The 71,598-nt window shown below is 45.0% G+C and overlaps 3 protein-coding genes across 3 annotated transcripts in view; 2 read left to right on the top strand and 1 right to left on the bottom strand.

The window, feature by feature from the left end:
* The window catches only part of LOC128399435 (long-chain fatty acid transport protein 2-like), an 18,080-nt gene extending 10,283 nt beyond the window's left edge, over positions 1-7,797 (top strand). The window contains exons 7-10 of the mRNA XM_053360901.1: positions 3,598-3,796; positions 5,106-5,203; positions 6,291-6,421; positions 7,562-7,797. Coding sequence (XP_053216876.1) covers positions 3,598-3,796; positions 5,106-5,203; positions 6,291-6,421; positions 7,562-7,738 — 605 coding nt within the window. The 3' untranslated portion in view covers positions 7,739-7,797. The remainder of the gene's footprint in view (positions 1-3,597; positions 3,797-5,105; positions 5,204-6,290; positions 6,422-7,561) is intronic.
* A 6,969-nt stretch (positions 7,798-14,766) lies between these two features.
* LOC128399437 (olfactory receptor 6N2-like) lies at positions 14,767-16,328 on the bottom strand. The gene has a single exon (XM_053360906.1). The coding sequence runs from the start codon at positions 16,276-16,278 to the stop codon at positions 15,328-15,330; it is 951 nt and encodes a 316-aa protein (XP_053216881.1). The 5' UTR covers positions 16,279-16,328; the 3' UTR covers positions 14,767-15,327.
* Positions 16,329-56,229: 39,901 nt separating this feature from the next.
* LOC128399451 (long-chain fatty acid transport protein 2-like) lies at positions 56,230-71,356 on the top strand. Its single transcript, XM_053360928.1, has 10 exons — positions 56,230-56,800; positions 58,728-58,937; positions 59,616-59,774; positions 60,516-60,640; positions 62,164-62,358; positions 63,997-64,087; positions 67,180-67,378; positions 68,685-68,782; positions 69,848-69,978; positions 71,121-71,356. The coding sequence occupies exons 1-10, from the start codon at positions 56,323-56,325 to the stop codon at positions 71,295-71,297; spliced, it is 1,863 nt and encodes a 620-aa protein (XP_053216903.1). The 5' UTR covers positions 56,230-56,322; the 3' UTR covers positions 71,298-71,356.
* Positions 71,357-71,598: the final 242 nt, after the last annotated feature.

Raw genomic sequence — 71,598 nt, 5'->3', positions numbered from 1 at the left:
ACATGGACGTAATTGGTCCGTTTGCTGTAAGCAGGGGTGGATCGCGTTTTTCATTAACAATTGTGGATGACGCCACGCGTTATTCTTGGGTTTTTCCCATGAAGAATAAGGGTGACGTGTTCACTAAGTTTAAAGGCTGGGTGGCATCTGTGGAAAGATTTCTGTCCATTAAACTCAAAAGGATTCAGACGGACAGAGGTGGCGAATTTATGTCAAATGCTTTTAGAGATTGGTTACAAAAGCGTGGCATTGGGCATAGAAAAACGAACGCTTTTTCCCCAGAGGAGAATGGCGTTGCAGAGCGAAAAAACAGATCTTTACAAGACATGATGTTTGCCATGCTTGATGATGCTGATTTGCCCATGTCTTATTGGGGGGAGAGCATGCTCACCGCGTGTTATCTCCAAAATAGGCTCTTTCATCAAACAATAGGTACAACTCCGTACTTTAAATTGTTTCAGAAAAAACCCAAAATTGACCATTTGCATGTGTTTGGATCAAAAGCCTGGGTATTAATTCCAAAACAAATGAGAAAGAAGGGAGATCCTAAGACCAAACAGTTAGTGTTTGTGGGTTACCAGGAGCTGGGAAAAGGTTTCCGTTTTGCTGAAGGGACAAATGGCATTGTGATCTCCAGGAATGCCAATTTTTGTGAACATAGTGGCTGGGAGAGACTACATGCCAATACTGAGGTTTGGTTTGAACCTTCCCAGGAGCTTCATGACTCTGAAGGTAAACATAGAGAATCAGAGTCTGAGGGGGAGGAAAGTTCAGATAAGAGCTCTCAAGAAAGTGGAATTAGCCAGAGACCAGTTGCTAAGCAACAAAAGAGAGGTTCTGAGGAGGAAAGTGGGTCAGAAGAAAAATTTTCTCCCAGAAGATCTAAAAGACAAAACAAAGGAGTGCCTCCGGTGCGTTTTTCTCCAGATACTGCAAATGTGTTTAGTGTAATTGCAGAGCCCAAGAGTTTTCAGGAGGTGTTAAAGTTACCAAAAGAGGAGGCAGAGCTCTGGAAGCAGGCAATGGAGGAAGAGATGTCCTCTCTGAATGAGCACAAGGTTTTTACACCAGTAGCAGCGCCTGAGGGGGCAAAGATTGTAGGCTGCAGGTGGGTGTACAAACTTAAACCTCTGGTGACAGGAGAGTACAAATACAAAGCTCGTTTAGTGGCTCAAGGATACTCTCAGAGGCCTGGAAAAGATTATGACGAGACTTTTTCCCCTACTGCTAAGGGGGACAGTGTAAGGCTGATTCTAACGCTTGGAGCAAAGAGAAAACTCCTGTTAAACCATTTTGATATCCAGACTGCATATTTACATGCATCAATATCAGAAGACCTGTATCTAGCCGAACCGCCTGGTTATGAGACAGGTTCCAATAGAGTGTTGAAATTAAACAAAGCTCTATATGGTCTCAAACAGGCTGCAAGATCTTGGAACAAATGTTTCCATGAGGCCTTAGTGTCATTTGGTTTCAAGCAGAGTACAGCTGACAATTGTGTTTATGTACGTGGTACAGGCAGTGATCAAGAGTTTTGTCTGATTTATGTAGATGATGTATTGTATGCTTGCAAAACAGATAAACAAACTAAAAGGTTTGCCAAGCAATTGTCCAGTAAGTTCAAAATGAAAGACTTAGGCCCGGTTAGGACATATCTAGGGTTGGAAGTGTGCTGGGCCCAAGATGGCAGCTGCCTAATTAGTCAGCAGAACAAAGTTAAACAACTACTGACTACATACAGGATGCAGGATTGCAAAGGGGCAGTGGTGCCTATGGATCCAGGTTTCATAAAAACACTTCATATAGATAAGAGTCCTAAATTTGAACATCCTGATGTATATCATTCTGTAATTGGAAGTTTATTGTATCTAGCACAGTGGTCCAGACCTGATATTAGCTATGCAGTAGGCATATTAAGTAGATTGGTCTCAAAACCCACACTAAATGCCTGGAAAGGGGTAAAACAAGTTCTGAGATACCTCAAACAGACAATTGGCTATATGTTACAATTAAATTCTTCAGAGGATGAAATGTTGAGTTGCTACTGTGATAGTGACTGGGGAAATTTGCCGGATAGAAAATCTGTCACAGGACTAGTCATAATGGTCGGTGGAGCTTTAATCAGCTGGCGGTCACGCAAGCAAGACGTTGTAAGTGTGTCATCAACGGAATCCGAGTACGCCGCATTGAGTGAATTGTGCAACGAGGTGATTTATTTCAAGCATTTGTTAGCAGATTTAAATGTAAATTGTGGAGAACCAGTACGAGTTTACATTGATAATCAGGCTTGTATAACCTTAAGTAAAACAGAGGGTTTCAAATCACGTTCCAAACATATCTCTGTAAAATACCAAAATGTACGTTGCTGTGTACAAGACAATATAATCACATGTACTTATGTATCAAGTGAAGAAAATGTAGCAGATGTATTAACTAAACCATTGGCAAAGATAAAGAACAAGCAAATGTGCAAGGGTTTAGGTTTGCTGGAAAAATAATCTCCTACATAGGTGTTATTTGATGTTAATTGTCCAGCAGAATCTGTGAGGGGGTGTTCAGTTTCTGTTAATTGATTCTCATGAAAACTTACAGATTCTGGCTTCACACAATTAACTCAAGGCAGTGTCAATTTACTCTTGGCAGAAAGCCAAGGTCAGCTTGACCTAGAAACTACTTACTCTGATTGGTTAACGACCAGCACTCAACTCTGTTATCTAGGGATTGCTAGCACAGTTTGGTGTGTTAGGGGTGTGTTAGGAGTAGGAGTGCTGTGCATGGTTAAGAGAGAGAGAGAAAGAAAGGATTTATTTTGCTTTGTTTTGTATGCAGAAACTCTGCTGGTTTTATTTTTCCTTTTAATAAATCCTGTAAATAGTTATTCTGAGTCTAGCTGACTAGTCATTTCCACCTCAACTAGCTTCTTCGCTGTGCAGGAAAACTCTGCTACGTTTGGGCTAAAGCCATTAGAGCTATGCCTGACACTTCAAAGTTCCATGATATAATTCCACAGACTGAATTTGTTGGTATGTGATTGAATCCTACCTGAAAATAGGATTCTATACCAGCTAATTTTTATGTTATTTTTTAATTTTAATTTTAATTTTAATTTTAATTTTTATTTTTTAAATTTTATTTTATTTTTTAAAAGCCGCACAAAAAATTGTTTCTTCTATTGTACACATGATTGTGTGGGATTTCCCCTAATATTCACATTTTGGAAAGTAATTTTTTGTAACATAATGAGTTTCTGGCCTGTCTTGAATCTACTGCTCAGGGATTTCACAGAGTGGCTCAACGGAGGCCAGCATCCTGCCAAATCAGTATATTCTGCAGCAATCAGGTGTGGCGATGTGCTTCACCCGATTTAGGGACGAATGCCTGAGGAAACAGTGTCCTAAAGCAGAGTCACTCGCATGTGCTCCCTTGCTGTGCATTCTGACAGCTGCTAGAGATGCCAGCAGTGGCAGATGTCAGTGGCAGCAAGAACTGTAGGAAGGCTGGTCCCCAGTAGCATTGGCACCCAGTCGTCTTGCCCGTGGTTCTTTGTTGGAGGATGAATATTAGTTGATTCAGCTTCATTCCCTTTTCTTTTCCCAGGTGAGACAGGCTTGTTTGTGGCCAAAATCACTGGGCTTGCCCCGTTCTCTGGCTACGCAGGAGACCGACAGAAGTCGGAGAAGAAGATTCTCCGGGATGTTTTCACCAAAGGAGACTGCTACTTCAATAGCGGCGACCTTCTGATGGAAGACCAAGAAGGCTTTCTATATTTCAAGGACCGGGTAGGAGATACTTTCCGGTGAGTCCCGCCGCACAGGTTCTGCGGCTGATATTCTGACAAATGTAGAACAGGCAGTCAGCACCAGTGTTTCATTAGCATAGGTAGCATTCACAAATGCTGGCAAACACCTAAGAGCTAGTGTAGGGCAGTAGCTCAGAGTGTCATGAAGCGTCTAGTTCAAATCTCACCACCGTTGTCCCCAGGTGTAATTTGGGTATAATAAGGCTCACTTATCTTATAGATGTTGTTGCAAGGTGGGGATGGGAAACCTGTAATCCTGCAGGTGTTGCTGTACTACAGTTCCCATCTTCCCTGACCACTGGCCACGCTGGTTGAGGTTGATGGGAGTTGAGGTCCAGCCAGATCTGGAAGGCCACAGGCTCCCTATTGTCGCCGTAAGGATCGCAACAAGATCTTGTAAGTGAAGAGCTCTGAATGATTACCGTAAAACCAGTATCCAAATACTAATAAGTAATTTTATCTCATTACTGATAACAAAATATCTAGCCCATCCTTTGTCAATGGTTAGTCACTGCTTCAATGAATAGGACTGGATCTATGTACTTTTGCTCTTTCTACTGATCGTTCATTGGTTTTTTTAGATGCTTGTTCATTGTATTTTAGGGTTGGTTGTTTTGATACTGTTGTTAGTCGCCCAGGCTATTCTAAATAAACAGCAGGAAAGGAAGATGCACTTAAATAAGGAAGATCCCAGGGTGCGTTACAAGGCAATAATACAGTAAGGGCCCCTCTAGACTGGTGTTTCTTCATGGATATATTCTGCACAATGCCATTGGTGTAATAATAGCGCATTAGTGGTGGATTTATACTGGACCATCCGCACATCATTTTGCTTTATGAGTTGTTCTGCGATGCTTCCCCGATGTTAATGCATCACCTGGAAGGGATCCAGCAAAAACTGCACTCTGCCAAGCATTTGTGGCATTAAAGGTTACTGGATTAGAAGCAGGAAGTTACGGGAGCTTTAACAGTTGGGAACAAAGCCCTGTGTCCGCCCTGAAACTTTTGCAGGCACAAACAGTATTGAAAGAGGGAGCATGTATAACTGCCCTGATACCGTCATGAGCACAAAGTATGTATACAATTAAAAGGGTGTTTGGAGGGCCCCCGAAACAACCGCTATATCAAACCAACACAGCACAACTTACGGTATATAAGCAGGCGAGGACGCAGCATTCGAAAACACCAAGGAACCACAAACTGGCCTCCTCGCTTGCGCCAATGACAAAATTCCCGATTATGAACGAAAGGAGAGATGTTCACTTTTACCAAACCCATCTGGGAATAATCTGTTTTGTCCATGCAGCTGGAAAGGGGAAAACGTAGCCACTACAGAAGTGGAGAACATCCTGGCACCACTGAGATTCATCCAGGAAGTCAATGTCTATGGGGTACCAGTGCCAGGTGGGTCTGAAATTCCATTGGATCAAAACCCGTCTTTCTGCTGCCACATTTAGCATCCAAATATATGGCAAGATTATCCGCTCACCAACAACAAGGTTCAGTCGCTCACGAACGGCTGTAGCTCTTGGGTCATTTGGGTTCTGTGAACCGATTTGTGAAAGGCTGGTAGGCAGATATCCCCAGACTGCAACTGAATCACTCTTGCAAGATAGTGGTCACGCCCACAACATACATTTAAAGAAGCCTATGTTTAAAGAGTCCGTGTGGTGTAGTGGCTAGAATGCTGGACTAGGAGCTGGGAGACCAGGGTTCAAATCCCCACTCAGTCATGAAGCTCACTGAAGTGACCTTGGGCCAGTCTCTCACTCTCAGCCTCACTTACCTCAAAGGGTTGTTGTGAGGATAAAATGGGGAGGAGGTGAAGCTTGTTCACTGCCTTGAGCTTCTTAGAGGAAAAGTGGTATAGAAATGAAACAAACAAAACATTTAACGCACACTTAGAGCCCATGGCTTCCTCAAGGAATCCTGGGAAATGCAATCTGTTAGGGGTTCCAGGAATTGTAGCTCCCGGGATTCTTGGGAGGGGCAGAAATCATAGAATCAACAAATTGTAGAGTTGGAAGGGAACACGAGAGTCATCTAGTCTGACCCCCTGCAACGCAAGAAGCTTTTGCCCAACGTGGGGCTCAAACCCATGATCCTGAGATGAAGAGTCTCATGCTCTACCGAAGTGTGTTTTCAGTGTACCGTGTGACAATCTGGAGGCAATGCTGCATTTCTGTGCTGGTTGTCAAGGAAAGGTTCTTGTTTTCCTCCACGGCTAGCTCAAAAACCAAAGTGGTCAATGTAGAAAATCCAGATTTTTTTGGGGAAAAGGAAAAGATCAGAAGAACAAGAAACTGGATCATTCATATGGCAGGGTAAGCCTGTGTGAATTGGAGTGTTTTTAGCTAGCCAGTCCACAGCTGTTCTAGGTGCATTCATTTACATGTGACATGGCTTTCCACACACCCACTCAACCAACCAACCAACCAACCAACCAACCAACCAACCAACCAACCAACCGGTCCCTTCTGGTTTGTTCCAGGCCATGAAGGAAAGACTGGGATGGCTGCAATCTGCCTTAAGAAGGGGCACTCCTTTGATGGGCAGAAGCTGTATGCGCACACCAAGGATTTCCTGCCAGCTTATGCCATACCTCGCTTCGTTCGCATCCAGGTACGATCCCTTCTTGTCACTTTCCTCCCTGTGCTTGCGGCCTTGAGAAACCCCATAGGTCAGCCTCCTACCCTGGGAATTCTTCCCTTCCCTGCCTCTCACACTTCATCAGCCATCCATCACCTTCTTGCTCAGCTGTTTCTCAATCAATGAAGCACCAGGGGGCAAGACTGTGCGGAGAGGAGGCTGGCTGGGTACAATATGTCTTTCTGAGCCTGTGCATGAATGGGCATGTGTGTTTGAGAGAGTGTGGGGCACGGATTCCTCTATAGTGTCCTTTCCTGACTTTTTGGCTGATTCCTAATCAGAGGAGCAGTAAGGGGAGGGGAAAGGTTGTGTGTGTGTGTGTGTGTGTGTGTGTGTGTGTGTTGCATGAATGTGTGAGTGTGAAAGGGTGTAGAATGACCTCACCCATGGCCAGCTCTGCACACACACAAACACACACAGCCAAGAGAATGAGACCCTCCAGCTGAAAAAGCGTTCCCTGCCTATAGACAAGCACTGACCCAGGACAGGCCAAGTCAGAAGACATAGTCTCATCCGGACTTTCTTTTGTGCCACACTTTCCAAGTACAGGTCTGTGCTTTAAAACTCTGTGTCCAATAAGTTTTTTGGTTTTTTGTTTATTTTCTCTGGGGGCTCCCCCCTGCCGGGAAAACCTGTATTTTACCGCTGAATCAGAGCAAACATTAATCCATGGAAACAGGGGTGCTAATTTGAATAAAATAGGGGGGGCAGGAATTGTATGAGAGGGAAGGACGTTGGCCCCTAGGAGTTGGCTCCTATGCATGGAAGCCCCGATTGTCATTTCCTCCGAGCTTTCCCAGGGAAAGTGCCAGGATAAAAAAAACAACACTCAAAGACAGACAGCACAAAAGGAAGTCTGGATGAGACCTGAGTCATAGATCCATGTTGTTTGGCCTTCAGCAACCGGGTGTAAATGAACAGAGTGAAATCCACTCTCGTTATCTCTAATGAGATGCTTAGGATGCCAGCTCCCCATGCAGAGCTCAGAGCCTGTTCTTGTACATCTGTCTGCCACTGCTCAAAACACTGACTCCCTTGGCCTGCTCTAGGAATGTCTTGGAGCGGGGTGCCGTTGGTTGTTCTCTACTCACTGCACTGCTCTTTTCCATGCAGGACACCCTGGAGATCACGGGCACTTTCAAGCAGATCAAAAGCCAGTTGGTAAAGGAAGGATTTGACCCTGCTGTCATCAGTGACCCCCTCTTCTTCCTCGATGACTCTGAAGAATGTTACATGCCCTTGACTCCACAGATCTTCAGCACCATTGCAGAGAGGAAGCTGAAGCTGTGAAAAGGAGCAATTGTCTCTTTAACTGCCCTAGTGGCAACCTAGGAACAACTATAGTGTTGAGCTACTTGGCTTCTGCCTAGGAAAGAGGGGATAATCTATTGCCACGGCAGAGCTTTCCAAACTTTTCATGTTGGTGACACACTTTTTAGACATGCATCATTTCATGACACAGTAATTTAGTTTTACTAGCAAACCAGAGGTTAGCGAGGGGAGCATTCACGTGACATACCTACACACTGCAGCCGACACACAAATGTGTCACGACACATGGTTTGGAAAGCTCTGTGCCATGGTTCTCAAAGTGGGCAGTGAGCCACCCCGGGTTGTGGAGAAGGGATTACACGGTGGGTGCTAAGAGACAAGTGGGGGTGGCCCTGGAGGTGTAAATGACTATTGGATTGTGAACAAATGTGGGGGGGAAATTTCCCCAAAATTTTATTAGTTTTCCACATTTATGACAAATTTAACATATGAAACACACAAAACACATTACAATACTAAAAGGGGGGGGGGACACATATTCTTTCTTATTTTAATTTTCATTGTTAAGTAACTTCCTCAAATCCCCCCCAACTGAATTTCATTATATCACCTTGTAACAGTTCTCCCAAACATCTTTCTAGATAATTAGTTCCTTCAATTGACTATATTCAACTCTTTTCTTATTATCTTAAAACCATATTGCTATGCCACATTCTTATTGTTATCTGTAATGGTTCTAGGGGTTGCTCGTGCGTAAGCCAACACCTGGCTGGGTTGCCTGAGTGAACCTTTTCTGTCCGGACAGCCACTCACCCGTGGCTGTCTCAATTGCTGGCAGAATCCGTCAGTGGGCGTTTCTTAAACTTCTTCCAGCAAAGAACTCTTTGACGCCTAGTCTCCTCCTACTCTCCCTGCGCGGAAGCCTTCTGCGCAAGGAGGGCGTAGGCAGCGGAGGACCCTTACTCTCCCCGCTGGTCCCCGGCAAGGAGTCATGGGACTGCCTCACCGATTCCCCCATCTGCCCCCCTTCTCCACTGGTGCTACGCTGATTCTCTTCCCCAGAAGCTGGGCTGCCTCTCCCCATCCCGGGACGCTCTCTGGAATCCCTCTGGAGCTTGCTCTCTCCCTCCAGCACTGATGGCAGTTCCCTGACATTATCCTAGGCCTGTTTAGTACTTTCAAGAACCTTCTCAATTATCTTATATTACAATATTATAGTCTTTAACTTTCATCCAGTCTTCTTGTTATTCCTCCTCTTTCTGTTCACGAATTCTTCCAGTCAGGTCAGCCAGCTCCAGAAACTCCAACATCTTCATCTGCCGTTCTTCTACCGTTGGTTTTTCTTGAGATTTCCAATTTTTTGCTAATAGCAGTCTTGCCACTGTAGTGGCATACAAAAATAACCTAACATCTTTTTTGGGCAATTCCAATCCTATTATTCCAAGTAAAAAGGCTTCTGGTTTCTTTACAAATGTATATTTCAACATTTTTAAAAACTCATTATAAATCTTTTCCCAGAAGTCCTTAACCTTAGGACACGTCCACTACATATGGTAAAAGGTGCCTTCCTTTTCTTGACACTTCCAGCATGAGTTATCATACGTATGATAAATCTTTGCTAGTTTTACCAGGGTTAAGTACCACCTATAAATCATTTTCATAATATTTTGTTTTAGTACCGTACATGCCATGAACTTAACCCCTTTCTTCCACAACCTTTCCCAATCTTCCAACATTATATTGTGTTCCACGTCTCTTGCCCAATCCATCATAAGAGATTTGACTTGTTCATCCTTTGTATGCCACTCCAACAGCAAATTATACATTTTAGATAGATTTTTAACATCCGTATCTAACAACACCGTTTTCAGTTTGTTTTTTTCCGTTGCAAAACCATTTTTCTTATCAAACATATACAACTCATTGATCTGGTAATATTGTAACCAACCATCCAGTTTATCTTTAATTTGATCAAATGGTCTCAATTTCATAGAATCATAGAATCATAGAATCATAGAGTTGGAAGAGACCACAAGGGCCATCGAGTCCAACCCCCTGCCAAGCAGGAAACACCATCAGAGCACTCCTGACATATGGTTGTCAAGCCTCTGCTTAAAGACCTCCAAAGAAGGAGACTCCACCACACTCCTTGGCAGCAAATTCCACTGTCGAACAGCTCTTACTGTCAGGAAGTTCTTCCTAATGTTTAGGTGGAATCTTCTTTCTTGTAGTTTGGATCCATTGCTCCGTGTCCGCTTCTCTGGAGCAGCAGAAAACAACCTTTCTCCCTCCTCTATGTGACATCCTTTTATATATTTGAACATGGCTATCATATCAGCCCTTAGCCTCCTCTTCTCCAGGCTAAACATGCCCAGCTCCCTTAGCCGTTCCTCATAAGGCATCGTTTCCAGGCCTTTGACCATTTTGGTTGCCCTCCTCTGGACACGTTCCAGTTTGTCAGTGTCCTTCTTGAACTGTGGTGCCCAGAACTGGACACAGTACTCCAGGTGAGGTCTGACCAGAGCAGAATACAGTGGCACTATTACTTCCCTTGATCTAGATGCTATACTCCTATTGATGCAGCCCAGAATTGCATTGGCTTTTTTAGCTGCCGCGTCACACTGTTGGCTCATGTCAAGTTTGTGGTCAACCAAGACTCCTAGATCCTTTTCACATGTACTGCTCTCAAGCCAGGTGTCACCCATCTTGTATTTGTGCCTCTCATTTTTTTTGCCCAAGTGCAATACTTTACATTTCTCCCTGTTAAAATTCATCTTGTTTGTTTTGGCCCAGTTCTCTAATCTGTCAAGGTCGTTTTGAAGTGTGATCCTGTCCTCTGGGGTGTTAGCCACCCCTCCCAGTTTGGTGTCATCTGCAAATTTGATCAGGATGCCCTTGAGTCCATCATCCAAGTCGTTGATAAAGATGTTGAATAAGACCGGGCCCAAGACAGAACCCTGTGGCACCCCACTAGTCACTCTTCTCCAGGATGAAGAGGAACCATTGATGAGCACCCTTTGGGTTCGGTCAGTCAGCCAGTTACAAATCCACTGAGTGGTAGCATAGTCAAGACCGCATTTTACCAGCTTCTTTACAAGAATATCATGGGGCACCTTGTCAAATGCCTTGCTGAAATCAAGGTAGGCTACATCCACTGCGTTCCCTTCATCTACCAGGCTTGTAATTCTGTCAAAAAACGAGATCAGGTTCGTCTGACATGACTTATTTTTCAGAAATCCATGCTGACTATTGGTGATCACAGCATTCCTTTCTAGGTGCTCACAGACTGTTTGCTTAATGATCTGCTCCAGAATCTTCCCTGGTATTGATGTCAGACTGACTGGGCGGTAATTATTTGAGTCCTCTCTTTCCCCCTTTTTGAAAATAGGGACAACATTTGCCCTCCTCCAGTCTGCCGGGACTTCGCCTGTTCTCCAGGAATTCTCAAAGATGACTGCCAGTGGTTCTGAAATCACATCTGCCAGTTCTTTTAATACTCTTGGATACAGTTCATCTGGCCCTGGAGACTTGAATACATCTAGACTAGCCAAGTATTCTTGTACTATCTCCTTAGTTATTCTGGGCTGTGTTTCCTCTGCTGAATCATTTGCTCCAAATTCTTCAGGTCGGGCATTGTTTTCTTTATCGGAGAAGACTGAGGCAAAGAAGGCATTGAGGAGTTCAGCCCTTTCTGTGTCCCCTGTTTGCATTTCACCATCTTCTCCTCTGAGTGACCCCACTGTTTCTTTGTTCTTCCTTTTGCTACGAACATACCCATAAAAGCCTTTTTTGTTGCTTTTAACCTCTCTAGCAAGCCTGAGTTCATACTGTGCTTTAGCTTTTCTGACTTTGTGTCTACACGTGCTGGCTATTTGTTTGAATTCCTCTTTGGTGGTTTCCCCCCTTTTCCATTTTTTGTACACATCCTTTTTTAATCTTAACTCAGTTAAAAGTTCTTTAGATAGCCACCCTGGCTTCTTTAGGCACCTTCCATGTTTCCGTCTCATTGGTATTGCCTGAAGTTGTGCTTTTACTATCTCCCTCTTAACAAACTCCCAGCCATCATGAACTCCATTTCCTTTTAGTATTACTGTCCATGGGATCTCACCCAGCACTTCCCTAAGTTTTATGAAGTCGGCTTTCTTAAAGTCGAGAAATTGTGTCCTAGTATGCTTGGCTGCTCCTTTCCGCTGTATAGTAAACTTCAGAAGAGCATGATCACTCGCGCCTAATGATCTTTCCACTTCTACCCCACTAACCAGGTCATCAACATTGGTTAGGACCAGATCTAAAATGGCTGTTCCTCTTGTTGCTTCTCCCACTTTCTGGACAATGAAGTTGTCTGCAAGGCCAGTGAGGAATCTGTTTGACCTTATGCTCTTGGCTGAGTTTGACATCCAACAAATATCCGGGTAATTGAAGTCCCCCATTACTACTATCTCCCTTCCTTTTGCATGCTTGGCCATCTGTTCCAGGAAGGCATCATCTATGTACTCCGTTTGGCTTGGGGATCTATAGTAAACTCCCACAATGAGGTCACTGTTATTCTTCTCTCCCTTAATTTTGACCCAAATGCTCTCACTTTGGCTTTGAGGTTCTAAATCTTGGATCTCTTCACAGGTATACACATCCCTGACATATAACGCCACTCCTCCTCCTTTCTTGTCTGGTCTGTTTCTCTGAAATAGATTGTATCCCTCCATTATTACATTCCAATCGTGGGACTTATCCCACCAGGTTTCAGTGATTCCTATTATGTCATATTTAGTTTGCTGCACCAAGAGCTCAAGCTCATCTTGTTTATTTCCCATGCTTTGCGCATTAGTGTACAGACATTGAAGTCCATTAATCATTCCCCCGTGTCTCTTATTTAAGGATTTTTTCCTCCCACCACTAGGTCTGCGTGCTGTTTGCTCCATTCGGTCTATGACATTTGGATGATCATCTTCATCAATTGATAGACTCCTACCTTCAGGACCACTGTCTCCCTCCCCCACATTAGTCAGTTTAAAGCCCTCCTGATGAGGTTTCTGAGATTTTTTGCAAAAACATTCCTCCCAACCGTTGTGAGGTGCAGCCCATCGCTTGCCAGAAGTCCATCTTCAAGAAACTGCATTCCGTGATCTAAGAATCCAAACCGTTCCTGTTTACACCATTTGCGAAGCCAGTTGTTCACTTCCACTATTTTTCCCTCTCTCCCTGGGCCACGTCGTTCAACTGGGAGGACAGATGAGATGACAATTTGTGCATTTAATTGCTTCAATTTCCTGCCCAGAGCCTCGTAATCTCTTTTGATCTTCTGGAGGCTATTGCTTGCAGTGTCATTGGTTCCCACATGAACCAAGAGGAAGGGGTATTTGTCAGTGGGTTTTATGATTCCTTGCAGTCGTTCAGTTACATCTTGGATCTTAGCCCCGGGGAGACAGCACACTTCCCGAGACATCTTGTCAGGCCCACAGATAACTGCTTCTGTTCCCCTCAGTAGGGAATCCCCTATCACCACTACACGCCTCCTCTTAGGTCTGGTCGGGGTTCTTCCGTGAGCTGTCCGTTCCAAGGTCGCCTGCACATTCCCTGAGGGCTGACTTTGCTGCTCGTCTTCATATACCTGATCGACTGTAATGAGGGAGAGATCCTCAAATGGAGTCTGCTCTTCGTCTTCCATGCTAGGGGAGAGGACCTCAAAGCGATTGTGTATTTCTAAACAATCAGAGCGAACCCTGGGCCTCCTACTTCTTTGAGTCACGTTTCTCCATATATCTGGCTCCTGTGTTGGTGAACTAGCCTCCTTCTCAGGGGAGTCCCCTGTCTCCTCCTTGGTTTAAATTTAAATCCTTCATTATCTTCCAACAATAAATCAGCATATTTCAACCATTTAGTCTCCATATTTAGTTTTTTCTGGGCCTTAGCTTCCATTGGTGAAAGCCACATTTCCTTTCTAAGAGATCTTTATATCTTATCCAAACATTATACAGAGATTTTTTAATTACATGATTTTTAAAAACTTTGTGGGCCTTTATCTTGTTGTACTGTAGATATGCATGCCAACCAAATACATTGTCAAATCCCTCCAGATCCAGCACATCAACATTGTCTAATTGAATCCATTCCTTTATCCAGCAGAAAGCTGCAGCTTCAAAATATATCTTCAGGTCTGGCAGGGAGAATCCCCCTCTTTCTTTAGTATCTGTTAGTAACCTATTTAATTCTGGGTTTTTTCCCCTGCCAGATAAATTGAGACAATGCTTTCTGCCATTCTTTAAAACACTTAACATTATCAATAATTGGTATGGCTTGAAATAAGAACAACATCTTTGGCAATACATTCATCTTTACCACTGAAATTAATGGTTACCGTTTTGAATTTTATTGTGTTATTATCTTCCTTAGTGGGTGGTGCAGACTGCTATTCTGAATAATGCTTTTTATAGATTAGAAGGCACTGGGGATGAGTTTATGGAACCAAGGGGGCTGTGGCCCAAAAAGGTTTGGGAGCCCCTGATCTAGTGTTTATTTCTTATCTGCTAACTCCAGGGTGTGAGCATGCATATATATGTATATGCTTTTGAGTGCATAGGGATTTAAAAACAAAACAGCACCTTTTCCTTTAACGTCCTCAATCCGGCAATACCTTCATTAGGGCCAAGCAACATGCCACTAAAGAGTTGCAGGCTTTGGAGTGCTGCAGAACTCTTCGTCAAGCAAGATATCATACAAAGCAAGTCACGGGGTGGGGAGTGAGGACAAACAAAGAAGTAAAATATAGGCTTGAGGTTGCAGTCATGTGGTCAGTTTCTAGATTTAGGGTGTGCACAAATTACCACTTTAGAGCACAGTGAAGTCCCATTTCACAACTCCCTCCCCTCCAGGTGTTCACATCCAGTGGCGTAGCGTGGGGGTGCAGGGGGGGCCGGCCGCACCTGGGGCAACATCTGGGGGGCGCTCATACTCGCAGCTCTCTGCCCTACCTGGCTCACTCAGGGTTAGGGGGCGCAAATTACTTGCCTTGCCCCGGGTGCTGACAACCCACGCTACGCCACTGTTCACATCAGCACAAATTCTTTAGTGTCAGATTTGTTTCTGCTTGTATACACACTATGTGTAGTGTACTAACAGCACACTGTCTTCTGACTAATAGCGTATTAATGCTTCCCTTATGAAATGCTGCATTTTGAGGCGCAACCCCCTGCAACCAGACTGCAGTTTAAGTTACTAATGCATACACTGTCATAGAAAGCCATGTTTCTTTGTAGGAATGGTGCTACATTTAAATTGGTACAATCTAGTATTAAGAGCTTCACAATCGTAGATCATGCATGCTGAGGTGCAACATTAAATGCTGATGATCGCAAATGTATGCATATGTAAATCTAAATATTACATACACATTAAATGTAAAACTCCAAAGGGAGATAAGAAAGTTTGAATTCTGTTTCTTCTTATTTGAATCGATTTCCCTTTTCTTTACAAGTGAAACTGTGGAAATATATTTTGTTAGACGTTCATCTTTTTTCTTTTCTTTTCAAAAATCATAATCAATCGTTGGGGGAGCAGGACTTTTGATCGTGGAATGACTTCCTGGTGTCCCAAGAAGTTCAGAAACCACCTCATATGTTGCTGGCACATGGGAACCCAACAGTCTTTCTGATCACATCTCTGATTTCTTTGTTTCTCAGAGAATAGATGATGGGGTTGAAGAGAGGGATAAAAAAGGCGTAGATGACTGCAACGATCTTGTCATAACGTCCCGATCCCATCCATGTCAAGTGCATGTACATGAAGCCAGTCGTTCCAAAAAAAGTAAAGACCACAATGAGGTGGGAGGCACAGGTGGAAAAAGCCTTCTGGCGCCCCTCCGAGCTACTGATCTTAACAATGACTTTCAGTATCTTCATGTATGAGAGGAGGATGAGAAAGATGAGGGCCAGGATGGCGATGGTGTGGAGGGCAAAATCCAACATGATGCTGGTCAATATGTCTGTGCAAGCAAGACTGATCACCTGGGGGAAGTCACAGAATATATGATCTATATGACTAGGCCCACAGAAGGGCAACCTGGAAGTCAGAACAATCTCCGGCAAAGGACATGCAAAACCACACACACAGCATCCCAGCACAAGCTGAATGCAAAGTTGGGGTGTCATCTTGGTCATATAGTTTAACGGGGCACAGATGGCTAAGTACCGGTCGTAAGCCATCACTGCAAGCAAGCAGGCCTCTGAGATACCCACACTGTGGAAGAAATAGATTTGCAGAAGGCAGCTCCTGAAGGAAATGGACTTCTTGCTCCTCAGAAGGTCCACCAGCACCCTGGGCATGGTAATGGTAGTATAGAACACCTCCAAGGTGGCCAACACAGCAATGAAGAAATACATGGGGACGTGAAGACGAGGAGTGGCAGAGATGAGGCTTAAGATAAGAGCATTGGCACTGAGGATGAGCAGGTAGGTCACCAAGAAGATGGCAAAGAGGAGTATGCCGTAGTCGCCCAAGTTGAAGAACCCATCAAGCTCAAACTCAGACACTGAAGTGCCATTGATAGCTTCGACCTGCATCATAGGTAGGCTAATCTAGAATAGGAAATAAAATCTATGAAGATGAGAGGCTGGCGAATAGAAGGTCATGGAGTTCATGTCTGCCTCAGACTTTCACAGCATTTCCCTGTAACTTGAAAGATACCATTCCCTGAAGTTTGCAAGGATTATTATGACCACACAAATAGTATAGTACAGTTCAATCTTTTTAACAAAAGCTCCAGAATTTATTGGGGAATCTGTGTGTCAATTACATAAAACCACATACTTCCATTCTCAGATATGATTGGAAAAAACAGTGGGTTGGGGGTGGGAGGGGAAAAGGAACATTTCTTTTACTTGGTGCTTTCCAGGTCATGTGGCCAGCAGGACTAAACCAAGAGGCTCAGTGGTTTAGACCGCAGTGCCACCAGTGTCCTAGTATTAGAAGCGATGGTTAATAAAGGCTGTGCACTGCTGTGCTCCCTCCCTGCTGAAAGTGACGGGCACAGTCACTGAAGGCAAACGTAGTGCACAAGAATAGGATGGGGTGCAGCTGGCCAGCTCCCACCAATCACAAGAGACAGGAAAGTAGAAATTGCACATGGTACCTGGGACTGAAATGGGTTCATCTCTTTTCTTCAAAGGGAGCTGTGTGTTTACTCTGCTTTCCATGCCAGGACTCTATAGCATCTGGGGAGTGATGACAGTGCCTCTGAGTGTATACAGCTTGTCTTTCTTTCCACCTCTAACAAACCACAGCCAGTTCTCAAACAGTCAAGATTAAGAAGCAGAGACTGGAGGCCAGATGAATTATTTCCTCAACGCTTTTAGAAGATATAATAATAATAATGGTAATAATAATAATAACGTCTCACCCATGAATTGCATCCCATGAGGCATCTCAAAGTGATTTACAATGTAATAAAAACATACATAAAATAATGTAAATATAAAATATGGTGTGTGTGGATATATAGATAGATAATTAGGTAAGTTGAAAATTTAAAACAGCAACATACCAATTATATCCAATACATAACATACCAACAACATAACATACCAATTATATCCAATACAGATACCAACATTGACAAATACCTTAATTTAGAAGACTTGTTGAAAGAAGAACATCTTTAGCAGGTGCCAAGAAAACAACAGTGATGCTGCCTCTCTGATGTTTAATGTTCCAAGCAGTAGATGCTCCAATGGCAAAGGCTCAATTCTGATATTGTGCAGAATGTTCAGACAGTACCTACAGGGTGCCTTCTCCTGCAGAATGCAGTGATTTTGCTTTGGCATGTAGAGAAGTGAGACAGTCTTCTAGGTGTACCAATCCCCTCGTCCACAATGGGAAAATATAATTCATATCCAAGACCCCTGTGGACATCCCTTGTTTATTATTCCTCAGACTATAGCTCTTGAGAACAAAACCGTTTCCCCAGGAAATCAACATACCCTACTGAGTATAAATAGAAATAAAGAAATAAAGAAATATAAATATCTCCTAAAATGCAACTATACCTGGAGGATTTTTGACTGCAAGAAATTGGATCCAAAAACTCTGGAGGCACCAAATATTAGGCTGACTCTTTTTCACACACCACAGGAGCCTCTGGGCTGCAATTCACACAACACACTCATCAGGGAGTAGTAATTCCCACTGAGTTTATTTGTGAGTAAATGCGCTGAAGAGTTCAGAGCAAAGAAATGCCATGGTGCACCTGTAGCCTCTCCCATATTGGCCATATTGGTCTCTACAGCCACAGCTGGCGCTGTAACTCTCTAATGGTTTGACTTTATCCCAGAAGGCACACTATTCACTTGTCTCCCGAGATGCCAACACAAAAATCCAGTTAGGAGTGGGCTGCAAATCACTTGAAAGGGAAGGAATGTCTCTCATCCGAAAAGGTTTGCTCTTATAATTAATGAGGGAGCTTTAAAAATAGTCAATTTGGGTAGTTGTCATGCAGCTTACTTGAAGGATGTTTTTTAAAAAGCAAAGAAAGCAGGAAACAAATGAATAATCAAAACAAATATCCCAAAAGAGCAATGTAAGCTAATGTTTCCTACCCCACCCCTTCTGATAGATCAGCATCCACTTAAGTCTGGGTGTTAAAAGCGATCCTCCTTTAACAAACACACACACACTACATAATTTTCATAATTTTCAGAACATCAAGCTTCCACCTTAGTAAGCATTATGGATGGATAGTCCATAACTAGACTGCTTCTCTTGAATACCCACAGCAAAGACTCCACACTTCCCTGGCCTTTTCGACTAGCATTGCTATAATCCAAAAATAATCAGAGACCCTTGTTTGGAGCCTCCAAGAGGGAAGAGGAAACTGTTCCCCCCCCCCATAGGGCCAACTCCTCCTCCTTATCATACAGCCAATCCAGCAGCCTTGAACTCATCCCACATTGCCACACCTGGAGCAGTGGCGTAGCGTGGGTTGTCAGCACCCGGGGCAAGGCAAGTAATTTGCGCCCCCTAACCCGTGGATTTGCGCCCCCTAACCCATGGATTTGCGCCCCCTAACCCATGGATTTGCCCTAACCCCAGATGTTGCGCCTGGTGCGGCCGGCCCCCCCTGCACCCCCCACGCTACGCCACTGACCTGGAGGATTTTTGACTGCAAGAAATTGGATCCAAAAACTCTGGAGGCACCAAACATTAGGCTGACTCTTTTTCACACACCACAGGAGCCTCTGGGCTGCAATTCACACAACACACTCATCAGGGAGTACTAAATCCCACAGAGTTTATTTGTGAGTAAATGCGCTGAAGAGTTCAGAGAAAAGAAACGCAATGGTGCACCTGTATGGTGCACACTACGTAATTTTCATTATTTTCAGATCTTAGGATTTCTCCTTACTAAGCACTGTGGATGAATATTCCATAACTAGACTGGTTCTCTTGAATACCCACAGAAAAGACTCCACACTTCCCTGGCCTTTTCGCCTAGGATTGCTGTAATCCAAAAATATATCCTGATGTTGATAATCAGGGACCCTTGTTTGGAGCTTCTGAGAGGGAAGAGGAAACTCTTGCCCCCCATAGGGCCAACTAGTTCTTATCATACAGCTAATCCAGCTGCCTTGAACTCATCCCTCATTGCCATGCCTTCAACCAGTCCTGTTTCCTGCTAGGACTTGATGCTCAATTGAGTACCATAAGGGAGAACAGAAAGATCTTGTTTCACAAATCCCCACTGGCTACCAGTCCGTTTCCAGGCACCATTCAAAGCTTTGGTTATGATCTACAAAGCCCTATACAGCTTGTGTTCAGGCTATCTGAAAGACCATCTCTCCCTATATGATTCTGCTCGGCTTTGAGATATTCCAAGGAAGTCTTTCTCTCAGTCCCATCTCACTCACAGGCACGTTTGGTGAAGATAAGAGGGGGCCTTCTTGGTGGCTGCTCCCAGATTGTGGAACTACCTTCCAAGGGAGACTAGACTGGCCCTAGTCAGCTTTCCTGTCACCAGCAAGCAAACTTTTTTGTTCTGACAGGCCTTTTTCTTTGGCCACTAAATGGCTGTCGGGGCAGCATTGGTGTTGTTCTCTCTCTCTCTCTCTCTCTCTCTCTCTCTCTCTCTCTCTCTCTCTCTGTGTGTGTGTGTGTGTGTTTTTAAATGATTTTCAGAGATTCTCTGTGCTGTATCTATAATACCAGCTCACAAAACAGAGAAATTAAATTCTTATTTTTAATAATAAATAAATAAATAAATATAAGCCAATCATTAAAAACATTTTATATTTATTATTTAATATCTCTCCTTTGTTAGTCAATGTAATAAATACAGGGTTTTAATGATTTCGCATCTTATTACATTCCACATGTACATTATTACATGTCTTTGTGAGCCTGTGAATAAAGGGGCATGTGTGTTTGAGAAGGGTGTGTGTCACGACACACAGTTTGGAAAGCTCTGTGCCATGGTTCTCAAAGTGGGCAGTTAACCACCCCGGGTTGTGGTGATGGGATTACACAGTGGGTGCTAAGAGACAAGTTGGGTGACATTGGAAGTGTAAATGACTCTCAGACTTTGAAAAGCTGGTATAACTGGATTGAGTCCATCAAATTGGTTTAATCAGTTGAACTAAATATTTTAATTGTTTTTGAACAAATGTGAAATTAATTGTTACCCTTTTGAATTTTATTGTGTTATTATCTTCCTTAGTGGGTGGTGCAGACTGCTATTCTGAATAATGCTTTTTTATAGATTAGAAGGCACTGGGGATGAGTTTATGGAACCAAGGGGGCTGTGGCCCAAAAAGGTTTGGGAGCCACCGATCTAATGTTTATTTCTTATCTGCTAATTCCAGGGTGTGAGCATGCATATATATATATATATATATATATATATATATATATATATGCTCTTGAGTGCATTGGGATTTAAAAACAGTGGGCCAATAAATCATGGCATATGCCCACTACGCTCAGCAGACGGTATCACACTTCTAAAAGATAAAGAAGCTATTGCACTGCACTGGAAAAAACATTACCAACATCTCCTTAACCGCAACTCCCCCGGAGCTGCTGAGGTCCTCTCACAAATTCCGCAAAAACAAGTTCAAGATGAGCTTGCATTACCTCCAAATCTGGGAGAGTTGTGTACAGCTATTAACCAAATGAAAAACAACAAAACCAGTGGACCTGATGGGATACCTGCCGAAATCTTCAAAGTGGGCAGAATTGAACTTGTACAACAACTTCACAAGCTCATCGAAAAAGTTTGGGAAAGAGAAGAAGTCCCAGCAGACTTTAGGGATGCCAAAATTATCAATCTCTTAAAAAAAGGTGACAGAACTGATTGTGGAAACTATCTAGGCATCTCTCTATTAGCTGCGGCCGGCAAAATTCTTGCAAGGATCCTGGCAAACCGTTTCGTAACAACATCCAAGCTGACCCTTCCTGAATCCCAAAATGGTTTTTGGTCTTCTAGGGGGACAGTGGACATGATTTTCACTGCTTGACAGCTTCAAGAAAAATGAATAGAGCAAAATCAACCCCTGTATATGGCATTTATTGACCTGACTAAGGCTTTCGACACTGTAAATCATAATGCCCTGTTTACTGTCCTTCTGAAAATTGGCTGCCCAGATAAATTTGTAAACATCATTCGGCTCCTCCATGATAATATGACAGCAACAATCTCAGGTAACAATGGCTCTCAAAGTGAACCATTCACAGTGGGGGCAGGTGTTAAACAGGGTTGTGTTATTGCCACAACTCTATTCATTATTTTCCTTGCCATGATCCTACACTTTGTCGAAGGGAAACTCCCCACCAGAGTAGAAATCATATATCGAACAGATGCAAAGCTCTTCAATCTGAGCAGGCTGAAAGCAAAGAGTATGGTTACCATAACTTCCATCATAGAGCTTCAGTATGCTGATGACAACGTAATGTGCGCAAGCTCAGAGGATGACCTCCAAACCATCCTAAACATCTTTGCAGAAGCTTACAAAAAGCTTGACCTATCACTCAACATCCAAAAAACATGGTGTAACGTTGTAAAATGTTGATCGCTTCTCCTACCTAGGCAGTTATCTTTCCACAAGGGCCAACATTGATACCGAAATCCAGCATCGCCTGAGCTCTGCGAGTGTGGCTTTCCTCCTGATTGAAGTGCAAAGTGATTGAGGAGTGGGACATTCACAGGGAAACCAAAATGCTTGTTTACAAAGCTATTGTTCTGCCAACCTTAATATATGCTTGTGAAACATGGACCACTTATAAACGCCATATCCAACTCCTCGAAAGATTCAATCAACGGTGTTTCCGAAAATTTTTACACATCACTTGGGAAGACAGGCAAACTAATATCAGTCTACTGGAAGAAGCAAAGTGTTGAAGCAATGATTCTCCAACATCAACTTCCTTGGATTGGTCATGTTGTGTGGATGCCTGATGATCGTCTTCCAAAGCAACTACTCTATACCAAACTTAAAAATGGAAAGCGTAATGCTGGTGGTCAACAAAAGAGGTTTAAAGACTGTCTCAAGGCAAATCTAAACAATGTAGTATAAACACTGACAACTGGGAAACACTGGCCTGCGAGCGCTCCAGTTGGAGAACAGCCTTTACTAAAGGTGTCGTGGGCTTTGAAGACACTCAAGCTCAGGACGCAAGGGAGAAATGTGCTAAGGGGAAGGCACACCGTGATCAACTCCCACCCGGAAACCAATGTCCCCACTGGCGCAATGAACCACTAAGCCATATGGGAAAGACGGCTCTGAGGTTAACCCTACTTAGTGCTTTTTTCAGGGGGTACTCAAGGGTACACAGTACTAGCAGCTCTTGGGGTTTTTTTGTTGAAAAATGTGGCACCTATGTAACAATGTTGAGTACCAGCAAAGATTTTTCTAGGGGCGAAAGCCAGTCCATACTGTTTGCTAGATGCAGGTGGTGCTGTGGTCTAAACCACTGAGCCTCTTGGGTTTGCCGATTGGAAGGTTGGTGGTTTGAATCCCCGCAATGGAGTGAGCTCCCTTTGCTCTGTCCCAGCTCCTGCCTACCTAACAGTTCGAAAGCACCCCAGTGCAAGTGGATAAATAGGTACTGTTGTGGCGGGAAGGTAAACGGCGTTTACATGCGCTCTAGTTTCCATCACGGTGTTCCAATGCGCCAGAAGCAGTTTAGTCCTGCTGGCCACATGACCTGGAAAGCTGTCTGTGGACAAACACTGGCTCCCTCGGCCTGAAAGCGAGATGAGTGCCGCAACCCCATAGTCACCTTTGACTGGTCTTAACCATCCAGGGGTCCTTCACCATTTTCTTATCTTTACTGTTTGCTGGGATCCTGGCACCATTGGTGCCTTCTTAGTCTTAATCACCTTTTGGCTGGGGATGAGAGACTTTCTTCTGTTCCTTTCCTTTATTGTGATACGGAGGGGGGGGCATGTCTTCTTCACCTTCTTCTTCGCTACAATATATCAATTTACTTCCAATTGTCGATGTCAAAAGGGACTAAAATCTATAAAATTCATAGAAAATCAACGTGCCAATTTGCTCAATTTCTCTAGGACTCCATGACACCTCCCCTGTCCTCCATAATCCCTCAAGCAAGGTGTCAAGACCCTAATCCTGTCAAATCACTCTGCCAAGCCTTTCCTCCGGGCAATGCCAGGTGGCAGACTATGCGTACATGGAACATTGTCTTCTCATCACCGGTACTCAGGATGTGCTTATCTGCGCATATCTCCAGCTCTGCATATTCCCCCCTCCCTCCTCCATATGTTAATCCTGTGTAACCCAACCTCTTCTTAAAGTATTCATGATGTAATCTGTGTAACCCAACCTCTTCTTAATGTATTCATGATGTAACTGGGATGTATTTTGCACTGTATTCTGGGACATGGAGGGAAGTTTCAAAAGTTTATGTCACCCCTTTCTCGCTGTTCAATCTCGCCTTGAACCTGTTGCGCAATAAACATGGATCTTCTGCAGCTTGCTCCTGTCTCCGGCTGAGCTCATTTTCCTCCGCAGGGACCCACAGACTTAGTCCGACGAGCTGGGTGGCTGAGCAGCCTCGCACCCAGATTTTTACCGTAACAATTGTTATTCTGGTTCAAGGGCTTCAGCCTCCTCATGTGGTTTTACCCAAGTGTCTTTACTGTACTATGATAATGCCTGCTGTTTTCATGGATGGAGCATGGAGAGATATGGGTATTTTTTAAATGGGGGGTGGGGGCTGCTTCTAGAAACCTTTGATCTTTGCCTGGCTGGAATGCAGCCTCGTGTGCAAAGGTAAGAGTCCCACGAGATATTCCGAGATGAGGGCTTTTGTCCTTTGAAGAGTTGTGCAGTAAACAAGAACCCTGGAGGTGAAGCTGTTCTTGGCATGTCTGATGCAGGGATGGGAAAAACATCGCCCCATGCCATGTCTGTTTGAGATGCAGGGCTTAAGTCACAGGAGTCCTATGAGAGAGAGAGAGAGAGAGAGAGAGAGAGAGAAGAAAATAACCATTGAGCCGAACTTGGCCCTGCATCATGGTGTTGCTAAATCATGTTTTGGCACCTGAGACTTCTAAGTGCTTTTTTAAAAAAAAATTGATCAAGCACATTTCACAATAAAGCGTTTCAAAGTGTGCCAGAAAATATTCCTAATTAAGACAGTCATACCTCATGTTATGTTTGCTTCATGATATGTTTTTTCAGGTTGTGTCCTGCAGCGACTCGGAAGTACTGGAAAGGGTTACTTCCAGGTTTCGCCGCTTGTGCATGCACAGATGCACAAAATGACACCACGCGCATGCACAGAAGTGGCGAATTGCAACCTGCGCGTGCACAGACGCGCCACTGCAGGTTGCGTTCTATTCATGTTGCGAACAGGCCTCCAGAACGGATCCCATTCACAGCCAGAGGTACCACTGTATATGAATTTAGCAACAGGAAAACGCCAGCCAATTCAATATGGATGGATCGAGGGTGGTGGGGAGATAATGCAAGACAGCTGCAAAGTTAGTGAACTCCTTTCTCTGTTACATTATATCATGTCTTGTAAATGCTGCCATCATAATTCCCTCTATTGCTGATGTTCAGGCTGCCAGTGCCATTGGTTATGTTGCTAAAATGTCACCCCTCACATAGAAGAAGAAGAAGAAGAAGAAGAAGAAGAAGAAGAAGAAGAAGAAGAAGAGGAGTTTGGATTTGATATCCCGCCTTTCACTCCCCTTCAGGAGTCTCAAAGCGGCTAACAATCTCCTTTCCCTTCCTCCCCCACAACAAACACTCTGTGAGGTGAGTGGGGCTGAGAGACTTCAAAGAAGTGTGACTGGCCCAAGGTCACCCAGCAGCTGCATGTGGAGGAGTGGAGACACGAACCCGGTTCCCCAGATTACGAGACTACCACTCTTAACCACTACACCACACTGGCGAAGGTGTCACTATCTTGGGGAAATTGAGAGCAGTGACTAGAATCCTGAACAGGGAGCAACCCATGCCGCAACATTTTGTTGTGGATCCTACTTGTCTACACAGTCGTACCTTGGTTTTCAAACAGCTTAGTTCTCGAACATTTTGGCTCCCAAACGACGCAAATCCGGAAGTGACTGTTCTGGTTTGCGAACTATTTTTGGAAGGCGAATATCTGACGGGACTTCCACAGCTTCTGATTGGAGCTTCCTGCAGCCAATCGGAAGACGTGCCTTGGTTTCCGTTCTGGAACGGATTCCGTTCGACTTCCAGGGTACGACTGTAGTAATAGTAAACTCAATTTTCTAAGTGTGGTTCCTTCTGAAGCCAAAGTAGCAGTACTCACACAAACAAGTACTCACACAAACAAGGAAGATGTATCAGCAGGTTCCCAGGAACTCCAAGGTTTGTAGAAGTACAAAAAAAAAAGAAACATTTTTTGGGGGGAAAGAGGGCTCTGCATACTCTTCGGGCAGAGAATTATGACAGGTTGTTTTTGAGAGTGGAGTGGGGAGAAACCAGCAGGGAGAGGGAATGGAATGGAATGCCCTGAAAAAGGGCATGGCTGGCTGGAGTCCTAAACTTCATGTTGCAACATTTTGCTGGAGCGCCCGCTCAGATAAACTAAAATCAAAGAGCAGGTTCCAAAGTCCAGGTCAACAAAATGAAAAATCTGCTGACACCCACAAGCTTTATATAACTGTGTAAAGTTAATCCGTTCAGTCCTGAACTTTGAACCATTTTCAATTGAAAACCTTACAGTGATTTATTACCTCGATTGAAAAGCAAATAAATGTGCATAAGGTGACTTAGTTTAACACAAACATATTTTAATAAATAAAAAGTTGGGAATAGAATTCATTAACTCAGATTCCAAGAAAAAAAGAGGGGTAGCAATTTATGTGAAAGAGAAATTAGAACCTAAATTGATATGTAAGGACGAGGAAGGAAGAATCTTAGGAGTGCAAATCAATTTTCAGGGAGAAAAACTCAACGTGGTGACAGTCTATGCGCCAAATACAAATAAGTTGGAGTTTTTCAAAAAATTGGAACAAGTCTTATTAAATCTAGAGAATAATAAACTGGTCCTACTTGGAGATCTAAATGGAGTGCCGAAACCAGAACTAGATAGAAGCTCAAAGAGGAAGAATCTAAATCAAGGGAAACTTCCGAGATCGTTTAATGACCTCGAGGAAAATTTAGACTTAATAGATATATGGAGATATAAAAACCCCATGACAAAACAATTCACATACTTCTCAGAGCCGCATCAGAGTTGGAGCAGGTTGGATCAGATATGGGTATCAAGAGAATTAACAATAAGAGTGTCGAAATGTGAGATACTTCCTAGAACACTATCTGATCACAACCCAATAATATTACATTTAAATTGGAAAACTCAGGGTATGTACAGATGGAGAATGAATGACTATTTATTTGAAAAAGAAGAAGTGATTGAAAAGGCTAAAACCACCTTAAAAGACTACTTTGATTTAAATATCAATAAGGAGACAAACATAGACATAGTTTGGGATGCCAGTAAGGCAGTGCTAAGAGGTTTTCTGATACAACAAAATAGTCAAAGAAGAAAGGTGAGAGAACAAAAAAAAGAAGAGTTAATTACACAATTGAGAGAATGTGAAAAGAATCTGATAGAAAAACCGAGTGATGAAGGGAACAAGCAACTGTACAAGATATTACAAGCACAATACTCAACATTAATAAATCAAGAGGTAGAATGGGGAATTAAGTTAATGAGACAAAAAAATTTCGAATCGGTAAATAAAACTGGAAAATTTCTGGCGTGGCAACTGAGAAAAAGGAAAAAACAAAACGTTATTAATAAAATAAAAGTAGAAGAACAAATCTTGGAGGACCCTAATGAAATAAAAAAGAGCTTCCTCAAATTCTATGAAAACCTATATAAAAGAGAAGAAGAAGATGGCATAGAAATAGAAAAATATCTAGAAGAAAACAGAATTAACAACATATCGGAAGAGGAAAGAAGTCTGTTAAATAAACCCATAAAAGCAGAGGAAATTCAAGAGGCGATAAAGAGGATGAAACTGGGGAAAGCCCCAGGCCCAGATGGTCTATCGGCCAAGTATTATAAAGTCCTAGAAGAACTTATAACACCGGTGCTATGTGAAGTAATGAATGAGATTTTTAGGAGGAGGAAGAACACCAGCATCCTGGAAAGAAGCATACATTACGTTGATACCGAAACCTGATTCGGACAGACAGATCATTAAGAACTACAGACCGATTTCATTACTGAACAATGACTACAAGATCTTCGCAGACGTAATGGTGACCTGACTTAAAAAGTGTCTAGTTAACCTCATCCATACCGATCAGGCTGGTTTTTTACCTAATAGGCAAATAAAAGACAACATAAGACATACAATAAACATCATTGAATACTTAGAATGCAAAAATGAAATCCCCGCAGCTTTAATGTTCATTGACGCCGAAAAGGCTTTTGACAATGTATCCTGGAGTTTTCTTATAAAATGTTTGGGAAAGACAGGGATAGAGGGCACATTCCTTGAAGGAATAAAAGCAATTTACTCACAACAAAGTGCCAAATTAATTATCAATAATAACTTAACAGAACCCTTTGAAATTTCGAAGGGTACAAGGCAGGGGTGCCCTCTGTCACCTCTTCTGTTTATTATGATGTTAGAGATAATTACAAATAAGATAAGGAAAACTTCAGAGATACGCGGAATAAATATTGGAGTGAAAGAATACAAATTGAAAGCATATGCTGACGATCTTATGTTGTCTTTAGAGGATCCAAAAGAGAGTGTTAGTAAGGTGTTAGATCTGTTAGAAGAATTTGGAAAATTATCTGGTTTTAAATTAAATAGAACAAAAACTAAAATGATGACTAAAAATGTAAAAGAGGAGGTAAAAAACCATCTTGAATCTCAAACTGGTATTAAAGTAACAAAAAAAGTAAAATACCTTGGAATCTGGTTAACGATGAAAAATATAAATTTGATGGAAGATAATTACATAACCACATGGAAAGAAATAAGGAAGGACTTAGACACCTGGAACAGAATAAAACTTTCTTGGTCGGGTAGAATGGCGGCGATTAAAATGAGTTTATTACCGAAATTGTTGTTCCTATTTCAAAATATACCGATAATCAGGGGAACCTCAGTATTCAAAGATTGGCAGAAAATACTCTCTAAATTTATCTGGCAAGGGAAAAGGCCCAGAATCAGATTTAAACTACTCACAGATCAAAGAGATAGGGGAGGATTCGCAGTTCCAAATTTAAAGTTGTATTATGAAGCCTCATGTCTTTGTTGGGTCAAAGTTTGGATCGTTATTAAAAATAAAGACTTGTTAGATCTAGAAGGATTTAATATAAGATTTGGTTGGCACTCTTACCTATGGCGTAACAAGGGAAAGGTTCATAAAGGATTTTCTAACCACATTTTTAGAGGACCACTGCTGGAAGTGTGGGAAAGAAACAAAAAATTATTGGAACAGAAGACCCCTTGGTGGCTATCGCCAATTGATATCCTGACAATAAAAAAACCAAACATCGAAGGAGAAAGATGGACATATGAAGACCTACTAGTAAAAACAGAGACTGGTTGGAGGATTAGGCCTTATGAAGAAATAAAGAACAAATTGACAGGATGGATCCAATTTCACCAAATTAATTCTATATGGTCTGAGGATAAAAAGAATGGGATAAGTGAGAAAAAATCTAGATTTCAGATTGAAATACTAGAAAGTAAAACAAAACTCCTATCGAAAATGTATAGCCTGTTACTTGAATGGGATACCAAAGATGAAGAAGTAAAGGAGGTAATGATCAGATGGGCAATGGACTTCGGACATAACATAGAGTTTGATAAATGGAAGGCATTATGGAATAAAGGCATGAGATTCTCGGCATGCACAACACTCAGGGAAAATATGTATAAAATGATGTACAGGTGGTATGTAACGCCCGTAAAATTGGAAAAAATATATAAAACTGGTGATAAATTATGTTGGAAGTGCAAGATCAAGGAGGGCGATTTCTATCATATGTGGTGGTTGTGTGAGCCTATCAAAAAATTCTGGGAATCTATTTACAATGAATTAAAAAAAATCCTCAAATATACCTTTATAAAAAAACCCGAAGCCTTTCTGCTGGGGATAATTGGGGAGGAAATCAAAAAGGAAGACCACACACTCTTTCAGTATGCGACAGTGGCTGCCAGAACTCTAATAGCGCAGAATTGGAAGACATCAAAAATCCCAACTATAAACGAATGGCAAACCAAACTATTTGATTATTTAGAACTGGCAAAAATGACACAGAAAATAAGAAATCAAAAAGACATAAAGTTTAATAAAGAATGGAATAAATTTATGACATATATGGAAACAGAGGTAAAAAATCTAAAAATCACAGTAGGTGTGACGTAACACTTGTGACGTAAAGAGTCTTTTGAGGAAAAGAAACTGCAGATAAAAAATCATATAATATATTCTGAAACCGAGATGAAGGGAAGTCAATTAATGTTGTGTGTTATTTAGTTATTTAGTTAATGTAAGTTAATTAGTTGGTGTTTTATGTTAGGAGATTTTTTTTGTTTTTTTTATTATTATTTCTTTTATTTATGTACTCCTTTTTTGTATGTATGTGTTATGTATGTTTATTTTTTCACTTGTTTTAATGTTGGATGTAGCAAAATGAATTAAAACCAATAAAAAAAAAGAAAAAGAAAAAAAAAGGTGACTTAGTTTAATAATCACCCCTCCCAAGATGAACTCTGGGAACTGTAGTTCTGTGAGTGGTGGCATGTGACTAGGTTCCTCTTAACGAATAATCCCCAGCACTCTCACCAAACTACAATTCCCAGAATTCCTAGGGGAAGGGAGCCATGATAGCTAAAGTGACGTAGGCTTGTAGAAAGATCCAAGAGCTTTCCCGGGTGACATCTTGAGGGATGTTTTTGAGAGAAGGGCAGAAAACGCAGCTTTACCCAACACCGGCCAGAGATGTTGAGCGCACCTTTGCCCTGTTTAGCAGAAGCAGTTACTCTCCTTCTGGCCTCTTGGTTTCAGAAATTAATGCCAACATACCATATTTTTCTGTGTATGACATGCCCCTGTGTATAAGACACTATTTTGGGGGACTCAAAATTAAGAAAATGGGGGGAGATGGTCCAGAGTTGTTGAGGTTTTTTTGGGGGGAGGATTGACCAGAGTTGTGGAGCTTTTTTGGGGGTGAGGAATGCAGTAAATCACTAACCCAGAAAATCGCTCGCATCGCAGAAGCCTGCAAGCGTCTGCCCACTCGCAAACAGCAGCCAGCATTCAAACGCCCAATTGCCGCAGCACCAGCCAATCCACAGCAGCCCTTGCCGCAGCCACCAATCACCCACCAAATTGCCACTGACAAGCTGCAGCACGCGGCTGCAACCAATCGCTCATCCCCCCTATGCACTATCGGGGTATAAGACGCACCCTGTTCTTACACCTTATTTTACAGAAGAAAAGGTCGTCTTATACATGGAAAAGTACGGCAACACATCTGGCAACCAATATGCCCTTTTGGTTTCAGAAAGTTCATGGGTAGACAAGTCTAAAAAGCGCAGGACACAAACTAAGCTCTCCTACTACACTCTTTGGGGGAAGTTGGTGTTGCTGGTCGAAGGAGCTTGAGGTGGCTCTGTCCGGATCTGTGCAACCCTCGCTTTCCAGGGGCAGTGCTGAGGAGAGCAGCGGTGCCAAGGAGGAGAAGCCACAGTCCAGGTGCCAAGGACCTGGCTCTGGCCTGGGGGCCACTGGTTATCTTTGCTTGAGGTCAATGATCCTAGCTGTGGTTCCAGGGCGTTGGACTCAATGACCCTTTGAGGCAATGACCCTGTAGAGTAGTTCTATGGTTCCATAAAATGCTTTAGGATCCTGGTGTTATAACATGCTTGCCTTGAATTTACGCCTTATCCTCTCATGCTTCCCGTTCTATCTGTTCCACTTTAGAAACTGGCAAAATTCGAACTGGTTCAATATAACGTTGACCAGGATGAGCCGGTGAGGGATGAGAAAGGATATTGCATCCCAGTGGCCACAGGTAATAAAATAAGCGTACATTTACATCCACACCATAGGTTTAAAGCACTCTTATGCCACGGCTTGCCCCCAAAGAATTGCGGGAACTGTAGTTTTGCAAGGGTGCAAAACTGTAGCTCTGTATGGGGTCTCCTAACATCTCTCAGCACTCTTGACTTCAGAATTTTGGTTTCTCACTTCTGTGTGTGTGTGTGTGTGTGTGTGTGTTTGTCACATACAAGCACTAATTTTACATATGAATTGCCCAGTCCACAAAACTCTTAGGCGCATTACAGGAAGATTATTTTTTTTTAAGATTGTCTATAGAATTTCTGGAATGTCTTTTTCCCATAGAGAACTCAAGGTGAATTACAAATGATTAAATATAAAATACGTGGGGCTACCTTTGAAAGTGACCCGGAAACTACAATTAATCCAGAATGAAGCAGCTAGACTGGTGACTGGGAGTGGCTGCTGAGGCCATATAACACCGGTCCTGAAAGACCTACATTGGCTCCCAGTACGTTTCTGAACACAATTCAAAGTGTTGGTGCTGACCTTTAATGCCCTAAACAGCCTCGGCCCAGTATACCTGAAGGAGCGTCTCCACCCTTATCGCTCAGCCTGGACACTGAGGTCCTTCTTCAAGGGTCTTCTGGTGGTTCCCTCACTGCGAGAAGTAAGGTTACAGGGAACCAGGCAGAGAGCCTTCTTGGTAGTGGCACCTGCCCTGTGGAATGCCCTCCCATCAGATGTCAAGGAAATAAACAACTATCTGACTTTTAGAAGAAATCTGAAGGCAGCCCTGTTTAGGGAAGTTTTCAATGTTTGATGTTTTATCGTGTTTTTAATATTCTGCTGGGAGCCGCCCAGAGTGGCTGGGGAAAACCAGCTAGATGGGTGGGGTATAAATAAATTATATATAAATTAATAATAATATTCTGAACCAACTCAGAAACAAATGAAGATTTAAAGAGTTTTGTTCTTTTTAAGGAACTATCCAGTTTATTTTAAGACCAGTAATGTTCCAAAGGGGTAAAAGCACTTTTGTGTATGCACTATACTTTTAAAGAACATTCAAAATGCATTCTTTCCCTAAAATAATTCTGGGTATTGTAGTTAGTTGGGGGATGCAGGGAATGGTAGCTCCGTGAGGGGTAAACTTCAAGGGGAAGGCATGCAAAGCTACCTTTTCCATTCAGCTCCTGTACTCTAAAAACATTGTCCTTTATGAGTGAAATTATTTAGAGTAGTCTGATCCAGTCAATTTCACCACTCTATTGATTTGTTATGGGGCATGGGGAAATAGAACAGAATTACAAAGGTTCTCCTTCCTTCCCTTCCAAGGCGAGACAGGATTACTGGTGGCCAAGATCACTAGCCATACCCCATTCTCTGGCTACGCAGGAGACCGACAGAAGTCGGAGAAGAAGATTCTCCGTGATGTTTTTACCAAAGGAGACTGCTACTTCAACAGTGGTGACCTCCTGATGCAAGACCATGATGGCTTTCTATATTTTCAGGACCAGGTAGGAGACACTTTCCGGTGAGTCCCACCTCTCCAGGTGGGGTGGGATCTGCTGCACTTGATCTGCCGAGGTTGCAGTTTCAGATGATATACACCGTATTTTTCCGTGTATAAGACGCCCCCATGTCTAAGATGCCCCCTTTTTGGGGGGGACTCCAAATTAAGAAAACACCCCTCAGCACTACCCGTGTATGAGACGAGCCCCAATTTTAAACCCAATTTTTTGGTTAAAAACCCCTAGTCTTATACACGGAAAAATACGGTATATCTGTTGTTGGCATTATGCCAGGTATAGCATATAACACAGTGCAAATTTATGCAAGGTGTCAGAGGCTCAGGAGCAGAAGAGCAGGGGAGAGAGCAGATAGAGAGCGGAGGAGAGGAATCAGAGGGGAGCGTAGGGGAATATGACAGTGGACCGAGAGATTCCATGAGCTTCTCCAGCGAATCAGAAGATTCCCAGGAGAGGGCGCCTATGGTAAGGGCGAGGCGAATCCCAGAGGGGACGATCCATAAACAAGGAACCAGAGGGGAGTCCCAAAGGAGTAGCGGAGGAGTAGGGCCAGTTTCCCCACCAGAGCACAGTGGGGGGGAAGAGTCACGTGAGTCAGGACCATCTTCTCCTCCATCGGGGAGTGGGGAGAAGGAGGGAAGGGCAGGTCCAGCTAGCCTCCCCGAAAGGGGGAGCAGTGACACAAGTGTAACGGTCAGAAGGAAAGTGGGAGGCTGCGCGCGCGCGCCAAGTTCAAATGTGGAGGAGCGCGGGACAGCAGAAAACCCGGATTGGGAGCCAGGTCCTAAAGCCCGAAAGAGGGGGGGGGAGGAGTCGGGAGAATCAGCGTCAGAAGAATCTCGGAGGGCAGAGACTCCGACTAGCAGAAGGACCCAGAGAAAGAAGGAACAGAGGAAAAGGTGGAGTAAAGCTAGAATCTTAAGCTGGTGTCAGGGGGGCGGAGATTCAGATGGGACTTCTGCGGTCTGACGGATAGATGTAGCGTTGCGCGCTGCACGTCTGGAAATGAGACTGAACTTCAATAAAGACTTTTAAACTTGAGCAAGAAGCAGCGTTGGTCTTGTGTGAGCTGGGACCTTGGGCAGCGCTGACAGTAAGTCCCATCTCGTAAAAACTCTGCAAGCTCACGAAGATAGGCAAAGATGACTACAGAGGAAAAAATCAAGCAATTGCAGGAAGCGGTGTCAACGCTCTACGCAGAATTGGCTGCGTCTAAGAAAAAAGAAGGAGAAACAGCTGCGCTCTGCCAGGATCTGCAAGCCAGGTGGGACAAATGGGGAAAGGAGGGGCAGCTGGGAGCCAAGCCGGAGGGAGTTGCCCTCGGGAAAAGGGGGGCAAGCCTGGTGACCCATTTTGACGGGAACCTGCAGCAGTACCCTAACTTCAGAGCAGAAGTAGTTTTCGCGCTCAATTTGCTTCGGAAAGATTTTAGAGATGAGGAGGAGAAAGTGGGTTTCATAATCACTCATCTGCATGGGGAAGCTAAGTCGTGGCTGCGAACCTTGTTACGCGAAAATGACCCCGCCCTCAAAGATTCAAGCGCCTTTATTGGAGCCATGGACGCTTGCTTTAAATCAATGGTGGATGTGGATGTCGCTAGAAGGGAAATGCATGGATTGCGGCAAGGAAAAGCGACAGTGCGCCAGTATCATTCCCGCTTTTTTGGGTTAGTAAATGTGCTGGGCTGGCAGAAGGACTCAGCTGCCGTCAGGGATCTGTTCTGGGAGGGGCTGAATGGAGCCGTGAAAGATGAGCTGGCGAGGGGAGAGAGACCCCAAAATACAACAGAAGTTGTCCAAAGGGCGCTCGCAATTGGGGTGCGCCTGGAAGAACGCCCGTGGAGCAGGGAGCAGGGGGGAAGAGCAAACACGTCAGTTAGAACGACTCCCTTCCTACCCAGAGAGACAGAGCGCGCTCAGTCCACGCCTGCTCTGATGAGGGGGGAGGAGCCAATGGAAATCGGAGGTGCAAGGGCTCAGACAGCAAGCAGAGCCCAAACACCAGGAGCAGTCAAGGCGAAGGCTCCTAGAGGGAGCAGGAAGTGTTACATCTGCGACAGTGCACTGCACATGGCCAAAGAGTGTCCCCAGAGGCTCCAGAAGCACACTGCAGCCTCAGCAACTGTTAAAGGAGCAATTCAGCAGGAGGAGCAGCCCCAGGGAAACGGAGGAGCCTGGTTGGAGACAGAGGCACTGGGGCTCAACCAGGCGAGTCAGTGAAGCAGTCCCCAGAGATTTTGCAGCCCACGGACCCCCTCCCACCCAAACCAGTGGTGCAACTCACTGCATCGCTCCAGCTGCCCGATGGGCTCACCCTGGAGGTCCCTATTACCATTGACTCTGGTAGCAACGCAGACTTTGTAGGGTTGGACTTCGTCAAGCAGCATCGCATAGCACTCCTGCCAGCCACGACGCCCCTAAATGTTGTCACAGTAGATGGCAGGAAGATACTGGGAGGAGAGGTGGTACAGCAGACACCGCCTCTGGTGATGCAAATTGGGAACCACCGTGAAGTCATCAGTTTCAACGTCACTCACCTGTCGGACACGCCCATAGTGTTGGGCATGAGTTGGCTGGATAGGCACAGCCCGGCATTAGCGTGGTACCAGCGGCAATTGACCTTCTGCTCTTCCTACTGCGCAGCGCATTGCATCCAGACCTGCCAGGAAGAGGAGGGGCAAGAGGATGCACCGCAGCTACACCTAGGCATGGTGCAAGCGGTGCCCAACAAGTACAAGGCCTTTTTGGAAGTCTTCTGCGAGAAGGAAGCAGACAAGCTGCCTCCCCACAGACCCTACGACTGCAAGATTGACCTCCTGCCAGGGGCGACGCTGCCGACTGGGAAACTGTACTCCATGTCTGAAGACGAAATGCAAGAACTCAGGGAGTTCATAGATCGCAATTTGAAGCGGGGATTCATCCGGGAATCCAAAGCAGTGGGGGGCAGTCCCGTGTTTTTCGTGAAGAAGAGAGACACGCCCGAACGGAGGCTCATAGTGGATTATAGAATCATCAATTCCAGGACAAAGCCCACAGCATTCCCCATGCCCAAAATTGACGACCTGCTCGCGACGGTGAGGAAGGGGCGGATCTTCACCAAGTTGGATCTACGAGGGGCCTACAACCTTATACGCATGCGGGAGGGCGACGAGTGGAAGACAGCCATGTTTACGCCTTTAGGAACCTATGAATACAGAGTCATGCCGTTTGGTCTCCAAAATGGCTCCCATTGTTTCCAAGCTTTCATGCACCACGTGCTAGCGGGACTCCTCTACAAGAAGTGCGTCTGCTTCTTAGATGATATCCTGATCTTTTCGGACTCGCAGGAGGCGCACGAGGAGGACGTCAAGGAGGTCCTGCAAAGACTGCGGGAGCACAGACTTTACGCCAAACTGGAGAAGTGCCAGTTCGACACGACAGAGGTGGATTTCCTGGGCTACAAGCTGTCCGACAAGGGACTTGCCATGGACAGCGCCAAGGTCCGCTCAGTGTTGGACTGGAAGAGCCCGCGCAACCGGAAGGAGGTCCAGAAGTTCGTCGGTTTCGCCAACTTTTATCGCAAGTTCATCAAGGGGTTCGCGAAGGAGACAGCAGCCATCACGGACACCCTCAGCTCCAAGAAGAAGAAGTTCACCTGGACGGACCAGGCGGAGCAGTCCTTTCGGAGGCTCAAGCGTCTCTTCGCGTCCGAAGAACAGCTGCTACACGTAAACCCCAGCAAACCGATGAGGGTTGAAACGGACGCCTCGGACAGAGCGGTGGGGGCGGTCCTGTTGCAGCAAGATCCGCAAGGGGACTGGAGACCGTGCGCATTCTACTCCAGGAAGCTCAGCACGTCGGAGCAGAACTACACCATCTGGGACAGGGAGTTGCTGGCCATTCATGCTGCTTTCAAGGCGTGGCGGCACTTCCTCGTCGGAGCCAGACACACAGTGCAGGTTCGCACGGACCACAAGAACCTGGAGTACTGGCGCACGGCGAAGTTCCTGAACCAGAGACACATCCGCTGGGCGGAGTTCTTTGCAGATTTCGATTTCCGGATAGAATACATCCCGGGAGACAACAACGTCATGGCGGATGCGCTATCCAGGAAGCCGCAGTATCTCGAGGAAGCGGCACCGGCAGCGGCCAAACACATTTTCGCACCAGAGGTGTGGGCGTGCGCTTCAGCCGCAGTGGACCTGGACGCAGTCCGTCGTGCGCTACAGGCGGATTCGTTTGCGCAATCCAAGATGGAGGAGGTGCGAAACGGCACAGCGAGGGACGACGAGTTCCAGATACGCGACGGACTACTCCTCCGCAAAGGGGCTCTCTACGTACCGGGAGACGACCTTCGCGCGAGAGTCTTGCAGCAGCTGCACGACGCGCCCAGCGCTGGGCACTTCGGCAAGGACAAGACGGCGGAATTAGTCACCAGGGACTTTTGGTGGCCCAAGGTGCGGGGAGAAGTTGCGGATTACGTTTCCAGGTGTGACACCTGCCAAAGGGCCAAGCCAGTACACAGGAAGCCGGCGGGTCTGCTGGAACCGCTGCAGACGCCGCTCGAACCATGGGAGAAAGTGGCCCTGGACTTTGTTACAGATCTGCCCAGTTCGCGCGGCAAAACAGCGGTACTCGTGGTCGTAGACCTCTTCACCAAGATGGCGCATTTCATTCCGTGCGCGAAGGTGGCCACAGCGGAACAGACCGCCAAGCTGTTCATAGACCACGTTTTCAAAGCTCACGGCCTGCCGCGGTCCATCCTGTCCGACCGGGGTCGCCAATTCATCTCGAACTTTTGGCAGAAGCTGCTGGGCATCCTGAACGTCAAGATCAACTTAGCGTCGGCACGACACCCGCAGACCAACGGACAAGCGGAGAGGGTCAACGCCATCATGCAGCAGTACCTGCGATGCTACGCCAATCAACAGCCCTCGACCTGGGTGGACTACCTACCGCTAGCCGAGTTTGCCTACAACAACACGAAGCACGGGTCTACAGGGGTGACACCGTTCTTCGCCAACAATGGGCGCCACCCCAGAACCTTCCCGGGGTTGGAGACCGAGGCAGAGGGGGAGCCACGGGGGGCAGAGCACTTAGCCGCAGAGTTACAGGAGGTCCATGAGCAACTCCGAAGGCACTTGGAACTCGCGAAACACGCCTACAAGATGCAGGCAGACAGGCACAGGAGGGTTGGGGAAGACATACAGGTAGGGGACTGGGTCTGGTTAGCAGCTCAGGCAGTGCCGGCCAGAACGCTAGCTAAGAGGAAGCTAGGACACAAGCAGCTGGGACCTTACCAGGTCGCGGCACAAATCAATCCAGTGGCCTACCGGTTGACACTCCCGGAGGGCTCCAGAATGCACCCAGTCTTTCACAGGTCAGTGCTCACGCCTTACAAGGCGCCCCACAGGTTTCAGGCGCCAGGGAACGCACCAGCTCCACGTAGCCCATCGCCAACAGGGGAGGGACCACAGAGGGCGACGCCACTCAACGAGGTCACAGAGATTTTGGACTCCAGATGGGGGGAAGAGGGAGTTGAATATCTCCTCGCCAGGGAGGGTACTCCGGCCAGCGCCAACGAGTGGGTGCCTTGCTACGCCGTGGAGGAGCACTATCTCAAAGACGAGTTCCATTCGATCTTCCCACACAGACCCATGCCGGCGGAGTATTTCGACGACTGGCCTTTCACACCCACACTGTCAGCCAGCACGTTCCAAGGTTTCTCCTCAGATGAGGAGCCGACGCCGGGGATGAGCTCCCCGGAGGGGTCGCTCTCGGGGTTTGCCACGGACCGCTCCTATTGGTGGGACACTCAACCAGAAGTGGGGTGGAGCAGGGAACTGCTGAGGGGGCCCTTGCACACAGCCTCACCCGAGGGACCGGGTGGAGAGGAGGACATGGACGTGTGGGGGGAGGATCTTGGTTTTGAGCACGACAGCAGAGAAATGGAAGCAGGGGAAGTCGACGTCGACGAACCCATCGTGGGGGGGCCTGATCCCGCGGGCCGGTTGCACACCAGGGGGAGAGAACAGAAGCCAGCACTCACACCCCCAGCGCTGGAGCACCTGGAACCCACACCCGAAGAGGGGGAGGGGGGAAGGGGGGGCTTCGAGGGGGGGATGGATGTCAGAGGCTCAGGAGCAGAAGAGCAGGGGAGAGAGCAGATAGAGAGCGGAGGAGAGGAATCAGAGGGGAGCGTAGGGGAATATGACAGTGGACCGAGAGATTCCATGAGCTTCTCCAGCGAATCAGAAGATTCCCAGGAGAGGGCGCCTATGGTAAGGGCGAGGCGAATCCCAGAGGGGACGATCCATAAACAAGGAACCAGAGGGGAGTCCCAAAGGAGTAGCGGAGGAGTAGGGCCAGTTTCCCCACCAGAGCACAGTGGGGGGGAAGAGTCACGTGAGTCAGGACCATCTTCTCCTCCATCGGGGAGTGGGGAGAAGGAGGGAAGGGCAGGTCCAGCTAGCCTCCCCGAAAGGGGGAGCAGTGACACAAGTGTAACGGTCAGAAGGAAAGTGGGAGGCTGCGCGCGCGCGCCAAGTTCAAATGTGGAGGAGCGCGGGACAGCAGAAAACCCGGATTGGGAGCCAGGTCCTAAAGCCCGAAAGAGGGGGGGGGAGGAGTCGGGAGAATCAGCGTCAGAAGAATCTCGGAGGGCAGAGACTCCGACTAGCAGAAGGACCCAGAGAAAGAAGGAACAGAGGAAAAGGTGGAGTAAAGCTAGAATCTTAAGCTGGTGTCAGGGGGGCGGAGATTCAGATGGGACTTCTGCGGTCTGACGGATAGATGTAGCGTTGCGCGCTGCACGTCTGGAAATGAGACTGAACTTCAATAAAGACTTTTAAACTTGAGCAAGAAGCAGCGTTGGTCTTGTGTGAGCTGGGACCTTGGGCAGCGCTGACACAAGGTATATTTAGAAGCAGGGGTAGTAAAATGTCTCGGGGACAGGCCCCTGACACAAGCCTGCATGAAATTTGCATTTGCTCATTTATATTCATAGATGGAAATTTCTGCATGGCTGCGGTCTCACTGCCCCTTTGCTTTGCAATATACCCGGCAGCCCTCAAAGCAAATGGTTGAGGGGAAAACAACAGGAGATCTGGCTGTCGGTGCAAACAGACCCACAATTAGATTTTCAGGGTTTGTCCTTGCCTCTGTTTGCCCCGCTTTTGCCTGCTTCTACCCCTTGCAGAAACTTGATCTTTAGCACCAAATGCAACTGGATTTTCCATGATTGCTTTTTATTCCAATTTATCACTAAAGAGTGGGTTTTCCAGGGGGGAATGACAGGGCAAAGGCAAAATCACTCCAACCCATGCCCAGAAAGCATGGCACAAGTGGAAAACTGCTGAGCCCTGTGCTTTCAAGTGGAAGTGTGGACAAGCCCTTAGCAAACACCTCAGGAAGAAAGATGACAGAAACACATGTACTGTAAATGTCCTTATTGTGTACAGAGATCATTTGTATTGTGATGTTGAAAGGAGGCATGAAAACAAGCAATGTGTCAGGAAGTTTCTGGTTTTGCTCTGCAATGAACACTGTCAGATTGTTGCTGAGACCCACACCTCATGTAAGGCCCCATTGCCGATTCTGGTAGCATCCTTAGTGGGGTAGGAGAGCTGAAAAGAATGCCAGTATATTTCACATCTGGCAACCAATGAACCCCTTTGGTTTCAGATAGTACATGGGTAGAGAAATCTAAAATGCCTGGGACACAAATTTTCACGGCCCTCTAGCAGCTATTACCAGAAGTAATGTATTTAGCATTAGCAAAATACACACCAGGAGATTTAGTTTGGTCAGAATCGAGTATAAACTTCCAGAGTGAACATTAAATATATCACTTCTGGTAAATGAGCCTCCGCAGTCACAAGAGGGCTGTGGAAATTTGGGTCCTGGATTTTTTACTCATCTGCCCATGTCGTATCTGAAACCAAAGGGGCACATTGGTTGCTGGATGTGAATTCCCCACCCCCACCTCAGCTCTCCTACCCCACTACCTGGTCCTATTCTTCCTCCTTCTCGCTGTTGCTGCTTGCTCTCTTGCTGACTCTGAGCTAGCAGAAGGTGTAGGAAGAAGCAGGGATGTGTGCCTGCTTTGGTTTATTCCACTGTTTTATTATGGGGCTTAAATGGACAGACACTGAGGGGTGAGCACACAGGAGTGTGCCAACTCTGCCCCCACCTTCCTGCCACCCTCCACAGATTTAAAGATTATGGCACAATATTGTGCACAAAGCACTTTGAACACTCAAGAGCGGGAAAGAAATGCTGTGGTAGTTGCTCTTAACATAATAGTCCATTGTACCCACCATCTTTGGACACCGGCACCATTTCCAGTCATGGTTTGAAGTGCCTGTGAGTCCCACGGTCTATAGAGCACAAGGTGTCTAAACCAGAGGTGGGGAACCTATGCTGCCCCAAATGTCACTGGACTCCAGCTCCTATCTGCCCCGGAAGGTATGGCCGGCAGCTTGCCTCTGCTCCCCCTCCACTGAAAAAATGTCCTTCACCCACAATGCTTCCACACTGGGCATTCATTGTGGAATAGCTGCACTTCGTTCTCTCTCCTTATGGTGGATCTGCAGAATGCGCTGAACGGAGATTTAGAATCGCAGAGTTGGAAAGGACCCCAGCGGTCATCTAGTCCAAACCTCTGCAATGCAGGAATCACAGTTAGATCCGTTAGGTCAAAGGTGTTTATTTCGAAATGCTGCTTTATTTTTATATGCTGCTTCTCCACTGAAGAGATACAAGACAGTGAATGTAATATGCAACACTTTCACATCGATAGATTGCATCAGCTTGTAACACGAACAGAAAACCTGCCCTGGCCACAAACTATAGTGCTTCTTCTTCCTTTTCCTAATGGCCCTTCTCCCTTTCTATTAGTCCCACATTAATACCGTCAGTGGCGCAAAGAGTGCAAGAGAAGCTGGAAGGCATGTCTCTGGTGACATGTGTGAAATGCGTTTTGCTAGCTACAGTGGGAAGGAAAGCTGGAAAAAACACACAACTGGCAACCAATGGGCCCCTTGGGTTTCAGATAGCACATGGGTAGAGAAATCTACAAAGCCCGCGACACAAATTTTCATGGCCCTCTAGCGGCTATGGTGGCTCATTTGCCAGAAGTAGTGTATTTTGCGTTAACTCTGGAAGCGCAGACTCGATTCTGACCAAACTAAGCCTCCTAGGGCAAAATATAGATCAGAAGGCTTAGTCTGGTCAGAATTGAGTCTACTCTTCCAGAGTTAACACGAAATACCTCACTTCTGGTAAATGAGCCACCATAGCCACTAGAGGGCTGTGAAAATTTGTGTCCCGGGCTTTTTAGATTCATCTACCCCTGTAATATCTGAAACCAAAGGAGTGCATTGGTTGCTAGATGTGAAATACGTTGGCACTATTTCCAGCTTTCCTACTCCACTACTAAGAAGAGCTCCCATAACGATCAGAGCAAAGTCACAAACCAAGACATTGCGCCACTGGCAGAAATGCTAGCACAAATATTTGAGATCAAGATGCCAGTTAGGTTAATCTTTCTCTCTAGTCCACACACTGCCTTGTGCTACAGGCAGACATATTCAAATGTAACCCTTTTATCTATTGTGAGTTGTACTGTGGACAATGAAAATGTTTGCGGCAGCAAAAATCCATTCACCTCCTAGGGTGCAAGATGGACTGATCATTTCCCCTCTAATGTAGAGAATGTATTTGTGACATAACTAAAAGCCAGAAAGACCAGAACGAACTTCTTTGGTATTTACAACATGTTCTCTACTTGGTTGCCAACAAGCAATTTTTAATGTCCCACCGGCAAGCCCAGGCCAGTGGCTATTTAGAAGCCTATTTAATTATTTATTTCATGGCATGTATATTGTGCTTTAAAAAAAATCATTTCTAAGCGGTGTATGTAAAGATCAGCCACATAAAGTACCATGAAAAATTCATCATAAAACAACATGAATCCCAAGCCTACGATGCAAACCATAACTTCCAGCCTCCCTCTAAATACAATAAAAGAAAAGCAGCCCGGAAAGCAGGTGTCTAAGCTAGCTTCTGAAATAGCAGAAGGAGATGATAGTAATAATTTCACAACTACAAAATTTATATGCCTAAGGGAGGGTGGAAACATATGAAGAAGGAGAAAAGCAATCTGAAAGAGAAAATTCACTTGGCAAGAAAAAGAATGAGCCATACTGGGTTCTCCATATAGTCTAGGAGTAGGTCAAGGAACAATGTTCACAGAATACAATTTCCCCAAAGCGACATTAACATGTTTTATTATTTACTGCTGAAGGAGGGTCCGTCCATTTGCACATCCAGGTACAGGACAAATGTCTGCAACTGTTATACGTCTAGAGCAATTAGTTGTGACAAGTGAAGCACCAGGACACAAGCACTTTTTTTAATGTGATAAGTTTTATATTGCAGCTTCCTGCAACAATCACCCTCTTGTTTGTTCCCTGTCCAGCTTCCATTTTTCTTTCAAATCTCAGAAAATCTGACTTAAAAACAAATAAGAAAATTCCATAGAATAGCTGTGCAATTTTCCCCAGGTGTAGATGGCCTGTAATGCTGCTGTTCTACCGGGTTATGGCTTGCATAGATTGTTGTAGCCATTTCCTGGCTTATGCCACTCTCCAGTGGGTGCCCAGTCCTAGAAGATATCAAATAGCAAAGCACTCCCCAGCAGGGACAGGGTTGCAGATGGAGCACAGTGCAAACAAACCAAGGTCAAGCATGGAGAGTCAGCCAAGGTCCAAGGTATAAACCAGAAGCAACATCAGGCAACAATCCAAGGCTAATAGCGCAGGGAGTTCAGGCAAGCTGCAGGAACTAGAACCAGGAGACAGAGACTTCCGGTCAGCGCCAGCGACCGTAATGGCGGATTTCCTCTAAACTCTGGAGGAAATCGGCTTCGTGGAGCTGGGGTTCTACCGCTACGGCGAAGCGGGGACCCGAAAAAAATCACAGGTGGGGAAGCCTGTGAACTGAAGGCTCAGCGGGCTCCATTTGCGCTCCCCCCCCCGCTGCAAAGGAGCCTTTTTAAAGGCTCCGGAACGGACCGGGGGTGAGGGGTGCGGAGCTGAGAGCTGTCTACCCGTCTCCGCGAAGTGAAGCCGCACAGCCAGGGTCGGAGAGCGCTGATTTCTTTTCTGGCTAATTGGACTCGAAAACAACTACCCGTGAGTAGGAATTTGACATATACTGGGAAGAAAACTTTTAAAATTCGGCCGAAACGGGAAAGGTAAAAACAGGAAGTCTGCCTTCCCGGACTGTTAACAGATCAAAGTAAAGAGACTGTAAAGCTGGGACTCAGAAAGATGAGTTTTTGGGAGGATTAAAATCCAGCATCTGAAGAGGAAAACTACCCCACTGTTAGCAGGAACAGTGGGGAGATATTTGAAAGACTTTTGACCTGCAAGGAAAGGAAATTTTAAAATACATCTGCTGACTTTAAAACCTGGGAACGGACTGCCTATGATAGGGAAGCCGATCAGAGGGAACTGTCAATCGGAGAGTGGAAATAAAAGCAAAGCTCTGAAAAGGATACAGTGTGGAAATATCTGGGAAAGGAAAGTAACATTTTGGGACTAAAAATTTGATACTAAGATACTGGGACTTTATTAGAACATCATTCGTTATAAAGTTGCAATAAGAAGTTGGATTTGTGACCCCCTAGAGGCAACTATGTTGCAATGACATTCTAGACAACAAGTACTGCTGTGGGAAAATTTCTACTTTACCTAAACAAACTCTCCAAGCGTGTGACTGACCTTGGGAGTGTATGTGAGTGTTATGGCAGATAAAGCAGAGTTGACACAGGAAAAAACTACCAGGTCTGGAAGACAATACAAAGTTGACACTACAAGAAGGCCTTCAACAGGGGGTGTAGTGGGCACAGCAGGAGCTGCTGCCCCACAGGCAAAATTAAAGGTTATGTCAACTGATGAACTGTTGGCCCAAGCATTGGGTAAAATTGATGCATCTTTGGAGAAGTTGGCCAACAGGGTCGAGGAGACAAATAAACAAGTAGCAGAGGCTTGTGCAAAAATTGAAGCGAATACTGCAAGTATTAATTTGAATACTTCAAGTATCAATGAACTAGGGGAAAAGGTGAACTCCAATACACAGTCTATTGAAAAATTATTGGAAGAATCGGCTTCAACTAGAAAATTGGCTGAAGAGGCCAAGGAAATTGCAACTGCTGTTCAGGAACAGATTCCACCGGTACATAAGAAGTTTGAAGAGTATGATTTGACACTGTCCATGATAGACCTTGAAAGAAAAGCGAGAAATTTAAGAATAAGAGGCGTGCCAGAAAGTGAGAAAGAGAATTTGGCAGAATTCCTCACAAAAGAATTGTCACAATTTTGGCAGAAGGACCTGGGGGAGGAAGAATTTACTATTGTGAGTGCTTTTAGACTTGGTAGAAGACAAGGAAAGAATAAAGCAAGAGACTGTTTGATAACTTTGAAAACAAAGGAAGAAAGGGATAAAATATTAAATCTACATTATCAAAGAACCCTGGAAATTGAAGATACCTTTGTGGAAATCTTCAAAGACATACCTAAACACATTTTGGAGGTAAGGGCCTACTACAGAGACCTGGTTGCCTTGCTGAGGAAAAACAAAATAATCTTCAGGTGGGAATTCCCCCAAGGCCTATCTTTTAAATATAGAGGAAAGAAAATAAGGATAAGGACAGTAAATGACAAGGACAAGTTTTTGAAAGATCACGAAGAGGACCTACAGAAGGAAGTGGATTCTGCTGAGGATGTATTGATGCCAGGACAAGGACTTTTGGAGATTGCAAATTTGATATCTGGACGCTCCGGCCCAAGGAGAGATAAGCCACTGACAGAAGAAGAACAACAACTTGGTGCAGTAGGAGGGAAAACTAATTAACTAATCATGTCTCTGCAACTTTTAAGTTGGAATTGTAATGGACTTAATTCCCCTAGAAAGAGAAAAGAGATCTTTCATATATTAAAGAAAGAACATTTGGACTTGATTTGTTTACAAGAGACTCATGTTATCAGGCTACACAGGAAAATACTTGTTAACAAAAGATTAGGGCAAGAATTTATTTCGTCGGATAAAGTTAAAAAAAGAGGAGTGGTGATTTACGCAAAGGAGAAACTTTTACCAAAATTTATCATCAAAGATGAACAAGGAAGATATTTGGCTATTGAAATTCAGTTTCAAGGGGAGAAATTTTTGATAGTAGGTGTGTATGCACCAAATGAGGGGAAGTCGGAATTCTTCAAGAAGTTGCATGAGACTTTGATGGACTTTATGGACTACAATATAATCTTGATGGGAGATATGAATGGAGTTGTATCTACCAATATGGACAAGGCGCAAAAACAGGTAGTCACCAAAGATGGTAGACTACCAAAAACTTTCTTTGAAATGACTGATAATATGGACTTGATCGATATTTGGAGAACTAAGAACCCCTTGGAGAGAGAGGGAACATTCTTCTCTGAAGCCAAGATGACATGGACCAGAATTGACCAAATTTGGATTACTAGAGGAATGGCACCAAAGATAAAAAAAGTGGAGATCTGCCCTAAAACTTGCTCTGACCACAATGCTGTAAAGATGGAGTTGAAGCAAACAACAACCGGCACCTTCAGATGGAGGATGAATGACACCTTATTTAGAGATGAAGAAGTATACAACAAGGCCCAAAAGACTCTAAGAGACTATTTTGAATTAAATTTGCCAACAAATGTGGAAAAAAGAGTAATCTGGGATGCAAGTAAAGCTGTGATGAGAGGTTTTCTGATACAACAGAATGCATTAAAAAAGAGAAGGCAAAATGAGAAAAAAGATAAAATTTTGGAGAAAATTAAAGAAGGTGAGAAAAAATTGAGATCCAAGCCGAAGTCACAAGAGATTCTGAGAGAAATAAAGATCTACCAAACACAATATATGGAATTGATGAATCAGGAAATAGAATGGAAAATTAAACAAATGAGACAGAAGACATTTGAATCAGCGGACAAATGTGGGAAATTATTGGCTTGGCAACTGAAAAAAAGACAAAAACTAAATACAATTACAAACCTGGAAGTAGAAGGAAAAGACATAAACAATCCAAATGAGATTAGAAACTGTTTCCAGAAGTACTTCAAGCAATTATATGCACAAGGGCCACAGAATGAAAGGGACATTGATGGATTTTTGAAAACAAATGGATTACAAAAAAATTCACAGGAAAGTAAAATACTGTTGAACTGTAAAATAACAGACCAGGAGATAGAAGGTGCCATTTTAAATATGCAATTGGGCAAATCTCCGGGACCGGATGGGTTGACTTCCAGATACTATAGATCTCTGAAGGACTGGTTAATCCAACCTCTGAAGGAAGTCTGCAATGAGATTTTGGAAGGGAAAAGGGCACCAGAATCGTGGAAAGAGGCCTACATTACACTTATACCGAAAACAGAGACTGAAAAGACTCAACTTAAAAACTACCGTCCCATATCCTTACTAAATGTGGATTACAAAATTTTTGCTGATATTTTGGCCAAGAGACTGAAAAGAGTATTGATTGAAGAGATACATAAGGACCAAGCGGGCTTTATACCGGGAAGACATATATCTGATAACTTGAGGAATGTAATTGACATTTTGGAAAAGTTAGACGTCAACATAAACACTAAAGCTGTTCTGATATTTGTGGACGCGGAGAAAGCCTTTGACAACATTTCTTGGAGTTTTATGAAAAAGAATTTACAGGGTATGGGGGTAGGCCAAGGTTTTGAAAATGGTATAGGTGCAATATATTCTGAACAAAAGGCTAAACTAATTGTAAATAATGTGGTTACGGAACAATTTAAGATTGAAAAAGGGACACGACAAGGATGCCCAATTTCCCCTTTACTTTTTATATCGGTCCTGGAGGTTTTGCTGAATATGATTAGAAGGGACCGGTTGGTTAAAGGTATACAGGTTGGAGCCAAACAGTATAAACTGAGAGCATTTGCAGATGATCTAGTTTTGACGTTACAGGAGCCAGAATCTAGTACCAAAAGAGTCTTAGAATTAATTCAAGAATTTGGTCAGGTGGCAGGATTTAAATTGAACAAGACCAAAACTAAGGTTTTAGAGAAAAATATGACATTGTTTGAAAAAGAGAAATTTCAGAATGAAACAGGTCTGTCTGTGGTGAAGAAGGTGAAATATCTGGGGATTAACATGACATCTAAAAATGGGAACTTATTTAAAAATAATTATGAGAAATGCTGGTCAGAAGTGAAAAAAGATCTCGAAATATGGTCAAATTTGAAGCTTTCCTTGATGGGTTGAATAGCTGCTATAAAAATGAATGTATTGCCTAAAATGTTATTTTTGTTTCAAACATTACAAATTGTGGACAAGATGGACTGTTTTAAGAAGTGGCAGAAAGATATCTCTAAATTTGTCTGGCAGGGCAAGAAGCCCAGGATAAAATATAAGATTTTAACTGATGCAAAAGAAAGGGGTGGCTTTGCCCTGCCAGACTTCAGACTGTACTATGAATCAGCAGCATTCTTGAAAACACGGACATTTTGGATTTAGAAGGTTTTAACAATGTTTTTGGATGGCATGCATATTTGTGGTATGATAAGGTTAAAGCTCACAAAGCATTTAAAAATCATATTGTTAGGAGATCTTTGTTTAATGTCTGGATCAGATACAAGGATTTACTGGAAAATAAGACCCCAAGGTGGTTGTCACCAATGGAAGCGAAAGCTCAGAAAAAGCTCAATATGGAGGCCAGTTGGCCAAAATATTGGGAGATTTTGGAGCAAGAAGGAGACAGATTGAAACTGCAGAGCTTTGACAAATTAAAAAACAAAGTCCGAGACTGGCTTCATTATTTTCAGATAATGGAGGCTTACAATTTGGACAGGAAAGTTGGCTTCCAGGTGGAAAAATCTAAATTAGAAACAGAAGTGCTAGAACCTAAAACTAAAATTATGTCAAAAATGTACAACTTGCTGCTGAAATGGAATACACAGGATGAAACGGTTAAGTCAGCCATGATTAAATGGGCACAAGATCTTGGACACAACATTATGTTTGCTGACTGGGAACAGTTATGGACCACAGGTATGAAATTTACGGCATGTAATGCCTTAAGAGAGAATGTTATGAAAATGATATACAGGTGGTACATGACCCCAGTCAAGCTTGCAAAAATATATCACTTGCCCGATAATAATTGCTGGAAATGTAAGGAGGTTGAAGGTACATTCTTTCACCTTTGGTGGACGTGCCCAAAGATTAAGGCTTTCTGGGAAATGATTTATAATGAAATGAAAAAGGTATTTAAGTATACCTTCTTGAAAAAACCAGAGGCTTTTCTCTTGGGCATAGTCGGCCATTTGGTGCCAAAGAAGGACAGAACTTTTTTTATGTATGCTACAACGGCAGCAAGAATACTTATAGCAAAGCACTGGAAGACTCAAGATCTACCCACTCTGGAAGAATGGCAGATGAAGTTGATCGACTGTATGGGACTGGCAGAAATGACCGGCAGAATCCGCGACCAGGGAGAAAAGTCAGCAGAAGAAGATTGGAAGAAATTTAAGGACTATTTACAGAAATACTATAAAATTAATGAACTTTGAAAAGATGTTGGTTTGAGTTTTGGTGGTCTCTAGCTGTTATGATAAAGATAATGGGGATTAAGATTGTTTAAGTTATTATTTTAAAAAAAAAGTGGAATGAAAATAAGGTTTATTTTAAAAGGAATGTTAAGAGATTAGGATTTGCTGAATTATCAGGTTGAACTAGAAAACAAGAAGGGGAGGTATGAGGAAGTCAAAGAAATATGTTATTGAAAGATTGTTATTGAAATTGATCTGTTTTTAATATTTTTCTTTTTCTTTTTCTTTTTGTGTTTATATAAAATTGGAAAATCTAATAAACATTTATATAAAAAAAAAATAGAATCAGGAGACAGAGACCTGTGCTGTTGCGTGGCGAGTTCCCGTCCCCCCCAAGTGGAAATAATGACACAATTATTAAGGTTAATGGGCTAAAAAAGGCCACAACTTTATTGGTTACAGGTGATGAGTGGTATTGGCTTAGGCATTCGTCCTAACCGCCTATATCTGACTTCAGCCCATCCGCTTGAAGTCCGGGAAGGGTTAACCAACAGTAGAGGGAGTCCTGCTGAGGCACATCAACTAGGAACTCCCCCAGGGTCACCGATAGGGGGCGTGCCTTAGGCCCTCACCTCCCCAGGCTTCGGACAGGGCCACACACCCCGGAATCCTTTACCGGACTACCCTTCAATATGCGGGGCAGGTGATGGCATTACCTCCCCTCTTCCATCTACAGAAATATACCAATGCCTAACCGCCAATACCTGGAAAGTTATGACAGTTGCTACGAGGTATGCGAAAACCAAGTGGCTGGTGCCAATTTGCCAAGTGGAAAAATTCCTACCAGGCTCCTCAATGGCAACCAACCAAGGTCCATAGCAAGGTCAAAGAACAAAACCTTATAGGGTGGGAGGGTGGGAAAACCAAACAGCTGATGAGCGGCAAAGAGGGAGATCCCCGGCCGCGTCCTGCCTTTATAGGGCAGGCCACGCCCCCTGAACCAGCCGATTGGCCTAACAGGGGGTGACGCGGCTCGCAATCCCCCCCAATCGTGTGGGGGCTGGCTCCACCCACCGCGCGCGTGGTGGGGCCGTGAAGCCCGCAACCCCACCTCCTCCGAAGGGCTGAAGTGGCTTTTCCAGCAACTGAAAGGCTCAGGAGACTCTTTACTCATGAGCTGTGTGTTGACTCTGAGTCTGTAGCAGAGGTGCATTTAGGGGAGCGAGACTGGTCCGCCCGCACTGGGTGCTGAATCAAGACGGTGCCTGTAGGGGACACCACAACAATGACAAACAACAGAAGCGGAGAGGTGAAGGGGTGCCAAATTTTTATGTCACACACATGCGACGTCATTGCTCTTCAGCCACAGACCTGGATCTTACACACACACACACACACACACACACACACACACACAATTTTTCTGTTTTACAATTTAAAGTACTCATTTATACATCCTTGACATACCAATGACTTCCCTTCCTCTCTTTCCATGGTTCATTTTACATATGATAAATTCCTGCATATTTTACAGAAACTATACCATTCAGTATTCCATTATTACATGCATCATAACTTATTTACACTGTTGAATTTATCTTAATGCTGCCAGCGTTTTCAGCTGTACACAGTTATTTCCCATATATTCAGTAAAAGTTTTCCAGTCTTCTCTATGTTCTTCTTGTTCGCTTCTTCTGTATGTTAAATCTGCAAGCTGCGCATATTCTGTCAACTTAAGTTGCCACTCTTCTTTAGTTGGAACTTTGCTCGTTTTCCATTTTGGGGCTAACAAAACACAGGCCGCAGTAGTGGCCTACATAAATAACCTTTTTTGACACCTGGGAATTTCAGTCTGAATTATCCCCAACAGAAAGGACTCTGGGGGTTTTTTTCTTGGGGGGGGGGGGAGTACTTTTAAACATATTTTTCAGTCTGTTATGGATCATTTCCCAATACACTTTTACCCTTTTACAAGTCCACCAGGTATGCAAAAATGTTCCCTCAGACCCAGATCTTTCAATGCTGGTGTTCTTGAGGACTGGGGTGGTGGTGGCTCCCACTCTTCCTTTGATACCACCAAGGGTTTTTCAGCAGGCCTTCCCTGAGAAGATCCCTCAAGGGGATCCTCAGTGCTAGTTCTAAGAGACCCTGCGTGCTCCTCAAAGTCCTTGGAGTTCACCCTCTGAGGACTCTACATTTACCAGGTCAGGGCTAGGCATGGCAGTAGAACCATTTCCTTCTCTATTGTCTATTTCCTCTCTAGGAATTAATTCTACTGCTTTAATCCTGAGATGGTGAACCTGCAGCCCTCCAGATTCTATTGGACTCCAACCCATCAGCCCCAGTCAGCATGGCCAGTGATCAGGGATGACAGGAGCAGCAGCCCAACAACATATGGAGATCCACAGGGCCCCCTGCCCCTACTTTAGCCCTCTTTTTTAACACTGCCTTTGGATCCTTTCTTTTTCTCCCTCCGCACACAAAAATAATTGTGTGTGTGTGTGAAGGTGTGTGAAGTGCAGTGGGGGCAGGGAGACATAGTATTTCACCCTTTCTCACACAAAGAATGGTCCCAGTGAAAACTGTCCCCTTCCAACATTTGGGGCAGAGGAAATGAAGGCTGCACACTTGGCCACAGAGTGTTAGTTTTCTGGAAGCAGAGCTCTGCTTCCGCTTCCAGTTTAAGACAAAACAGCTGTGATGGGGATGCTGCTACATCTGGAAGCCCCCCTAGAAGAAGCCCCCATTGGGGCTGTCTTTTATCCTCGTTTGTGTGCAACGTGTGGCTCCACCCTTAAAACATTCCTCTTTTTGGTTTGTTCCAGGACACGAAGGAAAGATTGGGATGGCATCCATATGCCTGAAGGATGGGCTGCCCTTTGATGGGAAGGAGGTGTATGCCCATGCCAAGGACTGCTTGCCAAACTATGCTATACCTCGCTTCATTCGCATCCGGGTAAGGTGCTGCTCTGTTGCATCACTCTTTAGTCTGTATTATTAATGTTGTTAGCTGCCAGGAGTGAGCCATCAGTAAATCACATGGGGTATGTGAAGTTAACTCTTTGGTACAAAAAACAGGATCTGCGCAGGAGTGCCAGGCCTAATAAGCACACCAACTCTTCTTCAGTAGGTCTTGCCTCCATGAGGCAGTGGCAAAGAATGAAGGTCCCTGCCTTCCCACAGCTGTCTATGTCACCTCCTCTTCCAGCAAGCAAAATGAGACTGCGCCTGCATGCCTGTCTCTGCTCCTCCCACTTCATGCCTCTCCTGGTTCTGAGATATTAGTGAGGAAAGGAACGGGTCGCAGCAGAAGGGGGAGACACCTGTGCTTCTTCACCAGCCTGTCCCATCTCTGCTCCTTGGCCTCCCTCCTCTCCTGCTTCTGCTTCTGCCTCTGATTCCGGACTTCTCTCTGCCACCGCCTCTTCCTGCTCACTAAACCCTGTTACCTGTTAGCTCTCAAGAAGTGGGAGAGTTAGGAGGCAGCCAGAGTGTTGCTAGGCAATCAGCAGATAAGCAGAGGACTGAGAGTGTGTCAAGTGGAAGGGGGAAGGCCAGCCTCTCAGTCCCCGTTCTAGGAGAATGGATAAGGTCAGAGGACAACGGATGGGCAAGAGGGGAAGGGCTGGAATTTGACGTCCTTCCTGCTGTGAAAGGGGCAGAGATTCAGACTGACCAACTATCGTCAATGCGAGCAGGCGAGAAGCCGTGCTCTGGATGTATTTTTTATAAAGAAACGTAACATAAAACTGTCAGAGAGTCATTACTTCTTATCAGGGCTTGCTTGCCTGCCTGAGATGATTACAGGTGGGGCGTCATTCATACTTCTGTACTCACCCCAGTGCCCTTTTTCACACAGGACATGCTGGAGACCACAGGCACTTTTAAGCAGCTCAAAAGTCAACTGGTGAAGGAAGGATTTGACCCTGTCACCATCAGGGACCCCCTCTTCTTCCTAGATGACTTGGAAAAAAGTTACGTGCCAATGACTCAGCAGATCTTCAGTGCCATTTCAGAGAAGAAACTGAAGCTGTGAACGCCTCTTTAGCTATCCTTAGTAGCACAGGAAACCCAAGAACAACTAGAGCACTGAACACTTTGGTCTGGGAAGGGCATGCATGCATCTCCATGAATTCTTGAGAATCCTGCACAAGTTAGTTTGGAGGACCTTTTTTTTTTTTTTTAAAGGCGTGCCTGGTTTTTCTTTTCCCCTGTAGACTTTGTCCTTCTGTGTTCACACAACACACTTGCTCTGCAATGTATATATTGCAAACTACATACATGAGGCTGCCACCGGGGTCCTCTGCTCCCTACCCACTGGAATGTTTTTTGCATGTTGTCACACATTTGCATGTAGCTGTGCACACATGGACAAATGTGGTCCAGGGATTAATGTTAACCTGTGCAGGAAGCAATCTTCGCCAGTTGCTACTTTTGTGTTTATTGCAGGGAGATATCTGTGTCATTTGCAGAGATCTTCCAGGCAATATGTTTGCAGAGCATTAATCCCACCCTATTCGCAACAAACAATTGCTATTCTGCAGTTTCCAGTGCATTTCCCTATCACTTCCCTTACCAAAAGTTCGGGATTTGTGTTTGTTTGTTTGAAGCATGCTTGCTGCACAAGATAATAAAATCTGCTTTAATTGCACAACCTCAATTTGCTGGTATAGGATGGAATCCCACCCACAAAATAGCTACAGTCTGGAATTGGCCGCAATTGATGGCAACACATTTAAATGCTGCCACTTAAATTCAGGTGAACCAGCCTCAGAAAGCACAGTGTGGTCTTCATGCTTCTAGGCTGGAACCTCATGAGCCCCTCACATGGAGGAAACATCACGCTGTCTTCTCATTAGTTTGTGTTTTCCTTTTGTATTTTTATGTTGTGAACCACCTTGTGAACTTCGAATGGATTTAATAAATAACATTAATGATACGACCAGATCATTGCGCATCTGGAACAACAAAAGAACTAGGATCGGTGCTTCATTTCAGTCGGGTTCCAGACATTGCATGGTCTTGGAATGTGGTCCAAAAGTGATGGTTTTCCAGAGATGTTGGAAAAGGCCACTGTCATCTCAGAGCATTCTTCTGAGTCAGTGCACAGAGGATTTCAGTCACACCCAGTCATCGGTAGATAGAGCAAGATAGATATAGGATGGGTGTAAAAACGTAGGCTGGAGGGCTTTAGGAAGATAGGGCAGGGGGATGAAGGAATATACTGAAAGGAGGACTGGATGATTTTTTTTCTAGGGGTGTACATATGACAGGAGCTGTAGCTGGGGCTGCTGCACTGAGCTGGAGCTTGCAAGGAGCAGATCAGAAGCTGCTTTATACCAAATCAGACAACTGGTCCATCTAGCTCAGTATTGCCTACCATACACAGACTGCAGGAGCTGTCCAGGGTTTCGGGCAGGTGTCTCTCACAGCCCTATATCTGGAGATTCTGGGGATTAAACCTGAGGCCTTCTGTATGTAAGGCTCTGCCACTGCACTACAGCCCTTGACCTAGCCATAACCAGATGTACATATATGCAATGTTCACAGAGGACAGCATTTGGCCCGCACATATGTCAGGATGCTGTCAGCGGCTCCTGGCTGGTTGCCCAGGAAAGTACAAAGACAAGGGAAAGTTTCTTACCGTTCTTTTTTTATTTCAATCTTTACAGCAGAGAGAGGCTATAGAGCCCAGCCTCTTGGATAATGGCATTGTCCTGAGTGAATCTCTGCCCCCCCCCCGTCTCTCCCACTTCCTCATTCGTCATTCTCATTGTCTTCTCTACGGGTGCTGCTACGTGTCCTTTGTCTTTGAGCTCTTTGCTATCCTACTTTTAAAGCTCACCGGATTCTGAGAGATGGAGGGTCTGGAATGCCTTCTGATGACGTTTCAGCTGGGTGTTGTTCTGGCTGCCCCATGATTTCCCAGCTTTCCCCCTCATCTGCCTCTGAGCTGCTGCCTCCCTCAACCCCGTTTTAATTCTGAACTTCTTCTCTGGAAGGGTCAGGCTGGGGAGGCGGTCTCCACTATTCCTCCTCTGCCCAGTTCCTGACAACACCAGAGGTTCCCAGACCCTCAGCTGCTCCTTGTGAGTGCAACCTGCTTCCCAAGCTTATTGGAGTATAAAACGAGAGGCAGCCATCTTTGCTAACTTACTGACCTTCACGGGTACCAAGGGTGTGACAAAAAATGAAATAAACGCATAAATGTCTGTGGAGAGTCCATTCGATTTTCTCTCCATCAACCCACATTTTGGAACTCTGAGCTCTTGTAAGCATACCATACACGAGGTGCTGCAACTCCTAGGGGACAAAGCAGTTTTGGCGCCCCCCCAATATTTTTGGGAGGGGGCCAGGCCCCTCAATCTTCAGAGGGTGCTTGGCTTCACTTCCTGGCTCCTTGAACATCATCAGGACATCACGTGACGTGCGCTTGACATTGGGACATTGTGTTGGGCCTGCTCAATTGTCGTGAGAAGATGGCGCCTCTGCCGTATCCAAACAGAAGAGTGTTTTACCATAACTGCACATGTGGACAGCACCAATGTCCTCATCTAGTGCTATTTTTATAGAAAAATAGGTGTTGGAACTCTCCCTCGTCCTCTTAGGATGGCAATGGAGCCCACCTGAGAGGTGCTGGAACTGAGATCCGGTGAGTTCCGGCTGAAATAAAGCCCTGCCTTCATCGGAGAGGAAATATAATCAATAACCGTAAGTCAGAGGAACTGTGTGTGCCCTGTGCTATGAGCCAAAGACAACTCAGTCCATGCAAATTAACCATCTGTGTTCCCTCTTATCAGCTTGTGGAAACTGGTGGGAGAGTATAAATTCCATCTCATTTAATGTTCCTCATTGCTTTTCTGCCTTCCGTTCAGCAGCTCTCAGACGGAGCCTGCAAGAGGCAGTGGGTGCCTGCAGATTCCAGGAGCTTGGGTCTTCTGAAGCCAGACCCCAGCCATGCTTGATGTGAGCGTAGTTGTGTCAGGGATCTTGATCCTTCTCTACCACCTGGGGAAATTTTACAGCCCCTATTTTTGGCAGGACGTGGTCGCCTTCTTTCGCCTCATTCGATTAGCATACAAATGCCACAGGTGTTTCAGCCGCAAACCTCCCATCACCTTACTGGACTTCTTCTTGGCCAAAGTCCAGAAGCACCCAGAGAAGCCCCTGGTCCTCTTTGGAGACGAAACCTATTCCTACCGAGATATCGACAGGCGCAGCAGTCAGATGGCCAGAGTGCTCCGGGACCACGTGGGGCTGAAAGAAGGGGAAACGGTGGCTGTTTTCCTCAAGAACGTCCCTGCCTATCTCTGGGTCTGGATGGGACTGGAGAAGATTGGCAGTGTCATGGCGTGTATCAACTATAACATCCGAGCCAAGTCTCTCTTGCATGCCCTCAGCTCCTGCAAGGCCAAAGTGCTACTGACAACTCCAGGTGATGGTGACTGTTGGCTAGTGGGAAGTAGCTGCACCTCAGGGGGGAAATGAAAGCATGTCTGGACTGCACAGTTAGGCCAGTTTGACCACTGCTCTCAAAGAATCCTGGCAGCAGCCCCAGACAGCTGCTTTTGAGTGTCATGACTGAATAGTTAAATTTGTTTAAATCGTATTTCTGCTTCCAGGGAAAGGGGTTTGTGTAGAATATGCTGCCTCAGGCGCCCCGAAAACTTGGCCAGTTTTCGGTGGGGAGCACCATTTGCAGCTCTTCTTCTTGCAGGAACATTTCTTGGGCTGGATCCGGAAGAGATTGCGACTAAGAGCTTGTCCACACTTACCTTTCCTCGGCTCTTTCCAGGCATGGTTGGTGATTTAAAGCTTCATGTCTGGGTGCCCTTCTTTTTGCTCCAGGGTTTTCTCTGTGAAAACTTGCTCTTCAGTGCTCAATCTGAGCCAACGTCAATCCAGGGGAAATCTGAATTCAGCTTTAAAGAGAAGCAGGTTTTTGCAGGAAAATCTTGGGGGGGGGGGTGTGGCTCAAACACAGAGCCTGTAAAGAGTGAGGCAAAAGGTATATAAAGTGTATAAGGCCCTTTTATCCTCTCTTTCTTCCCCGCTCTCACTTTTGATGTTGTGGTCCCAGACAAAATGCATGGTTACATTGCTTGATTTTGCAAATTGTGCAAAAAACAAACAAACAAAAAGGCTTGCTAACTTGGGGCTGATCCACACACTCCCATCCCCACCAAGTCTTCCCTGCAAAAACCTGTTCTTTAAAGCTGAATCAGAACAAGCATCAATCATGGTTTTCTGTGTGTTGACGTTTGCTCCCATTGAGCACTAAAGAGCAGGTTTTCACAGGAAAAGCTCTAGAGCAAAATAAATAAATAAATGTGGTGGGGAGGCACCTGGACACAGAGCTTCAAAGCACAGGCCATGGCTGGAAAGAGTGGAGGAAAGGTGAGAGTGGATAAATCTTCAGCTGATGTTTGCAGAGCTCCCTGTATTGTGCCAGTTCACTGACTGCCCAGGTGACTAGGGATCCACAGTGGCTTCTCAGCTCCAGTTAGGTACATGGCTATACCTCAGGGCTGGGGGAGCTCTGGCCTACAGATGTTCTGGACCCCAAATCCCATCTGCCCCAGACAGCATGGCCACTGATCAGAGATTATGGAATCTGTCATGGATGTCGGGAAGGGGTAAGAGGCAAGGAGAAGCAGTTATCCTGTGGATGAACCTTAATCCCAAGAGTCCATGTTTTCAATTAACAGTAAAAAGTAAGTTTTGAGCATTTGTAGAACCTGAGATAGGAGGCCAGGCACTATACAGGCACTATTCTCATTTCTTTTGTGAGAAACTAGCGTGCCCCTGCCTTTCAATACAGTTTTCCACTGAACGGTTACAGAAGTCATTGACATTTAGGAAAGGAGACGTAGCCAAGAAGACAAAGGGCACCTCCAGTCCATCAATATCTGGGGGGAGGGATTCAAGAACATACTGGAACTTTTAAGTTTGCACAGTTAAAGTGGGTTAAAGGGCGCTGTTCGCAAAGTGCAACAAATCAACTTTTAAAAAGATTCACGCTTTTTGCAGCTTGGAAAGCGATGGAGAAAAACATTGGAAAGTGTGCAATGAATTAGGGAATTGTTAATGGGAAAATGTTAAAACACGTAACAAGAAAATCAGGATAAATGCAGAAGAACGCCATTGAAAACACAACTGGGAAAGCCTGCAAACACCCCATTCCGCCTCTTTTGGTGACCTTTTGGGTCACGTCTGGATTTGACGCAATGTGTGTATATACGGTTGCATGCATATTGAACATGCGTAAATGGGGAGTTGCCTGTATTTGAAGATATCCGTGCCTAAGGTTAGGAAGTAAGCGTCAATAAAAAATTCTCACCTCTTTTCATGCTCTCTTGAAGATTTCAAGGATGCCATTGAGGATGTCCTTCCTGCTCTAAAGAATGAAGGAGTCCAAGTTTTCTTCCTGAGCAAAGACTCCCCAACCGAGGGCGTGGAAGCTTTGCAGGGGCAGATCCAATCCAGCTCAGCCGAGCCTGTGCCCATTTCCTTCAGAGCCAACGTAACTGCTCAATCTACATCCCTGTATGTTTTCACCTCTGGGACTACAGGTGAGGAGGGAAAAGGTCACAGTGATGGGTGAGGGGGGCAATTATGTCTGGAAATCCCATCTTCCTTCTACCTGCCCTACTTGTGTATGGGGTCATTAAGGGAGGGGTAGTGCCTTTGATAAGGGACGTGGGTGGCGCTGTGGGTTAAACCACACAGCCTAGGACTTGCTGATCAGAAGGTCGGCAGTTCGAATCCCCGCGATGGGGTGAGCTCCCCTTGCTCGGTCTCAGCTCCTGCCAACCTAGCAGTTTGAAAGCACGTCAAAGTGCATGTAGATAAATAGGTACTGCTCCGGCGGGAAGGTAAACGGCGTTTCCGTGCGCTGCTCTGGTTCGCCAGAAGCGGCTTAGTCATGCTGGCCACATGACCCGGAAGCTGTATGCCGGCTCCCTCGGCCAATAAAGCGAAATGAGCACCGCAACCCCAGAGTCGGCCACGACTGTACCTAATGGTCAGGGGTCCCTTTACCTTTTCCTTAGTGCCTTTGATGGGGAATCTTGTGCTCCTTCTGGGGTAGTTTGTCCACCTTTGGTCCCCATCTTGCACTCAGCTCTCACCTGTGGCTCCTAGAATCTGTCAACATGGGAAGGAATGTATTGGGATCCCAGCATGTTACGCTTTCCCACTGGACGGAGTCATTTGTGGTTGTTAAATGAGCCCTTCTCTTTTTCCTCAAGGGCTACCGAAAGCTGCTATCCTTACCCAGAGGAAGGTGCTGATAGTATCCAACGTATCAGGCCAGTTTGGGGCCCGCCCCAAGGACATCGTCTACATCCCACTCCCTCTGTACCACTCAGTTGCACTCTTAATTGGGATTGGAGGATGCCTGGAAGCTGGTATGTATGGAATGTCCACTCACACGCCTCCTCTGCAAGAGGGTGATAGGCAGAGATGGGTTGATAAGTGCATAGACATACACACATCCATGAGTGCAGATGTACTCTCAAGTTAGACTGAGAGACTGGCCCAAGATCACCCAGTGATCTTCAGGGCGAGTGGGGACCAGAGCCCTGGTCTCCCGGGTCCTAGTCTGATGCTCTAACCACTACACAAGACAACCTCTCTCCACATAGGATCCTTCCTCACCACATATTTGCACTATATACATTGAAAACACCTGCCGCCATTTAATTCTGAACATTCTTTCATCTACCCATGGGAAGAAGCAGACCAGGAAACCTACATGTGAAAGTCAAACATATTCAGGCTGTGTACATAACATGATTTTAAAGCGCACTGCTCCCCTGCGGCAAAGAATCATGGGAACTGTAGTTCACCCCTGACAGAGGTACAGTTCCCAAACTCCTTAACGAAATCCTCCAGCCCTGTTTCAGCTGCTGTCTGGCTCAAGAAGCAAGGAGGCTTTTGTATCTGTGAGGGTTCACTGCACATTTAGAGCAAAACCCTTAGCTGCTGCATTTTGCTCCAGCTGAAGTTTCCAAACACTTTCCAGAAGCAGCCCAACATATGACTTACATTGCAATAATATAATGCATGGCACTTAGAACTTCGTCTGCCTATACCAGTGCTCACAACAAGGCCACACCTAAGCCACTCTCTCTCTTTATTCCCACAAGGGTCTACATGTGTCTTGAGACCTAAGTTCTCCGTTTCTGAGTTCTGGAATGACTGCAGACGATATCGCGTCTCCCTGATCCTGTATGTGGGAGAAATGATGCGCTACCTGTGTAATGTGAAAAAGGTAATCGTTGGCGAGAGAGGCCAGTTTTGTTGTTGCAGCAAAATTTTTTCCAAGAATTCAGATGGATTGTCCATTTCGATTCACAGCTGAATCCAAAAATACAGATGGGGGCTGCACCTAGAGGTCAAAGTCAAGAGCCCCACACAGCCCAAGGAGCTTGCAAATGACCACCTGGAGAACACCCATCTTCTTTTCTCATTGTTTTTTTAAAATCCATTTTATTGCCGAGGAACAGCTGGTGAAGCAGGCACACAGTTGCAGGCACTCATTTTATTATTATTTAACTTAAAAATATATTCCTCCTTTTCTAGGCAGCAGTGCCCCTGGTGAAAGCCACCCCATCTCCAAAAAACAAACAAAAAACAAAAAACAAAAAAACCCTCAAATGTTCCAGAAGCTGCATCAATTTCCATTGTAGTTTATGGCCCTGTCAGTTTCTTTTGCTTGGTTTTTAAAAGAAGGCCCATGGGCCCTGGCAGCTACCTGAGAACCAGAATTGGAAACCATGGTTTGGAAACCTTTAGTGACATTGGTTGCCTTCTATCTGTGGCACAGCACGCAAATTGTGAGATTTGTTCCTGCAAGAGCCAGTGAAGGCCGCCAACTTGGGTAGGCAAATTCTGCTGTTGTGCTCTGTTGCTGCTTGTTGGCTTCCCACAGGTATCTAACAGATCAAGATAATAATCATAATAATCATAATAATAATTTATTATTTATACCCCGCCCATCTGTCTGGGCCTAGCCACTCTGGGTGGCTTCCAACAAAATATTTAAATACAGTAATGCATCAAACATTAAAAGCTTCCCTAAACAGGGCTGCCTTCAGATGTCTTCTAAAAGTCTGGTAGTTGTCGTTCTCTTTGACATCTGGTGGGAGGGCGTTCCACAGGGCAGGTGCCACTACCGAGAAGGCCCTCTGCCTGGTTCCCTGTAACTTGGCTTCTCACAGTGAGGGAACTGCCAGAAGGCCCTTGGCGCTGGACCTCAGTGTCCGGATGGAAAGATGGGGGTGGAGACGCTCCTTCAGATATACTGGACCGAGGCCGTTTAGGTGTTGTACCAGGTGGGCCACTGCCCTGATTCAAGGCTATTCTTATGGCATACTGTTTAAATAACAGCCCCTCAGCTGCAGTCTGAACCAGGTGAAGTTTCCAAAGAGCCTTCCTAGGAAGCCATTCACAGAGCACATTTCATTAACCTGACATGTTTGTTATCAGGAGGACAGGAAGCCGGCACTGGTCAGTGTGGCGTCATTGTTAGAGTGTTGGACTATGACCTGGGAGACGGGGGTTCGAATCCTCACTCAGCCATGAAGCTAACTGGGTGACCTTGAGCCAGTCACGATCTCTTAGCCTAACCCACCTCACGGGGTTGTTGTGAAGATTAAATGGGGAGGAAGAGAACCATGTCCATCACCTTGAGATCCTTGGAAGATAAAGGTGGCATAGAAATGTATAATAATAATAAATATTAGCAAAGTTTATTTAGTTCAGCAGCGACCCCTCTGACATGCTGCTTTGCAGACAGACAGCGACCGAGACCACTGTGTGCGAATGGCAATAGGCAACAGTTTGCGTGTGGAGGTCTGGAAGGAATTCCTGCACCGATTTGGACCCATCCAAATCTATGAGATCTATGGAGCGACAGAGGGGAACGTCGGGTTTTTTAACACCACAGGAAAAGTTGGAGCTGTGGGAAGGTCCCACTTCCTCTACAAGGTAATGAGAACTAAACTAGAATATCTCAGCAAACCCATAGCTACCTGAAACCCTGTTTAGATATACATTCTTATCTAGATATACATTCTTATCTAGATCTTATCTAACCCCTGGATGGTTAAGTCCAATCAAACGTGACTATGGGGTGCAGCACTCACCTCGCTTTCCAGACTGAGGGAGACGCTGTTTCGGCTGCAGACAGCTTTCCGGGTCATGTGGTCAGCACGACTAAACCACTACTGGCACACAGATGAGTGCCAGTGCACAGGGAAATGCAGTTTACCCTCCCACCACAGTGGTACCTATTTATCTACTCGTACTGCTATGCTTTCAAACTGCTAGGTTGGCAGAAGCTGCGACAGAGCAATGGGAGCTCACCCCGTCATGCAGATTCAAACTGCCAACTTTCCGATCGCAAGCCCAAGAGGCTCAGTGGCTTAGGCCACAGTGCCACCCACGTCCCTCTCTTGAAATATATGGAGTGGATGTGGCCCAAGTCTTGCTGCACACAATCCAGAACTTGTTATTCCTGCTGCACTCTATTCACAGGGCATGTCAGGACTGACCACCTCTCCTCTCAGACAGCTAGAAAGCCGTAGAGAGAATGCAACACGAAGGTGAAGCAAGATAAAAGCCCACAGCAGGGGAAAATACAGGGAAAGGTACCAAGAATTTTGTCGACACCCCCCAAGCAAAAATGTAAGACTTGGAAAGATAGTTTGTTGGCATAGTGCAGCCTCCGCAGGTTGCCCACTGCCCAGCTGTTCCTGCTGAGGTTCAAGCCTGATCTCGTCCATTATGCCACTCAACGAATCAGTGGCAAAGAGGGGCATGGCTGCCAAGCCACACTGCCATCAGACAAAGAAGCAGCTCCAGTGGCACCTTGCTGCATTTCCTTACTGTGTGCTGAGAAAGGGAAACCCTTTTCTCAGAACTCCGCAAGGAAGCATGTCTGGTGAGGCATTTGGGCATGTGTATATCTGGATTTGCGCCCGTCCACTTTGGGCTTTGCCCCCCAACAACAGCACATCATTAAACTCAAATGAGGCAATGCAGGCAAGAAAGGGGTTCTCTGCCCCTGAGCTTCAGCTGCTACCAGGAGTACACTAACCAGTGAGGTAGAGCAGCAATGTTCTGGATTTAGACCAGGGTTGAGGGACCTTTGGCTCTCCAGATGTTGATGAAGTATAACTCCCATCAGCCCTGGCAAGCATGGTCAATGGCCAGGGGTGATGGCTGCAGTTCATTCAGTGACACCTGGAGGACCAAAGGTTCTCAATACCTGGTTTAGATCAAGGAGGCCGGACTCAAATCTCTGCTCAGCTGCAAAGATGAGCTTGGCTCAGCTGCTGTTTCTCAGTCCAACCTACCTCGCAGAGACCTTTAGGGCTTCAGGTATTGTTGTGCTTCCTAGATAAGTTCTATGGTTTGTCTTCTATGGTTTTATGTACAATTCTAGTAAACTGATTTTAATTTTTTTTAAAAAAATGAATTAGCAGTATATTATTACTATTATTATTATTAGTGATAAGCTCCCTGTTCCCTTGGGTCATTCATAAAATATATTCCAGTCCATGTGTAGCCTTGAATTTCAGCCTTGTGGGATCATGTTTCCATTTCCTGCTTGTTCCACCTCAGAAACTGGCAAAGTACGAAATCATCAAATATGACATTGACAAGGATGAGCCTGTGAGAGACAAGAATGGACATTGCATCCCAGTGACTCCAGGTAAGCCAATAAAGCTGACATTCAGAGAGGAACTGGGCTTTGTATTGTCAGAGTCCTAACTCACAAGAAGGTACTGTACATGGCCTCTAGACTGAAATTGCTCACATCTCTCCCAGCAAGAAAGATGGCAGAGTCCCTTCTTCACACATAGAACAGAAGAAGAATCATCGAAAGAGGAAGTGTGAGCCACTCCTGCTTTGTGTTAAATGTGAAGAGTCTTCATTTTACAGGGCCACCAGAAGGGATGGATGCATCTGTCAGTTTCAACTTCAGTTTCTCATTTCTCCAGTCTTAGGTTGCTTCCTGTTTAATGAGTGTTCATCCAGTTTTGTTTGCAGGGAAATTAGATGCCATTGGTTATTTAATTCATCCTGATTTATTTGCAGGGACATTAGATGACATTGCATCAAAGCAAGCTTTAATCTTCACTTTCTGGTCCATTTCCCCCATTCCATTCCTTAGTGCAAAAAGTTCAATATTTGGGGGAAGAAGGTTTGTTGCACAAGACCTCCTATAATTCCACAGACTGAATTTGTTGGTATGTGATTGAATCCTACCTGAAAATAGGATTCTAGCAGCGCCTGAGGGGGCAAAGATTGTAGGCTGCAGGTGGGTGTACAAACTTAAACCTCTGGTGACAGGAGAGTACAAATACAAAGCTCGTTTAGTGGCTCAAGGATACTCTCAGAGGCCTGGAAAAGATTATGACGAGACTTTTTCCCCTACTGCTAAGGGGGACAGTGTAAGGCTGATTCTAACGCTTGGAGCAAAGAGAAAACTCCTGTTAAACCATTTTGATATCCAGACTGCATATTTACATGCATCAATATCAGAAGACCTGTATCTAGCCGAACCGCCTGGTTATGAGACAGGTTCCAATAGAGTGTTGAAATTAAACAAAGCTCTATATGGTCTCAAACAGGCTGCAAGATCTTGGAACAAATGTTTCCATGAGGCCTTAGTGTCATTTGGTTTCAAGCAGAGTACAGCTGACAATTGTGTTTATGTACGTGGTACAGGCAGTGATCAAGAGTTTTGTCTGATTTATGTAGATGATGTATTGTATGCTTGCAAAACAGATAAACAAACTAAAAGGTTTGCCAAGCAATTGTCCAGTAAGTTCAAAATGAAAGACTTAGGCCCGGTTAGGACATATCTAGGGTTGGAAGTGTGCTGGGCCCAAGATGGCAGCTGCCTAATTAGTCAGCAGAACAAAGTTAAACAACTACTGACTACATACAGGATGCAGGATTGCAAAGGGGCAGTGGTGCCTATGGATCCAGGTTTCATAAAAACACTTCATATAGATAAGAGTCCTAAATTTGAACATCCTGATGTATATCATTCTGTAATTGGAAGTTTATTGTATCTAGCACAGTGGTCCAGACCTGATATTAGCTATGCAGTAGGCATATTAAGTAGATTGGTCTCAAAACCCACACTAAATGCCTGGAAAGGGGTAAAACAAGTTCTGAGATACCTCAAACAGACAATTGGCTATATGTTACAATTAAATTCTTCAGAGGATGAAATGTTGAGTTGCTACTGTGATAGTGACTGGGGAAATTTGCCGGATAGAAAATCTGTCACAGGACTAGTCATAATGGTCGGTGGAGCTTTAATCAGCTGGCGGTCACGCAAGCAAGACGTTGTAAGTGTGTCATCAACGGAATCCGAGTACGCCGCATTGAGTGAATTGTGCAACGAGGTGATTTATTTCAAGCATTTGTTAGCAGATTTAAATGTAAATTGTGGAGAACCAGTACGAGTTTACATTGATAATCAGGCTTGTATAACCTTAAGTAAAACAGAGGGTTTCAAATCACGTTCCAAACATATCTCTGTAAAATACCAAAATGTACGTTGCTGTGTACAAGACAATATAATCACATGTACTTATGTATCAAGTGAAGAAAATGTAGCAGATGTATTAACTAAACCATTGGCAAAGATAAAGAACAAGCAAATGTGCAAGGGTTTAGGTTTGCTGGAAAAATAATCTCCTACATAGGTGTTATTTGATGTTAATTGTCCAGCAGAATCTGTGAGGGGGTGTTCAGTTTCTGTTAATTGATTCTCATGAAAACTTACAGATTCTGGCTTCACACAATTAACTCAAGGCAGTGTCAATTTACTCTTGGCAGAAAGCCAAGGTCAGCTTGACCTAGAAACTACTTACTCTGATTGGTTAACGACCAGCACTCAACTCTGTTATCTAGGGATTGCTAGCACAGTTTGGTGTGTTAGGGGTGTGTTAGGAGTAGGAGTGCTGTGCATGGTTAAGAGAGAGAGAGAAAGAAAGGATTTATTTTGCTTTGTTTTGTATGCAGAAACTCTGCTGGTTTTATTTTTCCTTTTAATAAATCCTGTAAATAGTTATTCTGAGTCTAGCTGACTAGTCATTTCCACCTCAACTAGCTTCTTCGCTGTGCAGGAAAACTCTGCTACGTTTGGGCTAAAGCCATTAGAGCTATGCCTGACACTTCAAAGTTCCATGATATAATTCCACAGACTGAATTTGTTGGTATGTGATTGAATCCTACCTGAAAATAGGATTCTATACCAGCTAATTTTTATGTTATTTTTTAATTTTAATTTTAATTTTAATTTTTATTTTTTAAATTTTATTTTATTTTTTAAAAGCCGCACAAAAAATTGTTTCTTCTATTGTACACATGATTGTGTGGGATTTCCCCTAATATTCACATTTTGGAAAGTAATTTTTTGTAACATAATGAGTTTCTGGCCTGTCTTGAATCTACTGCTCAGGGATTTCACAGAGTGGCTCAACGGAGGCCAGCATCCTGCCAAATCAGTATATTCTGCAGCAATCAGGTGTGGCGATGTGCTTCACCCGATTTAGGGACGAATGCCTGAGGAAACAGTGTCCTAAAGCAGAGTCACTCGCATGTGCTCCCTTGCTGTGCATTCTGACAGCTGCTAGAGATGCCAGCAGTGGCAGATGTCAGTGGCAGCAAGAACTGTAGGAAGGCTGGTCCCCAGTAGCATTGGCACCCAGTCGTCTTGCCCGTGGTTCTTTGTTGGAGGATGAATATTAGTTGATTCAGCTTCATTCCCTTTTCTTTTCCCAGGTGAGACAGGCTTGTTTGTGGCCAAAATCACTGGGCTTGCCCCGTTCTCTGGCTACGCAGGAGACCGACAGAAGTCGGAGAAGAAGATTCTCCGGGATGTTTTCACCAAAGGAGACTGCTACTTCAATAGCGGCGACCTTCTGATGGAAGACCAAGAAGGCTTTCTATATTTCAAGGACCGGGTAGGAGATACTTTCCGGTGAGTCCCGCACAGGTTCTGCGGCTGATATTCTGACAAATGTAGAACAGGCAGTCAGCACCAGTGTTTCATTAGCATAGGTAGCATTCACAAATGCTGGCAAACACCTAAGAGCTAGTGTAGGGCAGTAGCTCAGAGTGTCATGAAGCGTCTAGTTCAAATCTCACCACCGTTGTCCCCAGGTGTAATTTGGGTATAATAAGGCTCACTTATCTTATAGATGATGTTGCAAGGTGGGGATGGGAAACCTGTAATCCTGCAGGTGTTGCTGTACTACAGTTCCCATCTTCCCTGACCACTGGCCACGCTGGTTGAGGTTGATGGGAGTTGAGGTCCAGCCAGATCTGGAAGGCCACAGGCTCCCTATTGTCGCCGTAAGGATCGCAACAAGATCTTGTAAGTGAAGAGCCCTGAATGATTACCGTAAAACCAGTATCCAAATACTAATACGTAATTTTATCTCATTACTGATAACAAAATATCTAGCCCATCCTTTGTCAATGGTTAGTCACTGCTTCAATGAATATGACTGGATCTACGTACTTTTGCTCTTTCTACTGATCGTTCATTGGTTTTTTTAGATGCTTGTTCATTGTATTTTAGGGTTGGTTGTTTTGATACTGTTGTTAGTCGCCCAGGCTATTCTAAATAAACAGCAGGAAATGAAGATGCACTTAAATAAGGAAGATCCCAGGGTGCATTACAAGGCAATAATACAGTAAGGGCCCCTCTAGACTGGTGTTTCTTCGTGGATATATTCTGCACAATGTCATTGGTGTAATAATAGCGCATTAGTGGTGGATTTATACTAGACCATCCGCACATCATTTTGCTTTATGAGTTGTTCTGCGATGCTTCCCCGACGTTAATGCATCACCTGGAAGGGATCCAGCAAAAACTGCACTCTGCCAAGCATTTGTGGCATTAAAGGTTACTGGATTAGAAGCAGGAAGTTATGGGAGCTTTAACAGTTGAGAAAAAAGCCCTGTGTCCGCCCTGAAACTTTTGCAGGCACAAACAGTATTGAAAGAGGGAGCATGTATAACTGCCCTGATACCGTCATAAGCACAAAGTATGTATACAATTAAAAGGGTGTTTGGAGGGCCCCTGAAACAACCGCTATATCAAACCAACACAGCACAACTTACGGTATATAAGCAGGCGAGGACGCAGCGTTCGAAAACACCAAGGAACCACAAACTGGCCGCCTCGCTTGCGCCAATGACAAAATTCCCGATTATGAACGAAAGGAGAGATGTTCACTTTTACCAAACCCATCTGGGAATAATCTGTTTTGTCCATGCAGCTGGAAAGGGGAAAACGTGGCCACTACAGAAGTGGAGTACATCCTGGCACCACTGAGATTCATCCAGGAAGTCAATGTCTATGGGGTACCAGTGCCAGGTGGGTCTGAAATTCCATTGGATCAAAACCCGTCTTTCTGCTGCCACATTTAGCATCCAAATATATGGCAAGATTATCCGCTCACCAACAACAAGGTTCAGTCGCTCACAAACGGCTGCAGCTCTTGGGTCATTTGGGTTCTGTGAACCGATTTGTGAAAGGCTGGTAGGCGGATATCCCCAGACTGCAACTGAATCACTCTTGCAAGATAGTGGTCACGCCCACAACATACATTTAAAGAAGCCTATGTTTAAAGAGTCCGTGTGGTGTAGTGGCTAAAATGCTGGACTAGGAGCTGGGAGACCAGGGTTCAAATCCCTACTCAGTCACGAAGCTCACTGAAGTGACCTTGGGCCAGTCTCTCACTCTCAGCCTCACTTACCTCAAAGGGTTGTTGAGGGAGGATAAAATGGGGAGGAGGTGAAGCTTGTTCACTGCCTTGAGCTTCTTAGAGGAAAGGTGGGATAGAAATGAAACAAACAAAACATTTAACGCACACTTAAAGCCCATGGCTTCCTCAAGGAATCCTGGGAAATGCAATCTGTTAGGGGTTCCAGGAATTGTAGTTCCCGGGATTCTTGGGAGGGGCAGGAATCATAGAATCAACAAATTGTAGAGTTGGAAGGGAACACGAGAGTCATCTAGTCTGACCCCCTGCAACGCAGGAAGCTTTTGCCCAACGTGGGGCTCAAACGCATGATCCTGAGATGAAGAGTCTCATGCTCTACCGAAGTGTGTTTTCAGTGTACCGTGTGGGAATGTGACAATCTGGAGGCAGTGCTGCATTTCTGTGCTGGTTGTCAAGGAAAGGTTCTTGTTTTCCTCCACGGCTAGCTCAAAAACCAAAGTGGTCAATGTAGAAAATCCAGATTTTTTTGGGGAAAAGGAAAAGATCAGAAGAACAAGAAACTGGATCATTCATATGGCAGGGTAAGCCTGTGTGAATTGGAGTGTTTTTAGCTAGCCAGTCCACAGCTGTTCTAGGTGCATTCATTTACATGTGACATGGCTTTCTACACACCCACTCAACCAACCAACCAACCGGTCCCTTCTGGTTTGTTCCAGGCCATGAAGGAAAGACTGGGATGGCTGCAATCTGCCTTAAGAAGGGGCACTCCTTTGATGGGCAGAAGCTGTATGCGCACGCCAAGGATTTCCTGCCAGCCTATGCCATACCTCGCTTCGTTCGTATCCAGGTATGATCCCTTCTTGTCACTTTCCTCCCTGTGCTTGCGGCCTTGAGAAACCCCATAGGTCAGCCTCCTACCCTGGGAATTCTTGCCTTCCCTGCCTCTCACACTTCATCAGCCATCCATCACCTTCTTGCTCATCTGTTTCTCAATCAATGAAGCACCAGGGGGCAAGACCATGCGGAGAGGAGGCTGGCTGGGAACAATATGCCTTTGTGAGCCTGTGCATGAATGGGCATGTGTGTTTGAGAGAGTGTGGGGCATGGATTCCTCTATAGTGTCCTTTCCTGACTTTTCGGCTGATTCCTAATCAGAGGAGCAGTAAGGGGAGGGGAAATGTTTTTTTTTTGTGTGTGTGTGTGTGTGTGTGTGTGTGTGTGTGTGTTGCATGAATGTGTGAGTGTGAAAGGGTGTAGAATGACCTCATCCATGGCCAGCTCTGCATGCACGCACGCACGCGCACACACAAACACACACAGCCAAGAGAATGACACCCTCAAGCTGAAAAAGCGTTCCCTGCCTATAGACAAGCAGGCCAAGTCAGAAGACATAGTCTCATCCGGACTTTCTTTTGTGCCACACTTTCCAAGTACAGGTCTGTGCTTTAAAACTCTGCGTCCAATAAGTTTTTTGGTTTTTTGTTTATTTTCTCTGGGGGCTCCCTCCCCCCCGGGAAAACCTGTATTTTACCGCTGAATCAGAGCAAACATTAATCCATGGAAACAGGGGTGCTAATTTGAATAAAATAGGGGGGCAGTATTGTATGAGAGGGAAGGACGTTGGCCCCTAGGAGTTGGAAGCCCCGATTGTCATTTCCTCCGAGCTTTCCCAGGGAAAGTGCCAGGATAAAAACAACAACAACACTCAAAGACAGACAGCACAAAAGGAAGTCTGGATGAGCCCTGAGTCATAGATCCATGTTGTTTGGCCTTCAGCAACCGGGTGTAAATGAACAGAGTGAAATCCACTCTCATTATCTCTAATGAGATGCTCAGGATGCCAGCTCCCCATGCAGAGCTCAGAGCCTGTTCTTGTACATCTGTCTGCCACTGCTCAAAACACTGACTCCCTTGGCCTGCTCTAGGAATGTCTTGGAGCGGGGTGTCGTTGGTTGTTTTCTACTCACTGCACTGCTCTTTCCCATGCAGGACACCCTGGAGATCACGGGCACTTTCAAGCAGATCAAAAGCCAGTTGGTAAAGGAAGGATTTGACCCTGCTGTCATCAGTGACCCCCTCTTCTTCCTCGATGACTCTGAAGAATGTTACATGCCCTTGACTCCACAGATCTTCAGCACCATTGCAGAGAGGAAGCTGAAGCTGTGAAAAGGAGCAATTGTCTCTTTAACTGCCCTAGTGGCAACCTAGGAACAACTATAGTGTTGAGCTACTTGGCTTCTGCCTGGGAAAGAGGGGATAATCTATTGCCACGGCAGAGCTTTCCAAACTTTTCATGTTGGTCACACACTTTTTAGACATGCATCATTTCATGATACAGTAATTTAGTTCTACTAGCAAACCAGAGGTTAGCGAGGGGAGCATTCACGTGACATACCTACACACTGCAGCCGACACACAAATGTGTCACGACACATGGTTTGGAAAGCTCTGTGCCACGGTTCTCAAA

The sequence above is a fragment of the Podarcis raffonei genome, chromosome 13 (assembly GCF_027172205.1).
Source record: "Podarcis raffonei isolate rPodRaf1 chromosome 13, rPodRaf1.pri, whole genome shotgun sequence".
In the NCBI taxonomy this organism is placed as follows: domain Eukaryota; kingdom Metazoa; phylum Chordata; class Lepidosauria; order Squamata; family Lacertidae; genus Podarcis; species Podarcis raffonei.
Note: the sequence above shows the minus strand (reverse complement) of the source record. Positions and strands in the feature narration are given on the sequence as shown.

Coding starts and splice junctions, on each gene's coding strand:
- LOC128399437 (XM_053360906.1), bottom strand. CDS start 16,278: ATGATGCAGGTCGAAGCTATCAATGGCACTTCAGTGTCTGAGTTTGAG.
- LOC128399451 (XM_053360928.1), top strand. CDS start 56,323: ATGCTTGATGTGAGCGTAGTTGTGTCAGGGATCTTGATCCTTCTCTAC. Junction 67,379..68,684: donor CGGGTAGGAGATACTTTCCG/GTGAGTCCCGCA, acceptor TTGTCCATGCAG/CTGGAAAGGGGAAAACGTGG. Junction 69,979..71,120: donor CTCGCTTCGTTCGTATCCAG/GTATGATCCCTT, acceptor TTTCCCATGCAG/GACACCCTGGAGATCACGGG.